This window comes from Balaenoptera ricei, chromosome 4, assembly GCF_028023285.1.
Source record: "Balaenoptera ricei isolate mBalRic1 chromosome 4, mBalRic1.hap2, whole genome shotgun sequence".
In the NCBI taxonomy this organism is placed as follows: domain Eukaryota; kingdom Metazoa; phylum Chordata; class Mammalia; order Artiodactyla; family Balaenopteridae; genus Balaenoptera; species Balaenoptera ricei.
The window spans coordinates 11,468,955-11,541,043 of record NC_082642.1 but is presented as its reverse complement, the minus strand read 5'-3'; the positions used below and the strand labels follow the sequence as shown (position 1 = coordinate 11,541,043).

Sequence of the window (72,089 nt, the reverse complement as noted above, 5' to 3'; positions counted from 1 at the left end):
CTCTGTATGACAGAATCGAGGTCCATCCACCTCACTACAAATAACTCAATTTCGTTTCTTTTTATGTCTGAGTAATGTTCCATTGTATATATGTGCCACATCTTCTTTATCCATTCATCTGTCGATGGACACTTAGGTTGCTTCCATGTCCTGGCTATTGTAAATAGTGCTGCAATGAACATTGTGGTACATGACTCTTTTTGAATTATGGTTTTCTCAGAGTATATGCCCAGTAGTGGGATTGCTGGGTCGTATGGTACTTCTATTTTTAGTTTTTTAAGGAACCTCCATACTGTTCTCCATAGAGGCTGTATCAATTTACATTCCCACCAACAGCGCAAGAGGGTTCCCTCTTCTCCACACCCTCTCCAGCATTTATTGTTTGTAGAATTTTTGATGATGGCCATATTGACCGGTGTGAGATGATATCGCATTGTAGTTTTGATTTGCATTTCTCTAATGATTAATGATGTTGAGCATTCTTTCATGTGTTTATTGGCAATCTGTATATCTTCTTTGGAGAAGTGTCTGTTTAGGTCTTCTGCCCATTTTTGGATTGGGTTGTTTGTTTTTCTGATATTGAGCTGCATGAGCTGCTTGTAAATTTGGAGATTAATTCTTTGCCAGTTGCTTCATTTGCAAATATTTTCTCCCATTCTAAGGGCTGTCTTTTGGTCTTGTTTATGGTTTCCTTTGCTGTGCAAAAGCTTTTAAGTTTCATTAGGTTCCATTTGTTTATTTTTGTTTTTATTTCCGTTTCTCTAGTAGCTGGGTCAAAAAGGATCTTGCTGTGATTTATGTCATAGAGTGTTCTGCCTATGTTTTCCTCTAAGAGTTTGATGGTGTCTGGCCTTACATTTAGGTCTCGAATCCATTTTGAGTTTATTTTTGTGTATGTTGTTAGGGAGTGTTCTACTTTCATTCTTTTACATGTAGCTGTCCAGTTTTCCCAGCACCACTTATTGAAGAGGCTATCTTTTCTCCACTGTATATTCTTGCCTCCTTTATCAAAGATAAGGTGACCATATGTGCGTGGGTTTATCTTTGGGCTTTCTATCCTGTTCCATTGATCTATATTTCTGTTTCTGTGCCAGTACCATAGTGTCTTGATTACTGTATCTTTGTAGTACAGTCTGAAGTCCGGGAGCCTGATTTCTCCAGCTCCGTTTTTCGTTCTCAAGATTGCTTTGGCTATGCGGGGTCTTTTGTGGTTCCATACAAATTGTGAAATTTTTTGTTCTAGTTCTAGTGAAAAATGACAGTGGTAGTTTGATAGGGATTGCACTGAATCTGTAGATTGCTTTGGGTAGTAGAGTCATTTTCACAATGTTGATTCTTCCAATGCAAGAACATGGTATATCTCTCCATTTGTTTGTATCATTTAATTTCTTTCATCAGTGTCTTATAATTTTCTACATACAGGTCTTTTGTCTCTTTAGGTAGGTTTATTCCTAGATATTTTATTCTTTTTGTTGCAGTGGTAAATGGGACTGATTTCTTAATTTCACTTTCAGATTTTTCATCATTAGTATATAGGAATGCAAGAGATTTCTGTGCATTAGTTTTGTATCCTGCTACTTTACCAAATTCATTGATTAGCTCTAGTAGTTTCTGGTAGCATCTTTAGGATTCTCTATGTATAGTATCATGTCATCTGCAAACAGTGACAGCTTTACTTCTTCTTTTCCAATTTGGATTCCTTTTATTTCTTTTTCTTCTCTGATTGCTGTGGCTAAAACTTCCAAAACTATATTGAATAATAGTGGTGAGAGTGGGCAACCTTTTCTTTTTCCTGATCTTAGTGGAAATGGTTTCAGTTTTTCACCATTGAGGACGATGTTGGCTGTGGGTTTGTTATATATGGCCTTTATTATGTTGAGGTAAGTTCCCTCTATGCCTACTTTCTGGAGGGTTTTTATCATAAATGGGTGTTGAATTTTGTCGAAAGCTTTCTCTGCATCTAATGAGATGATCATATGGTTTTTATCCTTCAATTTGTTAATATGGTGTATCACGTTGATTGATTTGCATATATTGAAGAATCCTTGCATTCCTGGAATAAACCCCAGTTGATCATGGTGTATGATCCTTTTAATGTGCTGTTGGATTCTGTTTGCTAGTATTTTGTTGAGGATTTTTGCATCTATGTTCATTAGTGATATTGGCCTGTAGTTTTCTTTCTTTGTGACATCTTTGTCTGGTTTTGGTATCAGGGTGATGGTGGCCTCGTAGAATGAGTTTGGGAGTGTTCCTCCCTCTGGTATATTTTGGAAGAGTTTGAGAAGGATAGGTGTTAGCTCTTCTCTAAATGTTTGAGAGAATTCGCCTGTGAAGGCATCTGGTCCTGGGCTTTTGTTTGTTGGAAGATTTTTAATCACAGTTTCAATTTCAGTGCTTGTGATTGGTCTGTTCATATTTTCTATTTCTTCCTGGTTTAGTCTTGGAAGGTTGTGCTTTTCTAAGAATTTGTCCATTTGTTCCACATTGTGCATTTTATTGGCATAGAGTTGCTTGTAGTAATCTCTCATGGTCCTTTGTATTTCTGCAGTGTCAGTGGTTACTTCTCCTTTTTCATTTCTAATTCTATTGATTTGAGTCTACTCCCTTTTTTTCTTGATGGGTCTGGTTAATGGTTTATCAATTTTGTTTATCTTCTCAAAGAACCAGCTTTTTGTTTCATTGATCTTTGCTATCATTTCCTTCATTTCTTTTTCATTTATTTCTGGTCTGATCTTTATGATTTCTTTCCTTCTGCTAACTTTGGGGTTTTTTTGTTTTTCTTTCTCTAATTGCTTTAGGTGTAAGGTTAGGTTGTTTATTTGAGATGTTTCTTGTTTCTTAAGGTAGGATTGTATTGCTATAAACTTCCCTCTTAGGACTGCTTTTGCTGCATCCCATAGGTTTTGGGTCGTCATGTTTTCATTGTCATTTGTTTTTAGGTATTTTTTGATTTCCTCTTGGATTTCTTCAGTGATCTCTTGGTTATTAAGTAGTGTATTGTTTAGCCTCCATGTGTTTGTATTTTTTACAGATTTTTTCCTGTAATTGATATCTAGTCTCATAGTGTTGTGGTCAGAAAAGATAGTTGATATGATTTTGATTTCCTTACATTTACCAAGGCTTGATTTGTGACCCAAGATATGATCTATCCTGGAGAATGTTCCATGAGCACTTGAGAAGAAAGTGTATTCTGTTGTTTTTGGATGGAATGTCCTATAAATATCAATTAAGTCCATGTTGTTTAATGTATCATTTAAAGCCTGTGTTTCCTTATTTATTTTCATTTTGGATGATCTGTCCATTGGTGAAAGTGGGGTGTTAAAGTCCCCTACTATGTTTGTGTTACAGTCAGTTTCCCCTTTTATGGCTGTTAGAATTTGCCTTATGTATTGAGGTGCTCCTATGTTGGGTGCATAAATATTTACAATTGTTATATCTTCTTCTTGGATTGATCCCTTGATCATTATGTAGTGTCCTTCCTTGTCTGTTGTAATAGTCTTTGTTTTAAAGTCTATTTTATCTGATATGAGAATTGCTCCTCCAGCTTTCTTTTGATTTCCATTTGCATGGAATATCTGTTTCCATCCCCTCACTTTCAGTCTGTATGTGTCCCTAGGTCTGAAGTTGGTCTCTTGTAGACAGCATATATACAGGTCTTGTTTTTGTATCCATTCAGCCAGTCTATGTCTTTTGGTTGGAGCATTTAATCCATTTACGTTTAAGGTAATTATCGATATGTATATTCCTATTATCATTTTCTTAATTGTTTTCGGTTTGTTATCGTAGGTCTTTTCCTTCTCTTGTGTTTCTTGCCTAGAGAAGTTCCTTTAGCATTTGTTGTAAAGTTGGTTTGGTGGTGCTCAAAAAAAAGGAAAGAAAGAAAGAAGAGAACAACCAAAACAAAAAACAAATCCACCAATGATAACAAGCACTGAAAACTCTGCTAAAAAAAGAAAAAAAGAAAAAAAAAACCGGACAGACAGAACTCTAGGAGAAATGGTAAAAGCAAAGCTATACAGATAAAATCACACACAGAAGCATAAGCATACACACTCACAAAAAGAGAAAAAGGGAAAAAATACATATATATATCGTTGCTCCCAAAGTCCACCTCCTCAATTTTGGATAATTCGTTGTCTATTCAGGTGTTCCACAGATGCAGGGTACATCTAGTTGACTGTGGAGATTTAATCCGCTGCTCCTGAGGCTGCTGGGAGAAATTTTCCTTTCTTTTCTTTGTTTGCACAGCTCCTCGGATTCAGCTTTGAATTTGGCGACACCTCTGCGTGTAGGTCACCTGAGGCGTCTGTTCTTCGCTCAGACAGGACGGGGTTAAAGGAGCAGCTGCTTCGGGGGCTCTGGCTCACTCAGGCCAGGGGGCGGGAGGGGTACGGAGGAGGCGGGGCGAGCCTGCGGCGGCAGAGGCCAGCGTGACGTTGCAGCAGCCTGAGGTGCGCCATGCGTTCTCCCAGGGAAGTTGTCCCCGGATCATGGGAGCCTGGCAGTGGCGGGCTGCACCGGCTCCCGGGAGGGGTGGTGTGGAGAGTGACCTGTGCTCGCACACAGGCTTCTTGGTGGCGGCAGCAGCAGCCTTAGTGTCTCATGCCCGTCTCTGGAGTCCGCACTGATAGCCGCGGCTCGCGCCTGTCTCTGGAGCTCCTTTAAGTGGCGCTCTGAATCCCCTCTCCTCGCGCACCAGGAAACAAAGAGGCAAGAAAAAGTCTCTTGCCTCTTCGGCAGTTTCACACATTTTCCCGGACTCCCTCCCAGCTAACTGTGGGGCAATAGCCCCTTCAGGCTGTGTTCATGCAGCCAACCCCAGTCCTCTCCCTGCGATCCGACCGAAGCCCGAGCCTCAGCTCCCAGCCCCCGCCTGCCCTGGCGGGTGAGCAGACAAGCCTCTCGGGCTGGTGAGTGCTGCTCGGTGCCGAGCCTCTGTGCGGGAATCTCTCCGCTTTGCCCTCCGCACCCCTGTGGCTGCGTTCTCCTCCGGGGCTCCGAAGCTTCCCCCCTCGCCACCCGCAGTCTCTGCCCACGAAGGGGCTTCCTAGTGTGTGGAAACCTTTCCTCCTTCACAGCTCCCTCCCACTGGTGCAGGTCCCATCCCTATTCTTTTGTCTCTGTTTTTTCTTTTGCCCTACCCAGGTACGTGGGGAGTTTCTTGCCTTTTGGGAGGTCTGAGGTCTTCTGCCAGCGTTCAGTAGGTGTTCTGTAGGAGTTGTTCCACATGTAGATGTATTTCTGATGTATCTGTGGGGAGTAAGGTGATCTCCACGTCTTACTCTTCTGCCATCTTGAAGCTCCTCCTGGGTTTTTTTTTTTAATTCTCCTATTGTTTTTCGATTATACTGAATATTGTGGATATATGTTCATATTTGTATGAATATATGTGCATCATGTGATGTATGTAATCAGGATTAATTACAATTACAGATATGTTAAATATTTGAAATTTGTAGGCAGTTGTACTTTGATAATCATTTTTTGGTATGCAGACTACATACAAAGACAGAATAGATACAGGGAAACTAGTGGACTTTTGAAAAAGTATTTAAAATTGGTTTCCCAATAAACTTCATATTTCATTGGCAGTATTTCTAAAGAGTTCCTTGATGTAAATGTTAATTTAAATCCATATATGAAAGATGTCATCTGTGAGCTCCAAAGTGAAAAAAATGCAATGCAATTATATTATTTTATTAAAAAAGTGAGTTGTAAATATATGATATTGAATCTTAGGTATCAACTAGATATCAAAGTAAATGAATTCACAGATTCTCTTTCAGGGTTTAGACTTTAATTATTTCAGGATAACTGTGGAATGCTAATAGCAGACACAAATAGAAATAATATGAACTTCATAGTTTTTTACCTATGTCTTACTCTTATAAGTCCCCAGACGTAGTCGGTTAGTGAATAGTCAGAGCCCTTACAAAGGTTAAGAGATTAGAAATGCTGTAAAGGAAAGAGTTTGCATATTTTTATAAATAAAATAGCAGTTCAGCACTTACTGCAAATCAAATCACTTGATTTGAGTGCTATATTGATTATAAAAATTTAATTCTCTGTGTTTTAGTTAAATGTTTTTTTAATTTTTTTTAAATTTAATTTTATTTAGTTTTGGCTGTGTTGGGTCTTCATTGCTGCACGCGGGCTTTCTCTAGTTGCAGTGTACGGTGGCTACTCTTCATTGCGGTGTGCAGGCTTCTCATTGCGGTGGCTTCTCTTGTTGCGGAGCACGGGCTCTAGGCGCGTGGGCTTCAGTAGTTGTGGCTCGCGGGCTCTAGAGCGCAGGCTCAGTAGTTGTGGCGCACGGGCTTAGTTGCTCCACAGCATGTGGGATCTTCCCGGACCAGGGATCGAACCCGTGTCCCCTGCATTGGCAGGCAGATTCTTAACCACTGCACCACCAGGGAAGCCCTGTTTTAGTTGAATTTTATCATGATTTGACAGGTAATGGATGTTTATAGAGAGTTAAGGAATGTGACCACAGCTGATAGAATTGAAGCCAGGCAGTACACCTTCCAGGGCCAACATTCTTAAACATTGTATGTTCCTTCTTGGCTCAAATGACATCAAATATATCCATTTATGAGACTTACCAGTTCAACTTTTCCCTTGTTTTACTGAGGAAAGTAGCCATGATTCCAACATATAAAATTCTTGATTTAATTGGGTTTTAGGATGTGTTTATTTGATAAGCTCATGTGCAACAAAATATAAAAGAAACCCCCTTTCATAAAATCAGTCAGGGAAAGTAATTTCAATATGAGATAAATGTCCACCATCTCAGCACAGCTGCTTTGCCTTTTCTTTAGTCACATGGGGCACGTCACACAAGAAAGGAGAAGAAAGGATAAGAGCAGATCATTCAGTGGATGCCTTAATCTCTGTAATTGCCCCAGCAACTAGATGGCATCATCAGTGCTTCTCCACCCTCATTCTCAAAAAAAAGAAAAACTTTCTAAGTTGAAGATCCCATACATACATGAGTACACACTCATGCACATATATGTATAGATGTATGTATTGCAAGCTACATTTACTGAACCACTTGGTCAGTGGGCCATGACAACATTTCAAACTTCTTAACATTCACTGGTTGTTCATGTACAAGTAGTATGAGGTGTGAGCTTAACTGACTCAGTGCTGTCTCAATTGTAAAGTCTACAAAGATGCTGTGTGCTAGCTCTACCACTCTGCACACTTTCCTCATCTGTCTCATCTCTAAAGTGGAGATAATATTATAAAAATATTAGAGTCAAATAAGTTAATACATAGTCTTAGTACATGTCTAATACATACTAAATGCTCAGTATCTGTTAAGTATTATCATCATTATTATCTACCAGGGGTAGAAAATGTGCTTGGATTTATTGCTGAGAGGTTCTTTCTTTCTCACCCTTTTTCATTTCTCAGTGCCATGTTTGTAGAATAAGGTTTGCCAAATTAAACGAACAGTTTATATTAGTGAGAAGAAGTACAGCTGACTAGACAAAGTAGGAGGTGAATTTATCACCTTGGAAAGATGAACACAATGCACTAAGCAGCCACATTCCTTATCTATAATTTGAATTATACTATCTGCAATCTTTGTTTATGGTTGAAAATATCATATTTACAATTGGGAGATGCTTTTCATTTCCACCAGTTAGAAACCTAAAAGATTTGGGAAATTTATATGTGAAATCAGCTTGCTTTTTAATTGTAATCTGTTTCTGTTTAGTTACTGCCTGTACCCTCTGGGTTTTCTTAATTTGTTTATTGAGTTCATTAAAACTGGCCATTGTAGAAAACAAACATGAACACATTTCTTACATTTATTTACTTATTAATTTATATTTTGTTGTTATTGTGCTTTAGAAATCAGTTGATAGCAAACATACTAACTGTAGTTAAGCTGGGATAACAGCCTAGAAATTTTCCAGATTGCCTTTCTGTATTAAATTGAATTCTGAAGACAACTTGAGATAATACATATGTAACTACTAATAGGTGTAGCTCTATCATAATACCAGAATTTATTCATAGGTATTCACAATCAGATGAGGATTACAAAATACATATATCCACTATTACATAATCCAAATAAATCTATCTGTGCTATTTATTCCATTTATATTTATAGGGAGTAAGTATAATGGAAATTTGGCACATATATTCTGAGTCAGAGGCTTTCATTCTGAGTCAGATTGACTTTCATTTGGCAAATATTGGTATTTATCAGGCTTCTTCTAACATATCAGGTACCGTGCTTTGCACTAGGGAATAAAAATTGAAAGGGACTCTGTTCTTGACTGAAAGTAGTGCAGTCTAGTGGCAGGGACGCATAAGTTGTATGTCTATAATGACTACATGTAACGTATATTACCATTTTAAACTCGGTAATTTAAAAAATGTGTGCAAGGTAGTATTTTTGTTTCTTGTTTGTTTTTCAATATGAGAAGTTTAGCCTTCTAAAATAGCTACATCTTTAGAGGTTTGAAATTGTAAATGTATTGTAAGTTAATAAGGCTTTTAATGTTGTTTGAAAATTTCAAGTTTTCAGAAGTCATTATAATTTTGGAAAAGCAGACAGTTAAGATACTTTAAAAGTATATAAAACAACCATTGCTGACACATGTAAAAGAAGACAACTTCTTTTACATCTTCTGCTTGAAATAATATGTACAGGATTTTCTTTCAAGAACCAAAATTCACAGTCTTTATGATTCTGATTGCTAGTGAGATTGAATGTTTATTTGTAAATACACTGGATACTTAATGATTGTTATCATATATTTCCTGTTTATTTATTTTGACTTGTATTTAACTTTTATATATTTCTGGGAAATTTAAATAGCTCATTGATACCAATATTTTCTTTAAACTTTTTGCTTTTAATTTAGGGCATTTCGTGTCAACAATATAAGATTCTAAATATAAAATTAAAAATTTTCAGTATTTTCGTGAGTTTTTTGTTGGGACACCTTCATCAAAAGAGTGATTACAAAAAAGTAATCTCTTTTGGTTTTTCTACTCTCTTTATAAAGTTTTATTTTTTGCATTTTGTTTTTCATTTGATATTTACTTTTCTATGTGACACATACAAGGATTTTAACTTTTTCTTTCTTTTTTCAAATATTTTCTGATTATCCTAATGTCATCTTAAAAGTAGTTGACTTCTCACCACTGCTTTAAGATGGCATTTTTATCATATGTGTAATGCCCGTATTAAATATTACTTGATTATTATTTTCATTATGGTGTTTGCCAAGTGTAGGATGGGAGAGAACTTATTTGACATCTTTCCATGTGCAAATAACTGAATGGTTTGAGACAGTAGACTTTAGGGTAACGTAAGTGGAATTAATTAATGACTTCAGTGTAATTACTGAGCTTTTGACATGAACTATTTCCTTTATGAAGAATTAGGGCTCACTTTTTTAGTGCTGAATTGAATCCTGGTGTCTCTCATGTCATCCTTTTTAACTACAGAATAAGTAATATGGAAAAAGAACATATTCTGTTCATAGTTCTTCTTAGTAACCCCAATACACACACGCACACACACACACACACACACACAAATGATGTACAACAGCACATAGCGTGTCCTCTACATGACTGTGGATTTTCTAGGTAGAAATAAAACACTGTTAGGTACTCTAGTTGGCTATCTCCTGGATGATCAGACACTCCAGGAAGATTAGGGACATTATGCTTTCAATGGCATATTCTCCAACTAATGCCTTTGCTTAGCCTCTATAAAAAAGGTGTACTTTAGAGTGTATTTTAGAGTCATGAAGTAGACACCTTGTCAATGCCTGACTTTTTCCTTCTGGCTTTCTCTTAAACCCATACTCTCATTGTTCATTATGTCTAAAGAATCCTAATTTTAGTGTTCTGTTCATATGGTCATAAATCTCACCATGAAAACATACTTAGCAATATGAAGACATCGCTGACTGAAAGCATAAGTAATTGCAGCTCAGCGCCGGGAGGGGAACATGGAACGCTCCAGACCATCTTGCAAACACATGCAGAGTGCTCACTAGTGACTTTCCAAGGCACTTGTCACTTGTGGTTACAGCTGCATTCAGCTCACTGTAGTCCCTACATAGAGTCTGGGAGGCTGTGCAGTCTGACTTCTTCCCAAGACTAAAATACTCTAAGTTTCTGACCTAGAAGCATTTAAGTTGAAAGTTGAACTGTTTCACTATTTTGAGAGGTTGGAAAATTCTAATTATGATGAAGCACTTTCTCATACAAAGAAAAATCTGTCTATGTATATCATTGGTCCTTGTTCAACACTTTGGAGGAATAATAATGGTTAATAGTAGCTAACATTTTTATAGTGTTTACAATGTGCCAGGAACTATTTTAAGAGCTTAACATGTAGTGACTTAACTCTCACAACAACTCTATGAGGATTATACAATTATTGTATCAGTTTTATAGCTGAGAAATCTGGGGCATTACAGAGCAGTTAAGAATAAACTTATCCTAGAGGGGTGGGATTGGGAGGGTGGGAGGGAGACGGAAAAGGGAGGAGATATGGGGATATATATCTATGTATAGCTGATTCACTTTGTTATACAGCTGAAACTAACACACCATTGTAAAGCAATTATACTCCAATAAAGATGTCAAAAAAAAAAAAAAAAAAGAATAAACTTATCCCACTTCCATAGTTCAGTACCCACATTTTCCCTCCTTGAGGCTGTATACCATTAGTCATTCTTCAAAGAACATGGTTTCCACACTCTTCATCCTTTTAATCGTATTTTCTCAGGTGCCAGTGTTCTAAGAGCTTGGATACTCTTATTATAGTATTATTATAGTATTTATAACACCCAGGATGAGGATTATAGACACATCCAGTGCCATAGCTACTAATCTTGTTGTGCCCATTATATTTATGTCAGTTCATCTTTAAAAACTGTAGTTTTTTTTTGGAGGTTTCTTGGGTTTGTCATTAAATAAACTCCTGTTCTCCTTTTACATGAAATGTTGGTATCTCTCAATTTCAAAATTTTGATGATTTTCAGTCAAGTCTGAGATGTTACACGTATCTGTTTAAAATTTTCATTTGTTCCACCACAAGAAGAGAAATATTTATTGAAATTAACTATATGCCAGTCACAGTGTTTTGGCATCATTGGGGATAGGTACAAAAATGATTTTGAGGCAGAGTCTGCCCAGAAGGAGTACACACTGTAGTAAAGAAAATAAATCATAAACAGAAGACACACAGCTACAGTATAGGGTAAAATGTGCTCATATTCATAATAAAATTACCATTTTATTTATGGCATGAAAAGAAGAAATACAGACTGAAAGAAAATTAGAGAAGAATTTTGATGTAGCAATAATTTTGACATTAAAAATGAAGAGAACTGCTGACTCTAGTTCCACAGGTAAGGAGCTTGGAAGTCGCCTCTCCATCCTAACAAGTAAAAAGCTGAACTGACTGAAAAGTTAACAGCTCTTCTAGGATCTGTAACAGAAGTGAGGACACGAGGCCAACTGCTGCCCCCAAGATTGGAGAGACAGGTGAACACAGGGAGTCACGGCTTACTGGAGCTAAGGCTCAGGAGTGGAAACCACCACAGGAACCAGTGCCAGAAAAGGAAAATGTACTGACGTACTGACACTCAGTGTGCACAAGTCAGTGAGTCAGAAACTCTACAAGGACCCTGTCATTGGTGGGTGTGGGGAGATGGGGGACACAGTTTTGTGAGATTCTCCCTCAGGAGCCCAATCAGGTTCTCACAGTAAATTAAAAAGATAAAATCCCCTGGTGCTTCCTGCAGGGGGAGGAGAAAAGGTATCATTCTGAAACACACCAGAGCACTCTGTTCTTAACAAGGTCTGCCCTCAGGAAAAAGTACTTAACCACAGCCTAAATGACCTGGTGGAAAGGAGATACCCAGCTCCAGTCAGCTCTAGCCTTACATGTGATAGAAGGGAAATACCCAGCTCCAGCCCACTCTAGCCATCCTGTTCCATCAAAGAGGGGAGAAAAAAATACTGAAAAAACACTTGTTTGGTTCCCAGTCCAGAGGGGAAAGCTCAGTAAAAGACTGAGATGTAATCATTACATCAGAGAATAGAACACTTCCCACTCCCCTACATCTCACGGCTACATTTTGAAAAGCCCTATTTACAGCATTCCTTTTAATCCCATGTATTATGCCCAGCTATCAGGAAAAAATTACAAGGAATACCAAAAGTCAAAAAACCCAATTTGAAGAGACAGGCATCAGAAATAGACATGGAAGGGGTGTTGGAATTACCAGACTGGGAATTTGAAACAACCGTGATTAATATGCTAAGGTCTCTAAGGGATGAAATTGACAGCATGCAAAAATAGATGGGTAATGTAACAAAGTGATGGAAATCCTAAGAAAGAACCAAAAGGAAATGCTATAGATAAAAAACATTGTGACAGAAATGGAGAATGCCTTTGATGAGCTGATTAGTAGGCTAGACACAACTAACAGAAAGAATCTCTGAGGAGGATGTCTCAATAGAAACCTCCAAAACTGAAAAGCAAATAGAACAAAAACTGAAAGAAAACAGAACAGAATACTCAGGGACTATGGGGCAAATTCAAACGTGTAACATAAATGTAATGTGAATACCAGAAGGAAGAGAAAGAGAGGAACAAACAGAAGAAATGTTTGAAACAATAATGACGGAGAATTTCCTCATACTGTCAGGCACCTACCCACAGGTTCAGAAAGCTTAGCAAACATGAGGCAGGAAAAAAATGAAAAACAAACCCTACACTAGCATATTATTTTCAAGCTACATAAAATCAAAGATAAAAAAAAAAAATTGTGAAAGGAGACAGAGGAAAAAGCACCATACCTATAGAATAACAAAGATAATACCTGACTTCTGTTTGGAAACCATGCAAGCAAGAGGAGAGTGAAGTGAAATATTTAGAGTGAGAGAAAAAAACCACCCACCCAGAATTCTGTATATGGTGAAATTATTCTTCAAAAGTAACAAAGAAATGGGTCATTTTCATTAATTTTGTCCGGTATGTGATAAATCCATTCACCTAGTGATGGCAGCCTGTTTGGAAATAAAGTATTCTCTTGACCCCATCTAATTTCTGCTTGTGGAATTTCTGTTGTGCATAACATGAAGTGAATGTATCTGTTCCTCAGGAATCACCTTTTCCTCTCTATACTTTGTGTTTATCTGACTTCTGGGAGAATTTTTAAAAATCTCTTTTATTGTGTTATCTTTCTACCTAAATAAATCTACTATACCAGTGCCACCATCACACTTTAAAGTGTGGTTATCATACTTTTCGACTTTATTAAAATTTTGCCTCATCAGAATGTGCCTTTTTCTCTACTGCCTGTTCCAGAAATAAATATGCAACATTTCCTCAAATCTCATTGAGATTACAAATGAAGACATCTGTTGCAAGTCCTGGTATTTTTCTCACTTAAATTTCTAATTTTCCATGTATGATGAGTCTTTTCTTTGTAAATATTTAATGAGAGCACATTTTTCTAGTATTTGAACTTAAATGGATTCTGCTGATAGTGTGTGGGTTTCTGCTCAAATCTTCTTTGCATAGTTGAAGAAGGAAGGAGCTGTTCAGATAAGTTGCAGTTTTGCTTTGCTTAACCAGAGATCTTGAGTCCTATGCGAAGAAGGAGTAGGAGTAGGGGAGATTGGGAGGAGGAGGGGGAAAGTGAAAGCAAGATGTAGCTGTCACAGGGATAATGTCAGTCTCTTAGCCTCATTTTGGGTTGGTTGTGGTACCTGACAGCGGGCTTGGAAAACCCTCCCTTCTCTAACTGGCATAACTAATGCCACTAGGGTCCAGCTGTGCAGGTACCTCGCTTTACCTGGCATGCTGTCTGTACCAACTATAAATGGAATGTGAGTGCCTCGGTTACACCTCATCATAGGAATCTGGCATCTGGTGAATTATTTAGGCTAATGAAAGGTGGTCTGGACATCACCTTTTCTGCAGCTTCCTGCCCTCCCAGTGTTCTCAGCATTAGGAGCTGGTGGTCTTGGAGTTCTGCTGAGGATGAAAGGGAATCTCTCCCCTAAGTTCTTATTTCCTAAACACGCTTTTCCTTTCCATGAGGTAAATTGTGGGTTGGACATCTCCTCTCACTTGATTCAGTTTTCCCTACAAAACAGGGTATAAAAATTCCTTTAACTTTCTGACAGGAAGAAAACTTAGTTTCCAGCACAGGTATATATTTTGCTAAGGATTATCATATGCTTTTGCTCTTTTAAAGGAGATTCGAAAGGGAAGGGGAGGTAAATGTGTAAAGTTCAGAACCATCATGTGAGTTGACTGTTCACAGTTTGTTTAAAAACAAAAATCAAATATGCAAAGAAATGTATCAGCAATTTTTTATTTTAGTTATTTGATTGTTGGTAAAAATAATCTAATAGACCATTGTAGACATTTATACTCAGAATATATATGTTCTATTTAATTAACACCTGAGTGATCTGAAAACTATTATGTTCCAGGAATGATAGAATACAGAACAGGAGCTAACCATTCCATATATAAATAATTACTTCAAAAATTATAGCAATATCCCAGTTTTAGAGTGAGTGAGTCTTTAAATGTATCTTTCTTGGGGACAGAATCATTCTTTTTTCACGAAAAATCATTATCAAAAATTGGTAATTTATAGTCTTGTCAAAATGAAAATGATATTTATAGTTGCAGATTAGATTATAGGAGAAGTTAAATGTAGTGTGATTTTCTGATCAAAAAAATACATTTTACTTTCCCTTGACATATGAATATTGAGTATTATTTGAATGTAATTGTAAAAAAACACTGAAATTATGTTCATTTTGAATTCTTTTGAATATACGGTATTTGCAAAATAACATTAGTTGTTACATATGAAATAAATTGTAACTAGATTTAATAAAATAATGTATAAGTTTATATTAAAATTACTTTTAAAAGTCATTAATTAATTTTGCTATACAAATTGAAAATAAAGCAGAGACTGTAGTTCAAAGTAATTCATCATAGGAAGTTATGTTTAAATGTAAAAATTTCTATATCCTTTCTCCAAAATACACAATGAAAAAGAAAATGTATAAAAACATTTATAAGTAAGTGATATTAAAAATAAACTCTTTAATTTGAAAAGTAAAATCATATATCTGGAGCTTCAGGCATCACAGTGTAATTCACATATGCTATAATAAGTCATTTACATAAAGAGAAAAATCCACCCAGTTTTCTTTTACATAGTCCCAATCAATACAGGGACTTCAGATTTTCTGAGGAGATGTCAACGAATGCATTACCACACTCCTGCTCTCTGTTCACTTCTAGTCATCTCAAAAAACATGAAGTCCTAGATAAAAACAAAATACGGAAATGGGTTTTCAGCAACAAAACAGAGATCAGCTCTCAGATGCATAAATGCTAAGGGATCTGATGAAACACAATAACGTATCTGCTAAACAAGAAAAATCAACTAATAGGTAGATCTGGGAAATGGTTGATAGCTTCAGCTTTCCATTTTAATGGCAATTAAATCCTGTAATTCTATTCACATATTGATACCTGCATGAACTTAATTAATCCTCTGGTAATTTCTCTAAATTTCACTTTTTTCATGCCTCTTAGAATGTTCCTCTTTCAATCTTTCTTCCTCAACTTTTTGTACTCCTTCTCTAGTAATATAACTTGTGTTGTGACTGGAGTTCCATGTACAATTTTTAGATTGTTTCTGGAGAATGACAGCCATCTTAGAGTTAGAATAACACCTTAGAATTTTTTGGCCCAGTTTTATGATTTCTCTTCCAATCTTGTTGTCCACTGTGTTCCTCAGCTTGTCTTACTCCATCAGTTTCTAACCAGACCCTCTCCCTTATAACTTCCGTCAGATCCTGTGGATTGTACCCCTCTCACATCTATCATTTTCCTTTTTCTCTTTACAAAGAAATAATTGAATCTTTATCACCATTCACTTGCAATTGCACTATTACAATTTTACCTCTCTTCAATCCATTTTGTACACAGTCACCAGGATTTATCTTTCTAAAATTTGGGTTTATAACTATTTTATTTATACCTAGCTTAAAATTAACCAGTTAACTAAACAATTTTCAGTATCTTCCCAAGGTCTATAAGATTGGGAAGATTGACCAATCTACCCCATATTCACTTCCTAATAACTGCACCACCACCACCCCAATCCCATTTCTCACCTATCCAAACACCCCAGACTACTCTCTCCACCCTGTACACACCGTATCTTTGGTTATGGTGTGTAAACCTTTGGTTAAACAGTTCCCCAAGTTAAGGTTAAAATTTTCTTCTCATGTGAAATAAACATTTATTGAAAACACAGTTTTTAAACAGAACTGTGGTTATATTTAAAACTTTATATAGAAAATACTGAGCCTGTCCCAGAGTAGATAGAATAGTATAATAAAGTCCCAATGACCACTCACCCAGCTTGGTTCACCAATTACTCCATCTGCTGTGTCCCTCTTCCCTCACCCCCATTATTTAAAAGCAAATCTATGATACCATATCATTTTATACTGAAATACTTCAGTATGTGCCCTTAAAGAAAATGGACTGTTCTGTTTTTGTATAACCACAATAACATCATATTTTTTTAAAAATCCTTAATAATTCATTAATATCATCAAATTGCCAATGTTCACATTTCCCTGAGTGTCTTGTAAATGTCTTTTTCTATTGGTTTGTTTAAATCAGTATCCAAACATGGTCTACAAACTACATTAAGCTGATGTTTCTCTTTTTTTTTTTTTTTAATTAATTAATTTTTTTAAAAATATTTTTTATTTTTTGGCTGTGTTGGGTCTTCGTTTCTGTGCGAGGGCTTTCTCTAGTTGTGGCAAGTGGGGGCCACTCTTCATCGCGGTACGCGGGCCTCTCACTGTCGCGGCCTCTCTTGTTGCGGAGCACAGGCTCCAGACGCGCAGGCTCAGTAGTTGTGGCTCACGGGCCCAGTTGCTCCGTGGCATGTGGGATCTTCCCAGACCAGGGCCCGAACCCGTGTCCACTGCACTGGCAGGCAGATTCTCAACCACTGCGCCACCAGGGAAGCCCTCTCTCTTTTCATTTTATTTTTATCTTTTATTTTCCTGATATTTATTTGTTGAAGTAACTGGATCCTTTTTCTGTATGTTCTTTTACTTTTTATTTTTTTTCTGATTGCATCCATATGCCAATATTTAAGGTATTGATCTAGTAACTCCAAACCTTGCTTGCTTTGGAATCATATGATAGCTCGAACAGCTTAAAGGCTTGGATCCACCTCAGGATTTGGTTTACTAGATCTGGGTACATAGTCTTGACATAGGGAGTGTGAAAGCTACCCAGGTGTTTCTACTGTGCAGCTAAGGTTGAAAACCACTGCTCTGTCCCAGGAGTCCTTGACATCGGCTGTATATGGAATCATCTGAGGAGCTACACAAACTTTTAATTCTGAGCTTCTGATTTAGTTAAACTGGAACATGGCCTACTACTAAAAGCTCCCTAGGTAATTTAATGTGAAGACAAGTTCAAGATCATTGCTATATCTCATATATTTCCTCTTAATTGGTAGTTCTGTCTAAGGCTTGATTGAATGTAGATTCTTATTACAGTTTGTATTTCTGTATTAGATGATTTAATTTAATAATGAATCAGGCAGAAATCTCTTTGTTTCACTGAGACTTATTCCATTTAAACACACTGGAAGATTCAGACTCTTTTCCAAAGCACCAATTTTTTTTTTTTTACTAAAACCAGAGCCTCTCCTTAATATATAAGATCCTCTTGTTACAATGTGAAACTGCATAGACCCTCCAGGGAGAAGCTAGTCATCTGTGAACCCAGAGTAGCAGAAGAAAATGGAATTTCAGAGCTAAAATTAAATAGGACCACTTTCAATAAAACCTACAAATTTAAGATCATTTAAAAATGTAAAATTTACCAAATTATTTCAGAATGATCCTAGAGAAACCAACTATACCCCAGATTAGCAAGAATAAACTTACAATGAGGAAACATGCGCCGAGCATCACAGCTTTCATTTTCACATCAAGGTCTAACGGGAACTGGATGCCAAAGTTATCGACATCTGTAAATAACTCTCTCACAAAGCCAGTCCACTGCTTGGAAATCTTGCCAACCACATATTTATCATCAAGAGATTTAATCTAATTTAAAAAAAAGACAAAGAATTCTAGAAAACTAATAATAAAGCTGCTTTCCAAGTAGGAGTAAAATAAAACAAATATTATATTAAAATTATATGCCATTCATATCTATGAACATTATATCACTCATTACATGCATGTAGATTCCTATATCCATTTATAGATTCATTTTAAAAAAACTGTTTCTTTGGTACAGAGAACTAATATGAAAGTAGTTTAGCTGAAATATTTAACATTTTCTATTCTCCATTAAGACATACAGTAATAAGTTAGTTGAATCGAGCCAAAATAAAATTTAAGCAGGAAATATTTCTGTGATGAAATTTCTAGAAGCCATCAGGAAGGTAGTAAGTGAAACTCCTATCTGACTTCTGCTTTAACACAAGCACAGAGAGTTGATATAGGCAGAGTTTTAAAGGTGATGGGAGGCCCCATTATCACCCAATGTCAGTAGGAAAACATGAAATGCCAAGAGCCTGGAAAAGAGGACTGGCAGTTTTTTTTTTGTTTTTTTTTTTTAAATTTATTTATTTATTTATTTATGGCTGTGTTGGGTCTTCGTTTCGTGCGAGGGCTTTCTCCAGTTGCGGCAAGCGGGGGCCACTCTTCATCGCGATGCGCGGGCCTCTCACTATCGCGGCCTCTCTTGTTGCGGAGCACAGGCTCCAGACGCGCAGGCTCAGTAATTGTGGCTCACGGGCCTAGTTGCTCCGCGGCACGTGGGATCTTTCCAGACCAGGGCTCGAACCCGTGTCCCCTGCATTGGCAGGCAGACTCTCAACCACTGCGCCACCAGGGAAGCCCCAGACTGGCAGTTTTGAGTGAAGGTAAGTAACCAATAGTAACTTGATGAGATGCCTCAGGTCAAAGGTTGCGGTACGACTCAACAACAGGAGGAGGATGAACAATGAAAGAGGAAATGCATATGAAAAAAAAGGCTCCAAAGTAAAGTTTTTCTAATTTTACCGTTCTGCCTGAGGAAGGCCAAGGGCCATGATAAAGAGTTGAACAGCTTATAGCCAGAGAAATGCAGCTCACCAAGTGGGCATGTGGAGGCTGAACGTAGTCCACACTTGCCAGGGTATGTATAGGCAGAGTTGTGTCAACCACGAAGAGAAGTGTCCTTTTCAGATGTGCGCAAGGTACCACACGTGCTGGCAACAACCTTTGAAGACCTAGCTTAGGTTGGGACCAGCTACATAAATGTGGGCAAACTAGAAACAGTTGACTCATTTTATTTGGATGTGTGTGGTTAAGTTCTTTAAAAACTTGAAATAAACTTCTAATATGAAAAAACTGTGATAGCATGGATTACTGTTCATCAAATAGTCATTTCAGTCCCCTCCCTCTGTAAGCCCAGTATACTTTCCTGCACATTGAAATTAGGCTTGGCCTTGTGCCTTGTTTGACCAGTGGAGTGTTAGTGGATGTGACACCAGCAGAGACCTTAAACATGGCTGAGTGGTTTTGCCTTGGTCTTGCTCTCCAGTGATCAGCCACTAGAAAGCATGATCCAGGGAGCTTCTGTTGCTGAAGCTCCAGGATGAACATACCTGGAGCAGACCTGAGACCAACTGGCAGCCTAAATCAGAGCCATCTGAGCCGAGGTATATCAGTTGACCTTCAGACCCACAAGGATGAGAATAAATTCCTGTTTTCTTAAGCCACTGAGCTTTAGGGATTATTTGTTACGCTCTTGTGGCAAAACAAACTAATACAAATTCCCTATTGCACACCTTCATGTTTTATCTGCTCATAGCTGTCATGTAAGGATTTGAAGCTGGTAATAAAACCTTACATTTTATTTTTTAATTCAATTATTTTTAATTTTTGAAAAAAAATTTTTAACAAAATATACAAAAGATAATCAGCCATCATAATCCTACTACTACACTTACCAGATATTAACCCTTCCCCTTTTTGATTACTATAGCAAGAAATTTTAAAATTCACCAAAACTTTATGTAAGAGGTAGACATATAATTTTTTAAAGGAAAGGAACAGAAAAGTGAATAAGGATCTACAACTGAAGTCAACAGGACTAGATAATTTTTAGCTAAATTCTAGAAAATATTTTAAAAACAGAAAATCTACATAATAAAATGCTTTCAACTTCTGGAAGCAATAAACTGGTATTATATTACTATTAAATTTATAAACCTATAAATTTAATACAAATAATTGATAAAGGTGTTCTAAAAAGAAATCTATAGGTTCATCTCACAACATAAATATAAATACAAAAATCCAAATAGTACATTAGCACATAGAGCCCAGTATAAAAAATACTATAATAAAGTATAAAATACTAAAAAAAAATCATATAATTCAAAAACATGAGTGTATCCATAGGTCCTGAAAAGGTATTTTATTTACTTACTAATTAAGCATTTATATAACATTTAGTATATGCTAGGCATATAAATGCTTTACAAGTCTTATGTAATTTTTTCCTCATAATTTCTCTATAGGATATATAGTATTATTACACACAATTTTCATATGAAAAAATCAAAGCAAAGAGAGTCACTTGTCCAAGTTCACACAGATAAGAAGTCATGGAAATGGATTTCAAACCCAGGTGTTCTTCTCCAGAGTCTGTATTCATGACTGTTATGATGCTCTGCTGTTTAGAAAGTTAAGTATCAATTCGTAATAAAAATCTAGGTCAGGGTCAGCAAGCAAGGGTCAATGAGTCTGCAGCAAATTTAGTCTGCACCCTGTTTTTGTAAGTTTTATTTGGACACAGTTACACCCAATATTTGTGTATTGTGTATGACTACTTTCATGCTAAAATGGCAGACTTGAGTAGTTGTAACAATGACCATATGGCCCAAAACTCTAAAATGTTTTCTATCTCTTCCTTTACCAAAAAAAAAAGAAAAAAAAAAAAAAGTATGCTGATTCTTGCTCTAGATAAAACAGGAATAGAAAAATACTATGAAAAATAGCCAGTATCTTTCTAAATTATGAAACATTTGCTGCTATTTCAATTGAAATCATCAACTTAGTAGGTGTACACAAAATTGGCAAATATTATTCAGTTTTGCTGTAAGAAGTAGGCTGGAAAAGAAAATAAGCTAATTGGCAAATTAGAAGAGTTTCCATGATTTCATTTGCTATGTGATTTTATACCTAGATAAACCAAGTAAATATAGCAAAAGTGCCTTCCAAATTAAATACTAGAATATAGTCACAAGGCTGAATAAGAGGTAAACAAAAATAAATAGCTTTTCTCAATATTAACAATAACTACCTACAAATAGAAATATTCCTGATTAGTAGTGATAATGCCTGTAAATTACTTAGGACAAATTCAACAAAAGAGATAGAAGTTCTATATGGTCTTATGAAGAATACAAAATTAGATATAAATGAATTAAAATACATTACACTTTTGGGATGAGACAGGTTTAGCATCATAAATATATTAATTTAAAAAAAATCATAAACAGACAATACAATACTAATTGGATTCTAACTTCTGAAAAATTTAATGAAATGATCTTAAGGTTCACATGAAAGGAAACATCTGACAATAGCAAGAAAATATGATAAAATAGAATGATCAGTGACTGTGTGGCTATGACTAAATATAGGATACATCATTGTTACCATAACTGAATTATAAGGCACTACTGTAAGAAAAGTGGTAGCAATGCAATAGAAGAATGAATCTAGAAATTGCTTGTGGAAATTTAATGTATGTCATTTCAACTTAGCAAGAAATGAATAGTTTACTTAATAAATTATGATGACACAGTTGTCCAGCCAACTGAGATATATATTTATAAAACAATGTACAAAAGGGGTAGATTTGTGGAAAATATTTGCAGATCAGAGGACAGAAATACAGATGCAGGGTCAATGTCTTCAACACACAAACTACATTTATGAATTGACAAGAAAAAAATAAACAACCCAATAGAAAATACAGGCAATGGATATTAAAAGATAATTCAAAGAGCAAATACAAGTAGCTAGTAAACTTAGAGAAATGTTCATAATCCCTAATGGTCAGAGAATTACGTATTAGAAATAATCTTCCCCACTCCCACTTGATGATTATAGATTTCCTATTTTAGTTTGCAGTTTGCAATTTATCTAAGCTGTATCTGGGTGTCATTTCTTTTTCTTACCAGAATGGCATCAAGTCTGCAAGATTCTTAGCTATGTATCTCTTTGAATATTATATCAAAACATTCTGTCTCCTCTTTTTTTGTAACTCCTCTTTGGCATATGCAATAGTTTATTCTAGCTTCCATGTCCCTTCAAATTTATATCTTTTCCCCACCTCCTCTTTATAGTCCTAATATGGGTGATCAAGTTCACTAACTCTCTCTTCACCTGTGTCTAATCTATAGCTCATCCTTTCAAATGAGGTTTTATCAATGACTGTTCCTCATTTCTGGAGGTTCTATTTGGCTTGCTTTTATATCCTCCTGGCCTTTATTAATTGTTTCATCCTCCCCTTATGACCCTTTTTGTTTCTTTCTTAGGCTCCTTAATGTCTATTTAGGTATTTCTTGTATGATTGATTACACACTGTTCTATTATATGCAGTTTGGTTTTGGTAGATTAGTTCCTAGAACAGTATACTAATTTTTTAATCTGCTTATGTGGAGATAGGTTTGTTCTGTAGTGATAGAGGGTGACCTTGGTGATCAGTCTCCATCTAGTATGTTTTTGCATTCAATTCTCCCATCTGTATCACCACTCAAGATCAGTTTCTATGTCTTAAGATTCATGAATCATACTGGTGTTATGAATTCAGACCTCAAAATCATAGAGGGGGCTAGATTGGGATATCAGTTTCATGTAGGCATATTTTTTCCTACTCCTAATAGTCCTGGAATAAGACAGATTCCCTCATTATCTCTAAGGGATACAAAGTCTACTTGTCCTTCTTCTACTCACCTGTGGGATAATCTCATGGCTTCACCTACCATCCGTATGCCAAAAACTCTAACATTTTCCCTTACACACCTAAAAACCAACATGACTCAAAAACAAATCATTAGCTTCCCACAAATCAACTGTTTCTCCTTCAAGATTCTTACCCTGGTCAATGGCATCATCATTCAGCTTATTAAACATCAGACATCAGACCAATAAGACTTTAGAATCATGTCTCAATTTTCTTTCTTCCTCCACTGACATCAAATCTATGAATCAGTACCACTGGGTACACTTATAAATGTCTCTGAATTATTTTTCCCTTTAGAATGACCCTTCTCCATGTTCCATAGTGGTCCCTCATACTGATAATTCCTGCTTTCAAAATTTCTATTATCTAGTATATAGAAAATGATTCAAGGTACTATTTTCTCAATTCCCTCAAAGATGTTATCTAGTTAGCACCATTCTAGATGCACAGGAGAGAAGTTAATTCATTGCCTATAATAGATGCTTTAAGGTATCCACTGAGGAGGGTTGCTGAATGATTTCCAACTTTCTTATCATTAAATATAAGAGTTTCACACTCCAGTATGACTTACTTCACCAGTATTTTTACTTATTTTACATAGATAAAATATATGTCAGCAAAACTTCCATTAATATTCCCTGAAACAACAATTACCTTTCAATCCTCTGGATCTTTTATGGGAATGATAACCCATACATAGAGAACTATTATTATACATAAACCTATAAAATCTTTAAACATACATAGTTTATATCCCCCCCACACACTATGCATTCTTTGTAAGAGTCTTTATAAAGTCTCTAATTACATCATATGTACTTTTCTTAGAATTGCCTGTCTGCCTCATTAGACACTGAAGTAAGTGAGGAGTGATCCATCTTTATATATATAAACAGAGGAATTAAAAATCATATGACTAGCAAAGCCAGGCAGATAATATACAAGAATGAAGCTGGATAGTGGAAAACCTTGGCAAGTCAGGGGCAGTGGCAGAGTCCCCACTTATTTATCATAAGGGGGCAGTCCTGCTCAGTATTAGATTTTTGTCCCTTCTGTGGAAATTGTCCAGTTTACCAGATTTTATGCTTATACAAGAGAATCATGGTATCAAGATTAAGTTTTATAATCTCTCGACTTTTAAGCATTTGCAACTAAACAATTTGGGCCATAAGTCTGGGCCCCATTTGTTGAAAAACTGCTGTGATGAAATTCCTCCAGGTAGTAAATACACAGATATATTGTGATTTCTAATAAATGAATTTAATACAAAGATAAAGGAGAGATCACAGAGAAGCATGATTAGGTAGTACGTCATATATTTGTTAAAATTCTCTTTGCATAATTGGGCTTTTTGTAGGAACTCAAAGATGTCAGAGATTTTGAAGAGGGCCTAGAGCACTGGCAGCCTGTGTTTCATGCTAAGGAAGAACCATATGCTTCGGCAATCAGACTTTGATGACAAGGTTAATGTTCCACTTAAAATGGATAACATACGGTACCTCTATACAGAAACCACCAATGTTAGATGCTTTGTTTATATTTATTTGACTACAAATCTCTGCTTCTCTTTTTTTCCATTTAGCACAATCAACACTGATGCTTAATCAGAGCAATAACCATCTCTCTGACCAAAGATAAATATGAGGGACACTGAGTCCCTCTTGAGATATCAGGACATACGTATTCATTTAATACATTTGTAACATCCTCCCAGCTTATGTTATTCTTATACTAGGAAAGCAAAACCCATAAACGTTATCACACCTCTTACCTCAAAATCAACATCTGCACAACAGCTGCAGACAATACATGGACCGGTAATTCTTAGTACATCCTCTCTCCTCTCATTTTGAAGTGTAAACTTTGGCAGGCATGGGTGCCAGGTCTGAGTAACATAACCTACTGGTACACCAGGAGGAGCTTGGATTTCTATCTACAAAAGCAAAAAGAATATATAAATTGTAATCATGACAATGTCTAATAAGAACTCTCATTTACTGAATACTTTCTAAGTGTCAGACACTGTTCTAAGCACCACTTAACTCACTCCACATCCTTACCAAGTTGGTACTATTATCCCTGTTTATACAGGAAGTAACTGAGGAACAGAGAGGTTAATTAACTTGTATCAGATTCCCCAGCTGCAAAGTGGAAGAGATGAGACACAAACTCGGGGAGGCTGCATGCACTGTCTCCATTCTGAAGCACTGCTCTACTGGTCTTGTATATTTTAATATTTCCATACTTACAAAAAATGTCTAAATTATTAATAGCTATTTCCTCAAATTCCTTTAAAAACAGTGGTTTAAGTGTATGGACAGAGCGCTGATCACTGGGGCAGTTTTCAAATATGAGTGGCAATAGTGCTAGCATGGAAAGAAAATGGGACCTGGAATCTTGGCTCTGAACATTAGCTGGGTGACTTTGAGAGCATCTCAACATGTTTATCTGTAACTGAGGACTTCCTAGATCTCTTTATTAAGACCAATTGTATAATGTATGCTAATGTGCTCTATAAATTGTCGAGCATATTCCATCAAACTCTCAGTTTTCCCTCAGCTATTCCGATGAATATTATTACATCTAAACTAATTGACATGGAAAACAAAATAATTCAGTATGAACAACTTCAGTTATCCTTTCAAAATAAGAGCAGTATTAGACATCAAATCTCTACGTGCTTGTATCTCTGTGTGCCCTGCTCTCACAGCTACCCGTATGGATGACTGAGTGACCCAGGCAGCTCTGGTTTCAGGCCAATGGAGATACAGGCAAAGGCCAACTTCCTATAAACACTCTGTGCCCTGGCGTCTCCCCTGAGATCCATGTTCGCTATCAGAGGGCTGTCAAGTACTATGAAAGAGACACCTGGTCTTTATGGAGCTGACGGTGCTCACAATTTGCATACCCCTATTACAGGGACTCAAATATATTACTTTTTTTTTTTCAAATGGAGAACTGAAAAACACAGGAGTTGACATTTCTCAGAGGGGGCCTCTCCTAGGTTTGCTCCTTGTAGGTTGGCTAAAATAATGAGATGAACATATGTGTTCTTTTCCTCACTCTTCTGTCCACTTGCCTCTGGGATGGCATTCGAGGATATTCTCTATGGGGCCCTCCTCTGGCTTTGGCCAGGCCCTCATGGTCATTTCAGGTGAGGGACTTGACCGAGGTGACCTATGTTCTCAGCTCTCTCTGAAGATCAAGAAGTCTGGTCTCTGAGATCTCTGATTTCACCCCCGGGGGGCACACTGCTCAGGGACATGGGGCTAACTGCTCACTCTTTTCCACCTGCCTTCCTTCCTACAATTTACACTCAAGCATAAACCAATAGCTGGTGGACCACTTTTCCTTTAAATCTCATTTGATTATATAAATTCACCAAAAAGGTGAAAATTCTTGCAGAACTACTTTGCAAAGTATTTGTAAAAATTACCCTGGTAATTGCTCACTGACCTCCTGCAGGCAGCAGGGAAAACAACAGCTGCTACACCTTAGTGGTCTCTCCAGAGTTATGACTTCTCGGCCCGTATTATCAAGAATCCTTATTGTAAAAGGCCTAGAAGGCCCACAGCAGTTTCGGGTACAGCAATCAGTATCCTCTGCTGCAAAGTAAATCCTCTGTCCAAGGCTGTTCTTAATTTCATATTTGTTACAAGTTTCAAAACCTGTTAAGACTAAAAACATAAAAGAGAGAATCACTATGACTATTGTGTTAAAAGAATAATCAATCTATCCTAAGACACTACAATATCTAGTTATACCATTTTAAGATGATACTTCATATAACACAGGAGGAAGAAAAGGAAAGATGTTTAGAGATGGTCTAAACAGAGAAAAAAAGGCAAAGGGAATGGAGGAGAGGGTATTAAAGTACAAAGCAATTAGGAATTCCTGTATGAGACATGGAAGAGACAACAACTCGTATCTTCCTAATTCCATGGACCCGTGTCAGAAAGGGAGACTTTGCTGTGAGGGATGGTGCCGTGCTGTCGATGGTCACAGTCGTGCTAAGTGAATGCAGAAAATGTCTACTTGTCATGTATTCAGCTATGGAGGGGAATATAGGATGATTGCTATGTTTATGCACCATATAGTATTATATTAAGTAAATTGGCTTGAGATATAGTTTTATAAACCACAGTCATGGCTTCTCTTTCTGCGCTGTGTGAAGAAGGTGTGAGAGGGCTTTCTCTCAATGCACACATGTGAAGAGGGAGAGAGTGAAAATGGAAGGTGAGGTAGGACGTCACCCTGGGCCCAGGGCACCCTTGTTTAGCTCAGCAGTGGTTGTTCAGAAGTGGGAAATGGGTATTAGACAAGGGGAAAGATGCTTGGCAACCAAGGCTGCAAGTCGGAGGATGCCAGACCACTGGCATCCTAAGTGAACTCTGTACCTTAGCAGGGGCTAATCTCTTCACAGGGGAAACAGAGATGTGCTAAATACTGACACCCACGTGGTATCTTACCAAAGGGCTTCGCACATTGAACCACACTTTGGAAACCTCTCCTTGCTTAAAGCCAGGAGGGAGCAATTCATGGTGTCACTTGTCCACAGCCCTCATTAACATGGGTCATAGGGTATTAGAAGCCACCAACATAATGAGCAATTAAAAGAAACAGAGAGACAAAAATCACTCTAATATTGGTGTGGATGGACTTTTAGTCAGATAGAGATGTTCTTCACATATTTTATCGCCATGACCTCCCTTAAGTATCTTTGCTCTGACTCAGGCCCTGACCCTGCCTTTAAAAGAACCACCCTTTACCTCAATATCAGCCAGTCAAATATTTCATGTGAAAAAATTAAACTGATTCATGAAATGGGATCTATTACCTAACTGTTTCATTAAGTAGCTTAATCTGAAAATTCTTCAGCTTGTTTATCTGTGTAATGAGATCAGTGGGCTTACACAATCTAAGCTTCCTTCTAGTTACTGAAAAAAGGAAAACAAATAAAACAAGAGAATTCTATGGTTATGTCTTTATTGTCTATTAAGTTTTGAATTGGGAAATGTTAAGTGCCTGTCATAGTCTCAGGTGCTAAAAATGAACTGAGTAATCTTTATTTCTTTATACTGCTCGTAATGTTAAAATATAAACCTTCAGTTGGAGACAAAAAGAAAAGAAAATTAGACTTCCTTTAAAAAACTCAAGAATTTATAACTACTAAATTTGAAATTTATATTTCATGATTAATACATATATATTTCCAAATATATACATAAAACTTATAAATCTTAAAACTATAAATGGAGTGCTATATAATGTGTAGTGTCTGGTTTTTTGGTTTTTATAATGTCAAAAATAAATTCCCTAAAATGAATCATTAAAAAAGTTGAGAATATAAATTATCATACTATGAAGAGTTCCTTTCCAGAGAAAATGTAATGTAAACAAACTAATAAAAATGAGAACATCCTAAATATCGAAGTGTACGTTACAAGTAATTTAAGTGTAATAAGCAACAATTATATATTCTAACCAAATACCAACCATATTTCTACAGTAGTACAATTCACATTATAATTTCTATCAGTGGAAAAGAACTTTGCAAAGATGTGAAGAAAGAGTTAATAGATATATTCTAAAATCTATTAGAGTTTTCACTGAACTCTTTATACCTATAAGGAGGATACTGTAGTGCATGAATCTACCCAGATTGCCTTTTCCCTGGCAGCAGTCCTGAAACATCTAGTGGCTTCTTAAGTTTACTTTGCAAGTGACGAGCACTGGACCTAAGGAAACAGCTGTAGGAGTCAGGCCCCATCCATAGGAGCACCAGTGGCGTTCTAGGAAGTCAGGCCTCTCGGCCGGCTGGTCAACACCCTCCAGTGCAGTGTCCGTGTGCCCAAGGTGATAATCCACAGCCCGTGGAACAAAGGGTTTTATAGGGTTCCTCTGAACTCCCAAGAGGAACTGTGGGCAGTAATGTGATTTTCCAAAACATCCCCATCCATCCAAATTCAGAGTTCACTTGCTTTGGAAATGTATTTACTAAGGTAACTGAACTACTGCATGTGGCTCTGTGACAACTGCAAGGACATCACAAACTGGGGAAAAAACAGTTGAAGGGATAGAGGTTAGGCAAAGTGACAGACTCACTGAAATGATTTCTAGAGAGAAGGGGGAACAACAGTAAGTTGTTTTTGTTTTGTTTTTTTTAATAAAGGGTATGTCTGTATTATTTTACATTTTTATTTATTTATTTATTTATTTTTGGCTGTGTTGGGTCTTCGTTTCTGTGCGAGGGCTTTCTCTAGTTGTGGCAAGCGGGGGCCACTCTTCATCACAGTGCGCGGGCCTCTCACTGTCGCGGCCTCTCTCGTTGCGGAGCACAGGCTCCAGACGCTCAGGCTCAGTAGTTGTGGCTCATGGGCCTAGTTGCTCCACGGCATGTGGGATCCTCCCAGACCAGGGCTCAAACCCGTGTGCCCTGCATTGGCAGGCAGATTCTCAACCACTGTGCCACCAGGGAAGCCCAACAGTAAGTTTTGACTGGTTTCCTTCTAAGTCAGGGTCTGTATCAAGAGGAGAGATGTCCAGCATAATAGTATTTTACCGCTTGACTCCTAATTTCAAGAAATGAGCTGCTGATAATCCTTATCAATTCATTATCACAAAGAGAGACATTTGTAAATAACCAGTTTTAATATCCAGCATCACTGAAGGTGTTATATCTGTGGTTGGTGATATGCCTTTATCTGCATAAATGTCCTCTCTTCCTAGAAATATGATAAATACAATGAATACATACCTTCCAGAAGTTCAATTTGCTGATGAATCAATAGTTGATCTATCTATTATAATAAAAAAAAATTAAGCTGTAACTATGTATCATATGTTATTAAGCCAAACAAATTAACATGAGTGTTCTTATATTTTAAAAGAATGTATATAATCAATTATCAACATTTATCAATATTATCGATATTTAATAATTGTTTATATTACTTCTAGATATAAAATTAAAGTTAATATATTTTTAACTGAAAAAAAAAATATTGAACGTGTTCACTATTAATGTGGGCAAATTCAGGTCAAACAAAATGGACTTACACTGGAATCCCTATAAAAATTAGAAAAAAATGTACCTTCCAGAAGGGCCTAAGAAATATTAAGACCTTTTCAGCCATTTAAAGAGCTTTTTTCTACAAATCTAAACATTTTCTTTTTCTTTCTTTTGATATCATTTGTAGTAGGTGATAACTTCCCCAAACATTTTGTAAGGGCCTAATTTAAAAAAAAAAAAATCTGCTTAGGGTATTTCTTAGAGAATTTAGGAACTACCAGAATTCTTTTTTTTCTTAACATCTTTATTGGAGTATAATTGCTTTACAATGTTGTGTTAGTTTCTGCTATATAACAAACTGAAGCAGCCATATGTATACATATATCCCCATATCCCCTCCCTCTTGCGTCTCCCTCTCACCCTCCCTATCCCACCCCTCTAGGTGGTCACAAAGCACCAAGCTGATCTCCCTGTGCTATGCAGCTGCTTCCCACTAGCTAGCTATTTTACATTTGGTAGCATATATATGTCAATGCCATTCTCTCACTTCGTCCCAGCTTACCCTTCCCCCTCCCTGTGTCCTCAAGTCCATTCTCTACATCTGCGTCTTTATCCTGTCCTACCCCTAGGTTCGTCAGAACCATTTTTTTTTTTTTTTTTAGATTCCATATATATGTGTTAGCATACGCTATTTGTTTTTCTCTTTCTGACTTACTTTGTATGACAGACTCTAGGTCCATCCACCTCACTACAAATAACTCAATTTCATTTCTTTTTATGGCTGCGTAATATTCCATTGTATATATGTGCCACATCTTCTTTATCCATTCATCTGTCGATGGACACTTAGGTTGCTTCCATGTCCTGGCTATTGTAAATACAGCTGCAATGAACATTGTGGTACATGACTCTTTTTGAATTCTGGTTTTCTCAGGGTATATGCCCAGTAGTGGGATTGCTGGGTCGTATGGTAGTTCTAATTTTAGTTTTTTAAGGAACCTCCATACTGTTCTCCATAGTGGCTGTATCAATTTACATTCCCACCAACAGTGCAAAATTCTTATAGGCTGCCCAAGTGCATTGTGGTAAATTAAATTAGTGCAGAGAGTGCAAGAGAGACAATTCATTTACTGAAAACTAATCTACCAGATTTCTAATGGCAGACAAATACTAAATCTCACATTGCTGAGATAAGCTATCATGTAGTTCATTAAAATCCAGGAATTTATTTTTTCTTATTGGTAGCATTAATAAAATTGGGTCTTCTAAAGAACAAAAGGAACATAAAAATGTAATTTTCTTAATTATAATGAAAGGTAGGTCATATTATACACAAATCAATAACCCCTTTCTTGGTACCACTTATGGAAAATCAACACTAAATCGAGTTTGATGGTTCTTTCCAACTCCTAGGAAATTATTCAGTATTGGGATTAAAGGGCACAGGATCCAGAACTAAGGTTCCAGAAGTAAAAAGCCATTCCCAGTTCCTCTGCATTTTGATGTTAGGCGAATTATGTAACTTCTCTGGACCTTAGTTTCTTCTTCTGTAAAATGGTGATAATTATAGCACTTGTATATCACAGAATTTTTTAAAAAGAATTATATTAGGAATTATACTTAGGAACAAAGCCTGGAAGCTTAATAAAGGTTTGCTATTAGCTATCATTGCAGATTATATTCAAGATCATAGAAAATACAATTTCCTAAGACATTTTCATTTTGCTTTAAAAGTAAACCTGACCTAGAAGAATTAGAGTAATCTGTAAGCAAAACAGGTTGTTTTACCATTTCAGGCTTTTGTGAATTAGCCAATTGTTAATCTCACTAAGTAAACTGGAAGCACAGTTTTGTTTTTAATGAGTCTTTTATGCATTGAATTACCTGAGTCAAATATTCCAATCCGGGTGGACAGTTTAATGGAGGTGGTGGTGCTGGCATCCATGGTACCCCTGCAGGCACGCCTGGCTGACTAGTCACTGGTTGGTATGGGACAGGAAAGCCGACTGGGCCAGCACCTGAATAGCCAGCTGGCGGGACTGGATAGCCAGCCTGGGTGCCAGGATAGCCGGTATATCCTGGAGGTCCTGAAATATGAACATGTGAAATTATTTGTAACTGCAGAGAAAAATGCAAACTTCAACTCTTTTAGGATCACCCCAGCTATCTACAAACTACAATTTCTACTTAGAAATCCTGTTTCTAAGAAGCTTAAGGTTTGTGTTTTTCTCTCTCAGTGATTTTTCAATGAAATACCTGTGGTTTCAGGTCCACTCCTATTTTGAGGGTTTTAGGCTGTGTTTGGAGTTGCCCCACAGCCTTACCCTTATCATTCAAAACTCAGGTGAAAATATGCTTGAAATCTAATAAAGTGAAAGAAAGTCAACGATGATCTAGAGTCAGGTACAAAAAAAAAAAAATGGCTTCCTGGAAAAGAGGGATGGCATTGAGTAGAAAGCCCAAAATAAAGGCTTTGATTCAGCATTTCTAGGACCAAACCACCCTGTAAAAAATGATAATTCTAGAATTCCAACAAGTGACATTTCTTATCTGTATAGAACTGCTAGTGGTTTTGTCCCCTCATGGCATATTTGGCAAGGTCTGGAGACCCTTCTGGCTGTCATAATTGAAGGGAGGGGGATACTGGCATCTGGTGGGTAGAAGCCAGGGATGCTGCTAAATACCCTACAAGGACCGGGCTTCCCTGGTGGCGCAGTGGTTGAGAATCTGCCTGCCAATGCAGGGGACACGGGTTCGAGCCCTGGTCCGGGAAGATCCCACATGCCGCGGAGCAACTAGGCCCGTGAGCCACAACTACTGAGCCTGCGCGTCTGGAGCCTGTGCTCCGCAACAAGAGAGGCCGCGATAGTGAGAGGCCCGTGCACCGCGATGAAGAGTGGCCCCCACTTGCCACAACTAGAGAAAGCCCTCGCACAGAAACGAAGACCCAACACAGCCATAAATTAATTAATTAATTAATTAATTAAAAAAAAAACAAACTGGTGAATTTAAAAAAAAAAAAAAAAAAATCCTACAAGGACCAGAACAGTGCCCTGAAAAAAAAAAGAATTATCCATCCTGAAATATTGTAGTGCCTTTGTTGAGAAACCCTAGTATAGCGGTAAGCGTATGTCATTCCTTCCAGTACTGCCCAGATACTCCTCTGGGTTAACAATTTACCTGAAGTTTTAACTCATGGTGTATTCCATTCCTAAAACCCTCCACATGAAAAAAAAAAAAAAGTTAAGTTATGATATTAGGTTACAAATGTAAATTTCACGGTTTGGCACCCTAAGCTCTCTGGAAAATACAGTTTGAGAACCAAGGAAGGTAAAACCTTATAGTAGGCAAAATTGTCTCAAGTACTTATTAAGCACAGTAGAGGAAGAAATGAGTATATACTCTATTCCACATGAATTTGTGATTACAAATATGACGCTTCATAACTTTACAACTTAAATGAATAGTCTGCAGAGTAGCTGTTCCATAGGAATGGAGGATGTAGTTGCAAAGAACTGTGTCCCACAACATTTTAACAGTTAAGGCTATGCAAAGTTTAACACTTAGAGCAGGAAAATTGTGAATACTTTTAAGTGGAATACTGACAACAAAATACATACACCAATAAAAAGTAAGACTCGGAAGACAGACTAAACCTCATAGCAGTGTCTTTTAAATATAGTTTTATAATTTATTCCCTCTTAAATGAATAAATATTTACAGACGATCTATAATGTGATTGGGTCTAGAATCAGAGGATAGAATCAGAGGATACAGCTATCAACAAGGCAACCTGCTCTCAGGGAGCTTAGAGGAGACAGAAAATAAATTTTAAAAAAAGATTTCAGATTGACCTGATGGAGAAAATACATGGGGAAGAGGGCAAGTTATCAACCAGTTACTTTAGATAGATAAAATTTACAGTTGACACCTAAAAGTTGAGAAGGGAAAAAGTGTGTGTGAAGATATGGTAAGAAATATTCCAGGAGGCAGGAATACCAAATACAAAATCTCTGACTTTAGGAATAAATCTGACATGTTTGAGAAAGAGAGGGACATTATAAAGGAGAGGAAGAACAGAAACAGCTGTCAGTAAAGAAATAGGATCAATTCATCTTGAGAGCCCCTTAATAAGGAGTTTGGATTTTATTCCAAGTGTGACTGACAGGCTTTAGGGATTTTAAACAGAAGACTGAGTTCCATGATCTGTGTGATATCTTGCAAAGTTTTTAGGAGTACCAAGCACTGGGATTTAAAATGGGAAATGCAAATGCAACCCCTGCCCTCATTGCCTAATGGGAGAGAGAATTTTACACTCACCCTTATTCTAGGGATCTACAACACCAGTGTCAGTAAGTGATTAACTAAAATCAGAGACAAGCGCTTTGAAGGGAGGGACCAGGGTTTTATGTGCCAAAGGAAGGTGTTTAGATGGGGAGAGACAGAGGGAGGGAGTTGGGACAGCCTCCCTGAGGACCACCCTCAGCTGAGATCTGAGGGATACAAAGGAGTTGAGTAGGTGGGTGGCAGGGAATGAATATTTCAGAAAGAAGCCCTGGGATAGTAACAAACACAGGGCATTTAAAAATCTGCAAAAAGGCCAGTCTACCTGAACAGGAGAGACAGTCTTAAGAGACAGACAAGGAGAAGGCAGGGGAGCCCCTTGGGTTTGGTGGACCAAACTAAGCATTTTGGTCTTTATCCTGAAAGCAAAAGGAAGCCAATGATGTACCCATTGGGTACTGTCTGTAATATTAACAGATAACTATTTTTAAACATCACTGACTACAGTGCAAAGATGAAACCATAGGCAAGCCAGTGAGGGGGAGGAGATGTGAATTAATTGTTTACATTATTAGCATTATTAAACCTTCACGAGATTCTTGGAGAGGATAATTATTTCCCAAATCAATGGATTAAGCATATAGAATTACCTGAAATTTAGGTAATATTTCATTTACCTAAAGTCCAATTGATTTAATATATTATTAATATAATAGTCAGCAAATATTTGTCATTTATTAATTGTAAAGCATTGTGCTAGTTGCTTTACACATACTCTCATTTAATCTCCAAAACGCTTGAATTAGAAAATATTATGCCCATTTTATAGATAAGAACTGAGGCTTGGAGGTACAGCAACTTGCTTAAAACCACAACACAACTATTAAGTACAGAAGCCAGAACTTGAAGCCTGATCCAGCCTCTCTATGCCGGTTTTCCCACTTGCATAATGGGGATAATTAATAGTATTTACCCCGTAATATTGTCTGAGAATTAAATGAGTTAATTCACATTAGGCACAATAAACTCTCAGTTTTAATCTATCATTATTGTTAGCATCATTGTCATAAAAAACCTGTGCTATATTGGCCTTCGACTTGAGAAATAAATTTGAGCTATTTTTCTCACAAACTCTCAAGTCCGATTATAACTTAATTATGTATCGCCTACTATTATTTAGCCATGGGTGGATTAAAATATCCTCCAAGTGCCTTGGGTGCATACTATAGACTTGCTAATAATTCTTCAAACACCAACCATTTAAAAATTGAGAGCAGCAGTTCTCAGCCCTGGCTGCACATTAGAATCACTTGCAAAATTAAAAAATTACCAATCCTGGGGTCCCACAACCAGAGCTTCTGTTTCAGTTTTCCTGGGATAGTGCCCTGGTACTAGTGTTTTCAGCAGTTTACAAGTAATACTTAAGTATAGGCCCCTTTGAGAACTATCATCTTAGAGCCTTGGGAGTCTTTCTACCTCGCATTCGTTTAAATGCAAACATCTGGATGAGATCCAGGCTCCACTGAGAGGTTTCTGGCTAGACAACTAAACAAGCCGTTCACCTCCTGAACAGATTTGTTTGCTCAGAGTAGAATAAAAATGCATACACCCTCTGGCCAAACAAGACTCCTTTTGATCCGAAGTCCTCAGGATGGTCTCTCAAGATGTGGGTAGCCTGCCTACTTGCAAATGTAGGTGCACCATGAACTCTGCCATTTGGTAAAGTTCTGGTAACGTTTTTTATTTTATTTTATTTTATTTCTGGCTGCGTTGGGTCTTTGTTGCTGCGCGCGGGCTTTTCTCTAGTTGCGGAGAGCGGGGGCTACTCTCTGTTGCGGTGCGCGGGCTTCTCACTGTGGTGGCTTCTCTTGTTGTGGAGCACGGGCTCTAGGCGTGCGGGCTTCAGTAGTTTTGGCGCACGGGCTCAGTAGTTGTGGCTCACGGGTTCTAGAGCGCAGGCGCAGTAGTTGTGGGGCACGGGCTTAGTTGCTCCGCGGCATGTGGGATCTTCCCGGACCAGGGCTCGAACCCGTGTCCCCTGAATTGGCAGGAGGATTCTTAACCACTGAGCCACCAGGGAAGCCCAAGTGCTGGTAATGTTGATAACTGCATTTGTCTAAATGAAAATCTCTGAAGTCTTCTATGCAGTGGTTCAAAAGAAATAATATATTACTTGGTATGTAGCGATATGACTCAGTTACTTTTCTTAGAAAGGCAAGGCATGACTGAGCATGTATATAAAAGCAAAGCTTTCACATTTTTGTATGTTACAAAATAAAAATGAGAATTATCCCAGGTAGCTATGTTTCTATTGCTTGAAGCTTCCAGGCTTAAGCAGTCATCTCTTTTGCATGACAATCACTGAACATAATTAACCCCAGACAATAAATGACTCAAAAACACCCAGAGATAAATCTCCTAAATGTGACTGCATGACCATAATTTTCAGAATGAATGGAGAATCGATAAAATCTGTTACTTAATATGTGTATTTTGGGGTTTAATTTATGTGCAACCTTATATCTTATTTGCTAAATGTCAATTCATTACTGTTTTTATTAACACAACACTTTTGCTATTCTGTATAAATAAAAAATATTTTAATGATATTTATGATAACATATAGTCAAAGAAAAAAATCCAGAACTAGGCTGCAAATTTCATTATTGAACTTTTAGTAAAAGACACTACTAAAATACACACAGAGACAGACACACACACACACACCCACACACACACACACCCACACACACACCCTTTGGAGAATATCAATAACTGATAAATTTTGGTTTTTTATTCTTTAAGCCAGTGTTTTACCTGGGAAAGCTGCCGGAGGATATTCAGAGGGATACCCACCTGGCAACTGTGTTCCTGGGTGAGGATCATTCATTTGCACATCTGCAATTCAAGGAGAGGTAAACATATATCTTCTTAAAAAAATACATATCAGAAAAAAAATGCATTGTTCTTAGATAATTTCATTTATATGCTCCTGTGTTGTATTGAAACAAAGTGAATTCTTCACTTAACAAAAGCTATGCCTGTTATCAGAGTTAATCTACAGTAGAATCCTGTTTCAAACAAATTCCCTTCTGATAAAATAGGCAGCTAATTACTGGGGCTGAGTTTCTAGTTTTCAAATATGCCTGATGAGTGTTCTCTCCCATACACTGATTTTGTTGTTACTAGGAAAAATAGATTGTTTCAAAACTACATAGACTCTTTTTGAATTATGGTCTTCTCAGGGATAGGGAGGGTGGGAGAGAGGGAGACTCAAGAGGGAAGAGATATGGGGACATATGTATATGTATAACTGATTCAATTTGTTATAAAGCGGAAACTAACACACCATTGTAAAGCAATTATACTCCAATAAAGATGTTAAAAAAACAAAAACAAAAAACTACATAGACTGTGAAGAAGGAGATAAATGAACCTAGTTGGATGTGGGTTTGATAATGGAAGGATAACAGGTGATTTTAAAGATATCTATAATTGTTGCTATAAGAATTATGTTTTAAATATTTAAAATAATACATGCAATTCAGTATTTAAATATCCTTTTTATGCTTATTCTGGAACTACCCCATTAAGTTTGAACTATAGGAAATTCCCAGTATTTGACTGATTTTGAACTATAAAAATCGTAACTGACTTAGTTACAATAAATAAACATATTAACTTTTGTTATCTGCTAATCAATGTAGTTTGAATAATCTTTAATATGTATGTACAAATGGTTCAGTTTCCTAGTTCTTCATATTCGTGTTTCTCTAATCATTCCTTTAGCAACCACCCTGGCCAGAAAATAAATATTTAGTACTAGCATCTCCTGTGTCACCCCTCAGTTAGGCTCTCTGGCTACACTGGCTCTGCCTTCATGGAATTTATGGTCTAGTGGACACTACACTTACACCATATTCTCCTCTCTTCCCTATGGCTTATTAACTGTAAATTCAAAATAGTTTATTTTTGAATAATGGGGACATGGCAACAGTGTAGAAGAAAAAGTTGACCAAACTTTCAATCTGACACATTTCCTGTATGTATCATGGGTCTTGAAAGACAACTCAAGTCATATGATCTCAGCAGGAAGGCTGGGTTGTGCCCACCTCCACCCCCTTTCTTCTCCATTATTGGCTTCATAATAACTTCAGCAGAATGGAGTCCATGGACACTGCAAATTCAGGCAACACAGAACCCTCTACTTGAGTCAGGGCTTTTCCCCGTACAGACACCACAGCATACCCCGAATTGTCACACATCTCTGCAATATCACAAGTCATTCCATCCCAACCATCCCTTCAGGTGAGTGGCCGAGCTCCTAGTTCTCTAGCTCTCGAGGCTCTATATCCACGGCCCCCACTCCCAACCTGAGTTGGAAGCAACAGGATCAGACTCAACAGATCCCAAGGAAACACACTGCAAGTGTGACTTAAAGACCCATTCTTAAATGATATGTCACATTTTGGCACCTCTTAACAGGTACCACTGTTTAAACAATAGTAAATAAATACACACACATATCAAGGAGTTGACAGATTCAAGAAATTAGGAGCTCATAATCCCTGGGGTTTTGGTACCAGAGCAATGATCCTGGTTTCGGGAATTCCAGGGGAATTTATACAAAGAGAAAATAAATGCATGGGCAAGTGCTCATATAGATCAGAGAGCATATGACTTATGGATGGATTTCTGCATTTGTGAAATGCAACTTAGAATAACTTACAAAAATCATAGGACTTTCATATTGTCAACACGTTATTATTTCTCTCTCTATATATATTTATATACATACATACATTCTATTTCTATTTATGCACACATATACATACAAACACATGCATTTGTATATAGGAAGCTGAAGAGTTAAAAGGTAATTGTCACCAGGACCCAATGATTTTTTTTAAGTGCTCTGAAGCATCCTATTTTTGTAGCAAAGAAAATAGCTTAATACTATATAAATTTACGTTTAAAAAGTAAAGTAAGTATTGTTAATAAAATTAAATTAGTATAGCAAGCATTAAGAAAAATCATGAAACTTCGTGAATAAAAGTCAAGGTTTCTGGTCCTAAAGAGTATCTAGTATATGTAACAAGGCTGGCATTGTGGTAGACATAAACATCTCTTTGGCTATCTAAACAAACATAGAGAATAGAGATCCTTCAGAAAACAGGATTTTGTTTTCCCTATTTTTCCCATAGGATTTTTTTTTTTCTCCTCAGAAACTTGGATTTTTTAAAAGACAAAGGCTTTTATTACATGTTTGGTTAATACTCATCTTATTTAGAATTTTCTTGAAAAAAAAAAGCCATAAAATAAAGATTTGTATTTATTTAAACCTATTCACATGTGTATTTTATGAGATATATATTGGGGATGTATCTGAGCATTTTATTACAATGTCCTGGCATATTAAAGTCATTGTTTGTTAAACAATATGATTGGAACAGTCTTTTTGTATATAAAATGCACATAGAAAAGGGAAACTTGATTCAGATGAAATGTAATATAAATTATATAACATATTTCCCAGTAAGCCTAAAATTTCTTAGGTTTATCTAAGGCTCTTTTATTTTTAAAGGAAAAATTAGTGGTCATGGATATTTGTGTACATCTTCTCTATAGCCAAAACACTGGCCCAGACTTAGGATTCTGGAACATAAACAACACAAAGCAAATTATATCCTTTCAGAAACTGAATAGAGAACATTATGACAAATAACACATTAACAAGAGATTTAACATTATAGGTGGAAAGTAAACACTTAAATTACTTACTTTGTTTGTCCATGATTTAAACAGTTCTGAAAAAGAAGACCTGATATAAATATATAATTCAAATATGACAGTTGAAACAAGATACTCTGAAACTATATACACATGAGATATTCCTCTATTCATCTAGTCTTCCAGAATCTGGTCATTTAAACCCTTCAGTCTTGACCGTATTCCCTGCTGCTATGTTTCTGAGTAGGATTTTACAAGTTGTAGGTCAGTCCAGGATGGTGAACAATTTCTAAAAATCTTGGGAAGAGAGGATTCAATGAGGGAGAAAGACAGAAACACTGTGAGCCCAAGGCCCTCCAGTTAAAAACTGGAGCCTTCCAACCTACACAATCTACAGGGAGCATGAAATCCAGCATCCAGCTGCAGGGCTGGGCTGCAGGCATGATCCAGCAGGAGAAGGAGAAAGGTTAGCTATCAGGTCACACTGCTGTAAGTATCTCTGGAAATTCCAGGTCCTGAGGACATGTTCTGCCCAGCTTCAACAACAAATTTGAGAAGGCCTGACCCCCTGTTTGTGTATCAATACATGATTTTAGCCTAAAAACATATACTCAGGGGTTATGGTAGCTGTAACACCACGATAATCCAACTGAAACTTTGTCTTGCTTATTTCTACAGAAAAATAATGATAAGAAACATTATACTCAATACTTCTGCCTTCTACTGCCTTGATCCCATCCTAGTCTTTCCCACAATTATCCAGTCACTACTTTTCCAATCTCTCCACTTTAAATCCCAACCCCTATCTGCCTGTTAACTACAATTAACCCATTAGGCAAAAACTTGCTACTCAGTTGTTTTATCTGGGACCCACACACTAATATGAATTGGCTCTGCCCTTCCCAGGCCCTCTCCAGTTTTTGCTCCCCCTTTACTAGCTCCTTCTACTGTGTTATCCTAAATGGTAAATAAAAGTCAACTGATCCTTCCATATCCTTAACTAAAATCTGGTGTTCCCAAGAAGAAACCATATCCCTCTTCTCCTTCTCTAAGTTATCGATTTATCATTGCCTGTTATAAGCATAAAATTTAATCATATAGTAAAACTTTTAAGACTATTCCAATTACAGTCACCTCTTAATTATATATACTCAAGGAGTTCAGTAATGGGTTTTCTTGGCCCTGGAATAAATTTAAAAATATGTTTTTTGTTACAGATTTGACTTCCTGGATTTTCTTAGTACAATACTACCCCCTGTTAGCATTAACTGGTCAGAAACCAAGTGCTGTGGACCTCCTCAGGACAAAAGTACAAAAAGATTAAAATTTATGTTTTTCTGCAATTATTCAAGAAGGTGAACAATAAGCTAATAAACCCATGTAACAAAAGCATACCAAAAGTTTTCAAAGGCCATTATTGTGTTTTATGTTCTATCATATGAAGGACAACTAAGAAAGGAGACTAAATTCTTATATACAATAGGCCATGATTACTTTTGTCAACACGCAGTTCTGTGATCAGACTGTATATTAAAATTCATACCCATTCTCTTCAGTACCCTAACATACATAAAACATTTAAAAACTACTCCATTTCTGGAGAAGAAATGGGTAGTATCCCTTAGTTAACAAACTGGACTAAACAGCTCAAGTTTTTACTTAACTACTGTTTCTCATGGGATCACTTCATAATATGATTAGTTTTTCTAAAAAATGTTATATGGCCCTTCAACCAACTTAGCAATTTTAAGGGACTACTGTTTCAGTCATTCCTGCCTTGCCTAAAATGTCAGAAGGGCACTCAGTTCAAGGAAAAATCCTAAATAATACCTGGAGGTCTAATTTTTAGAATTAAACAATTTATTTTCATGAACAAATCACTGAATCGGCAAAAAAATTCCATAGTTTCTGGAGGGCAAGTCTATACATCTGAGATGGAAAAAAAATTTAGTTTTAATTTAAAATATATTTCTTCTTAGCATTTAGCTGTTTGAGCCTGGGAAATTCAGTGCCAGTCAGAAATTTAAAATGTGCTATAAAGAGAGGGAATTCATATACCGATACTATGCATCACATTAGGAACAGGGGGAGGTTCTTAAGCATTGGAGCAATAAGTTCCCAAGTCCTTGCAGAATGAGTACCAACTACGAATATAAGAGTATTTACTTTTCATGAAGCCAGAGACAATTCTCTCCTTGCACAGAAATCGAAGGAAAGGAAATGAAACAGACTCAAAACAGAGCTCATTTGTTCATATTTACTCTTTCCTTCCTACTTGGTCACGTTATTTTGAGTCTTAAACTATAGCTTTGTGAGGATGAGTACCTGTTGGCAAAACTACTGTAGAATATAATCTAGGTCCTCATTTTCCTGTAGGTTTTAGAATTTTCACAAGTTCCTAATATCTCAAGCATGAAAAAGGTTACGTCATAAGCTCTGGTGCAAAATGTGAAGTGACAGTTGAACCTGTATGTGTGCCAGGTAGAATAACGCACTTGTGGACTAAAGACATCCCCCGTGTTCATCCCTGTCCTCTCTCCTTTGCTGTTTTAAGGATGTTTTGGTTTTCTCAAACTTAATGGTTCTATTACAAGACATAACATCACTCAGTTTTGGGAATGATCGGGCTGTGTGTCCTGGATGAATTAATTTATTAGTTAATTAATTTAATATGATAACTTTTAAATAATGTCTTCCACTACTCCTAGTAAGAAACAAAGCACAGAAAGACTTGCAAGAAAATCATATTTATCCTGTACTAAAAGAAAAAGATCTCTAATGAAGTCATATTATACACTGTACCACTGGAATCATAATTACTTCAGGACAAATACAGAATTCCAAATTATAATCTGATTACTACACACTTATCCTAACTTGTTAAATGAGAGCTTTTGAGGAAATTAAGGCATCATATACTATATACATGTAAGCATATATCTGTTAAATATATTCTATCAGACACCATTAAGACCTATTCTATTGGTGCTATGGGATACTAGATAATCATAAACCTCTACCACCCGGGAGAAGGAGAAATAGTGCACGTGATATCCAGTTATGGCTCCACAATTCATATTACAGGAAACCCTTTGACCCGTCTCTTGGGGTCCTGAAATTTCTATCTTATTTCGTCAAAAAGATTAAAGTATAACCTGCAACCCAAAGGGGAAACATCCCTAATTCTGAAAGATCCTGAAACTACTAAGCTTATGAACTAGGCATAAACTAGATTTGGATTACTTATCCAATTTTACTTCTTAATTGCCAAAAACCAAGCCAGTTAACATTTTTCTCAGAGTCCCAAGATGGAGATACGTGTCCTTAATTATTTTAACAAAACATTACTGCTCTAAACACAATCCCAGAATTCTATATCCCTAACTTCCTATGAATAAATGAAAATGAGATACTAGACTAGGGGGAGGGGAGGAATTAGACAGAGCTAGCTGAGAACCCAACCCTTGCAGAGGTTAAGTCACAAATCAAGCAATTTCCATGTTGTTCAGCTTACGTTTGTATGTAAATTTTATGCATTTAGAAAGGTTAACACCTAAGGTCAAAAGCACTTCATCTGTTGAACTGTGGTTTTGGTAAAAGACATGCAGAGCAAGAACAGATGGGTTCACACAAATAGGTGGCCAAGATGTTGGTGAGGATTTGAGTATACCAGTACACGTATGTCCAAGACAGGGGACGGAAGTGGGTGGCTGAGGCCATCATCAGTGCAACGAACCTGATAAGAGAGACTCTGCCTATAAAATACCACTTCTGTATTTTAGATTCAAGAAATCAAAACGAATATGCTCAGAACCACATTGGGATAGCATTTCATAGTAAACCTTGAAGAACAATGTAGACATTTCATCAACTGGGACCAACTGAGAGAGAGGTGGTCAAGTGTTGTACAAAACTAGCAACTAAACCAAAGAGACCAAAGACACATAAACTAATCTTTATGTCAGCTATCCTAGTTTGGTTGCTTTATTACTCCTGAAAAGCCTTTCCTGACAACTCAGAGCTCCCTCACAAATTTGTGTTGTTTCCTTTCCTCCTTAAAAATGAGGAAACTATGGCCAGAGAGGTTAATGGTTACTTAATGTTATACAGCTCACTAACTAGCTCATATGAATGATTCACGATTCATTTCCTTTGCAGTCATGTCCTTGATTCACTGGGGAAAAAAAAAAAAAAAAAAAAAAAGACATTATCCCAAATCACCAATTTTCAGTGAAATTTGTTAAGAGACTATCTTTATGGTGTCTTTCTTATGTGAGGCAGAGAGCAGGAATTTCAGATTTACTCCTGGCTATTTGTTTTTTACTAGGCCAGGCAAGAGTTTTTTGTACTAAGTACTTCTTAGTATTTTCAAAATTTGAAAAATGTAAAGCACAATAGTTAGCACTGCTTAACTACAATGCTTTGGTTTTTTAAAATTTAGCACTATTAAAGAAAATGCAATAGAGTATACACACTCATGTATACATATATAAATGCACATATATATATATAAGTATGTCTGTAAATAGTGACTCACTATAAAGTTTGTGCCTCTTTCCAAGGAATATTGCTTGAAGGCATAGAGCATGTAAGGCACTATAACAATCACTAGAACAAAATGGCAGACAATTAACAATATATTATTACAAATACTAGTGCTATGAATAAAAATAATGGTTCTATAAAAAGAGTTATGGAGGCACTAATTGAGATAGTGTAGTGGGGTTGTCAGAAAGTCAGACCTGAGAGCCAAAGGCAGTTTAAAATCAACCAGGCTACAGAGGTGTGTATTTGGACGGGGTGAGGCATTAGAGGCAGGGGGAACTGCATAGGTAGCAGTCCTGAGGCTGGAGGGAGGGAGCGTGGCTCATTCAAGGGAATAAAGATCTGTGGGATACAGAGCACAGAAGGAGAGAGAGATCACTGGACCAGAGGATGGAGAGGTGAACAGGGAACAGTTCTTACAGGTTTCCTGTCTAAGCTCTCAAAGGCCAGAGCATGGCCTGTCAGGACAAGACACTTAATTGGTGCTTGCTGATTCAATAGTTGTGTACAGTATTATTTCACTCCCTTCAGTCAGAAAGGACAGTTACCTTACAGACGTGAAGGCTGGCTAATTTGTGACTCAGCTGCTTCGTGTGACACTTCTATCCAACTGCAGAAACCCACTCATTTCCCTTTTCATTTATTTTTCATTTCCTTGTGTTTGTTCAGTGTTCAAGGGCCTACAATTGTCATACTTGCCCGGGTGGTATTAAGAGAAAGTTCCGTTGTTAAGAAAGCTCCAGGAAGAACAAGGGGACCCTGAATCTCCTGATACTTCACACTAAGCAAGTGACACTTGCACTAACCATGTATCTCAAATTGCTCAACTAGGAGAAACAGTGACTGCCTGTTCCTGGAACTGGGAAGTGGCCATTCCAGGACTTGCTGGAATAGCTGTCTAAATAAAACCACATGGGAACCAGACGGTGAGCTTGGAGGAGCAGGGACTTGCTCAAATATTTAAAGTTATAAATCTAACGTTTACTGAGTACACTCTGCAGTGCCAGACAAAGTTATATGTCACACTCTAACTCTTGTAACTTTTGATCGTTACCCAGTTTCAGAGATGAGCCAAGGAAGGCACATGTAGGAAGAAACTGCCTGGGAGTCCACAGATATTAAGTAGTAGAGGCAGGTTCAAGTCAGGCAGGTGGACTCCTGAGCTAATGGCTTTTAGCCTCTATGTGATAAACCGCCTGTCTTCCCAATTCTTCTGGTGTCCCAGGGTGCCTAGCATAGTTTTGGCTCCAGCCACACTCCTCATTAATACTGACTGTTCAACGACAGCTAGCAGGGTCTATTTATTAATCGTCCCTCTGAATACCCCTAAATGCTCGCAGATACCGCTGAGCCCAGGTTCTGGCCATGATCCAGCGCAGCTCCGCGCTATTAAGAGATGGACTAAGCGCATTCGAACCTACAAGGCGGTTTCAGGCAGAAAACACCTTGGCCTTGGAAAGGTCCTGGGATGGGCCGGGATAGGACTAGGTCAGCCGGGCCCCCTGCTGAGTCCCCGGTCGGCTTCTGCGGTCGCTTCCCGAGGCCGCTGGGGCCCAAGCCCCCCCCCCCCCCGCCCCCTCTGCCCCCAACCTCCAACCTCAGCGCAAACGCAACCCGCCGGCCCTCGCGCCCCTCGCTCCCAAGTAGTCCCCAGTGCCCCCCGCCCGGCCTGGGAAGCCGCGCCAGCCCCGCGCCCGGCGCCCGCGGGAGGAGGCCGAACACGCCGCCCACCCACCTGTGGCCGCCGCAGCTCCGGCGCTGCCTGCGGTGAGACGAGCTCGGGGAACCCGGGCGCGGGGCCGATGCTCGGCTTCCGACCCTTGGCGGTCGAGAGTCCTCCTTACACAACCTTCCCTGAAGGTACCAGGAAAGAGGCCTCCGAGAGACCTCGGTGACGAAACCCGTCGCTTCTTGTTTCGTTTCCTAGATCCTGAGTTACAAAGGGGCTTCCCGCCCTCATTCCCGGGCTGGCGCTTCCGCGTCGCTGCCGGAGGCTTGAGACCTGGAGGCGGGGCCACCGCCCCGCTGCGGCGCGGAGAGACTGTCAGCTCCCTTTCTGACCCCTGGAGAGGCTCCAAAAACGTTGGTTCTGAGGTTCAGGGCCTCGAGGAACTGGGAGATCGAAACCAGCTGGAACTTGGTCATTAGCAGGGGAGTGGCCGCCTCCGGGGTGGACTCTGGCTGCTCCTCTAGCAGGAGAACTTCCTTTACCTGGGCCTTGACCGACTTCGGTCCCTTAGATTCCCGTTGCTTTCAAGCCAGGGAGCAGGGGGCGGTACAGAGTACAAATGAGGGCGAGTCAAACTTGTTTTTCTTTATGGTGTCTTTTCTGTTTCTCTCTCGCTCGCTCTCTGTCTCTCTCTTTCCACTAAACGATGTTAACCCCTTTGAAGAGTGCAATCAACCAGATGTGTTTAGAATGTTTACTGTTTCCAGCGCCCCTACTGGCAAACTGGCGCAGTAAGAAAATATTTGTTGAACTGAAGGATTCATTGTTGTTGTTTTTCTAGTAAAATTTTTATTTACCAAAGTAACACATGATCTTCCAAACAAAGCTGGATATGGAGAAAAGAAGTGATATGTACCTTGCCGTTTAGCTTTCTGACTGCTGATATCTGCTGCAGAAGGAATAGGAAAACTGTAGAGATCCAGTACCTTCCATTTTCAATGTTTTTTTTTCAACCTCTCCTCCTCCATGAATATTGTTTTTGAATCTCTAGACGTTTCTGTTATCTTTTAAACAGAAGAAAGTTCCTACACCTTGCTTAGGGTGGTATATACCATTGCCACAGTCTCTCCATGGCGATAGTGAATGAGGGTTGGTGAATAGACCTGTGAATATAGACTTTCAAGCATTTCTCATTTTGATCTTTAATTTTCAACTTTATTCTCCCTTTTATTTGAAGTCACTAAGTCCTCAGTCTCTCTGGGATTCTGTGGTAGTAAGTTGGATCTCTTTATTCTTACATTCGTCTATACACACGTTATAACTTCCTGTTATAAAATAGTTACCACATCTGCCTCTTTCCATTTTCTCAAACATGTTAAGATTTTATTCCCCTCTGTACATTAACATTTTCTTGTTCTTCTTTTGCTTTTTATATCTTTGGTTTTTTGTTTGTTTTGTTTTAACTGTATTTGCTTTCATTTTATTATGATCTCTAAAGAAAAGTACCTTTAATTAGAAAATATCTTTAATTAGAAAATATCTAGGCATAGCATAAACCATAAGTTGCCTACCCAAAACTCAGTATCTGCTTTTATATGGTAAAGTAGTGGGTCTCAAATTTTAATGTGCATCAGAAGCACCAGAAACTCTTGTTAAAACTCAATTTGTGAAGCCCTATCTTCAATTTTTCTGAATCAGTAGGTTTGGGATGGAGCCTGAGAATGTGCTTTTCTGATAAGTTCACATGTGGTGCTGATAATGTTGGTCCATGGACTTCACTTTGAGAACCACTTGGTAAAGGAATCCTATTTTGGTTACGTATTGGGGAGCAATGTGTTCATGGAACAAGGGTCCTGACCTGAAGTATGAATTTTCATTGGTAGACAATTGTATTGACACCGGCCTGTCTCCTTTGCCTGTGATTGGTGCACACGTGGGCATATTTCTCAGATTTGGCTGAGGAAAAATCTTCTTGAGGACTTCGAGAAAAGCATTCCTGCCTAATTTTATATATGTATGTGTATATATATATATTTCTGTATATACACACATACAAATGTACGTACCTACACACATACATGTATACACACTTACACACACATGCACACACACATACATATAGGAATTGTGGAACGATCTCAAGAACATAATGACCCCTTTGAGCCTCAGCACTGACCCTGACTTACATAGTTCCAGATGACTTGTTATGTGTAAGTTGGCTTGTGGTTATGGACTCACCAAGAGTATTTATTTTTGTCTTTCATCTGATTTCATACTAAAAATAAACAGGATTCTGTATTGCTGTCCTTTTCTGCATGGTGGGGTTTATGTCTTTATAATTTTACACCATGGTTATAGCTCTTTCTGATTCTTTCTTTTTGTTTAAGCTATTTAAAGTTATTTTAAAAATAATCTTAGCATTGTACCGCCGAGACTCTTAATATATTCTTTCCAAAATCCTCTTTTTTGCTCTTTGTTTTCTTGTTTAGGCCAACTGCTGTAGCTGATAGCTCCAAGAGAGTCCCACATCCCCGAGGTGAAATTGGTACAATAGGGTTTCGTGGGAAGCAGCAGGAGAAGGTCCTGACATCTGAGTGCCTCAGGTTCACCATTGGTCAGGCAAATTTATCTATTTTGAAATATTAATGTTAGCAAAGATTTTTAATTTTCCAGGAGATCACCAAACATGAATTCTTTAGTCATCAACACCGGGCTGTATAATTTGGAATAATGCTGGTGGCATTATCAACCTCAAAACTTCAATGACATAACATAATAAAATTTGTTTTTGGTTTTTTTTTTTTCACGACATAACAGCCAAATGGAAGTGTTCCCTTTTGGTAGGCTGGGGGCTCTGCTTTACAGCACCACTCAAGGACCCAGGCTCATGGAAACACTGACATCTTTAACATATGGCTTTCGAGATTTTTCTGGGCTTTGACACTAAGTCTGCAGGGGAAAGAAGTTGGTTGCATATGAGAGGTTTTTATGGGCCAGATCTGAAATTGAGACACATCATTTCTGTCCACATTCCCTTGGTCAGAACTCAATTGTATGGCCACACCTAACTGCAAAGGAAGCTGAGAGATGCTGTCTGGTGTCTCTTCAGAAAAATAAGGAAGTGAGTGTTATTAAGCGAAAGATTTTTATACCATCTTCTACAGGTTTTCACTTAAGATTAAAAACACACAAAAAGCTCCTGTTTAGCAAATTGTATATTACCAGTTGTATGATAACAGCTATGTATAAAATCATAAATCCTTTTACTTTACCAAAAATATTTTCATAAATTTGTAATAAGAATCACTCCAAATGAGTCAGGTTTCATTTTCAACGCTCATATTTTTCAGGTCCCACTGAGAAGAGAGATGGACATTTTTGAACTTATAATGTACATAACTGAGTCTATCAAGATCTTCCAAGCACCTATTGCAACAAAAAAATATAGAACACATAGGGAGGATATTAATCCAGAAATAAGAGTTCTGTAATGGCTTTCTACACAAAAAGATTTCTCAGCTGCATTTTTAAAGATGAGCAGAAAGCAGCAACATATGCCAAGGGATGCCATAGCGTATTTCAGGAGTATGAGGGTTAAGTATGGCTGCCACGCAAGAGGGAGCAAGATAGGGAACAGAAGGAGACTTTTGATGTTAACACAGAGAAAATGAACTGTTTGCCAAAATTTGTGTTCCTTCTTCCTTGGTATAGAACTACTGCTGACAAGTGGCCAGCTACCATTTGGCCATATGACTGAATTTCAGCCAACAGAGTGTGAGAAGAAACAAAGGTATTACTTCCAAGCTAAGAATCTTGAGCACTAAGTGAGCCTTCACCATACTGTTTCCTTCCCATTGGCTTGATGCAGAAGATGCTGAGACCCTAAGGGATGACGGAACTACAAAACAGAGGCTTTTGTGGCCCTGAAACACTGTGTGAACGAAAGCTGCCCAGAGACTAGAAACTCTCACCTTGATAGTTATGGGAAAGAAAAAGAAAGTTGTATTAATAAAAGCCATTAAAATTTGTTATAGGAGCTATCATCATCCAAACTAATCAATTCTGGAAAGGTTGGGCAGGAGCCATAAGTAAAAGGTCATACACTGTGCTGAAGAGATTGGGTTTGATCTTGGGGACTGGATTGAAGTATGATATCATTTTATGTATGAAAAAGACACTATTAGGCTCTTGTTTTAGAAAGACTGAATTGTGACAGGGAGAAGAATGATTTGTAGAGTGGGAGAAGAATGTTTTGTAGAGTAGGAGAAGGAGATCATTTTAGTGACAAAGATACTATCCTGAAAAAAATAGTGAGATGGTGTTTAGTGAAGTTAGAAAGGAGGAGATGAATTCCAAGGATGGGAAAAAAAATAAAAGGACAGGTGCTGCTTGGTGACTACAGATTTTGGGGCGAGAAAGGGAAGGGGATTATTTCCCCTTCCCTTTGAGGGAATGGGGTATGTCTCCATTTTGAACAATTGGATAGATGCTAGTGCATACATATAGACATCACAGAATGAGAATAGGAGTAGAGTTTAGCTAGATTTGTTGAGTGTGAGATGCCTGTGGGACATCAAAGTAGAGACAATGGGTAGGTAGTTAAGGTAGATAGTTAAGATATTCCTACCTACCTGTTGAAAGAACTTGAAATATGCACAGTAATTGATGTTATAGAAACAGACTCACACCATTGAATTTGCAGCATGAAGAATGGGTCAAGCATGGAAATGAGAGACACCTGCGGTATTTAATGAGTGTGGGTACTGTATCCTTCCCTTAAAGAAACTGAAAGGGAGGAAGGACAAAGAGCGCCGTGTAAAGCAGAAGTGTAATGTTCCTGAAACTAAGGAGGAAGAGACTTTTTTTTCTTTTTTAATTAATTAATTAATTTATTTTTGGCTGTGTAGGGTTTTCGTTTCTGTGCGTGGGCCCTCTCTAATTGCGGCGAGCGGGGGCCACTCTTCATCGCGGTGTGCGGGCCTCTCACTATCGCGGCCTCTCTTGTTGCGGAGCACAGGCTCCAGAGGCGCAGGTTCAGTAGTTGTGGCTCACGGGCTTAGTTGCTTCACGGCATGTGGGATCCTCCCAGACCAGGGCTCGAACCCATGTCCCCTGCATTGGCAGGCAGACTCTCAACCACTGCACCACCAGGGAAGCTCCGGAAGAGACTTTTAATGAGGAAAATTTAATGGTGTCATTATTAAATTTTTAAATTTTAAAATTTAAATTTTAATGAGGAAACTTTTAATGGTGTCACAACTGCAAGAAAAAAGAGAAGTTGTTGCGGTGGCTGAGTCTTGCACTTAGGTCATAAGATCATGTCCTATTTTTGCACACGATGACAAGGAACAGAGACCTTCTGGTTAAACGCAATGCCTAACTTATTGTGCCCTCCACTCCCCCAGTTCTAGAAGGGAAGGGAAGTCACTAAACAGAAAATATATCCCACGATCTTATCCACAATCGGAACCCTAGTAAGTAGATATGAGCAGAGTGGAAAGACAGTAGGATTTCGCTCTATAGTTTCAGGTCCCTGTGATGTACTAGTTCCCATTTTCTTTTAGACAGAGACAGAGATAGAGAGCTGTGTTTCAGTGAGCAGGGTGGGAGTGGCCAGGCCGCTGCACCAGGCTGCCCTGTGAGGAGGTGCAGGGCTGAATCTTTTCCTGAGGTTTAAAGTTGTAGCTATAGCTTTATCAGTCACCATCAGATGAGCTTATCTGTTTTGATTCTTCACTTTGCACAAGTCAAACAATTTTCACTTACCCCAAATCCAAACCAGCAAAACAAAATAGTTAAATCTGGGGCCTAAATTTTCTACTTATTTAGCCAATATCAAATAACCATCTAAAGAGATAATTATTAGGTTAAAAAAAAATCCAAGAAATCAGAGCACAAAAGAGATATTTTAATATACATTTGTCCTGGCTGTCAGTTAAAGATTTAACAGTTTCCAGATGGTATAACAAGTAAAAAGGCCATTACCAGTCTTAGCAAGGACAATTTTATTGGAATGGTGGGAATGGAAACCATATTTCAGTGGTTTACAGAATAAAAAGGAAGGCAATGAAATAGAGACGACTTTAGGATTTTTTTTTAAAGTAAGTAAAATGACTGCTAATTAAGCTTACTTAAAAGTAATTATAAGCAATTGTAAGATTACTAACCATGAAGATGTAATGAAAAACCCTAAAGGGGATCAAGTTCATTGGACTAACCCTTTGTTAACTGAAAACATTAACTTTCTTGGATGTATCACAAGCGAAAACAAGAGAAGAGACACTTTAATAAAACTCTAAGAACAATTTGAAACCCTGTTAACTGCGGAACTCATATTCAGATTATAAGGGTTCATGCTTATGAAGTACAAATATCTGGTTACTGAGTCAGAGGGTGAGTTTGAGTGTCATACTCCTTTATGAATGCCAAATTTAAACAAAACAAAGTAACTCATTACAAACAAAACCCCACAGCAGGTCAATAATTCTTTCATCTCCTCAGTAAGTCATCATATTAAGAATGTCATATGTCAATCTGAGCTCAGTATAGATAGTGTATTATATAAGGTCAATAGATAAAAATCTCAGTTACTTAATTACACTTTATCATGTTTGCCCTTTGCTTGCTTTCTCCTCTGATCACGTTTTTGCTTGTTTGTATCACCTACAATCAAGTTACCAGTGGAATCAACATTGAAAACAAACCACAACATACGGCAACAACTAATCATGGTTCTGTTAAATGTTAGCTCTTCTTTCACCAGTTTAGTAATTCAACATTTTATCTACATTTTTTAAAAAAGAAAACTTCAGTCTTGATCTTTCCAAATAATGATGTTGTTATGTTTGTTTTGTTTTATTTTGTTTGTTTTTGTTTGTTTTGTTTTGTGGTACAAGAAAGAAACTGCTTGGTACTGACAGCACATATTTGCAAACTCAGATGGTGAACTGAATTCGTTTGCAAAGTAATATCATTTAAATTCATACCAGAACAGGAATCGCATTTATTTATTTGGTCTTATATTCATCTGTGAAGAGATAATAGTGAAGAAAAAAGTTTCATAACCATTTGTAATAACTTAAATGTAGTGATATTCCAAGGAATGTTATTTGCACTTATTAGTCTGGTAAATAGATTCCAAACCATTCCTTCACTGAGTACCGAATTTCTAATGCATTCTTTAGGCTTAGAGGGTTAATGCAAATTAGTACATTAAGAAATTAGGTTTAATCTGGGTTCTGTAGATGAGAAATTCAAACAATTCAAGATGAATGCTAATAGATTTTTTAAGCTCATAACTGAATGAAAGTTTTTAAAATGGAAGTAAATATCCATCATTGATCTTTTATTTCTTTTGAATCATTTCATAAGGATAAATTTCCAGGTGGATTTTTAGGTCAGATTGCTTAATCATTTTAATTCTCTTTGTGTATCTTGCTAAAATGCTTTCCAAAAGAATTGTACCAAATTTGCTTCCACCTGAAATTTTATTTATACTCCTACATATAGAATGAAATATACGAAAGACAGGATTTTTTTAAAAATGAAAACAGATATGCATAGTGTTTATTAAGTTTTAAACTAGATGGCTAAAATAATTTTAATGATACAAAATAGTTTTGATAATTTTTAAAATAATGAATTCAATTAAAAACTCTTAAAAACAAACATATATGCAAACCTTATTTTGGTATGCATAATGTTAATATAAGGCAATGATAAGAGCATAAATATTTTGAAAAGGAAAATCACAAATAATTCTATGTAGTTGTCATTTATGTAAGAATATTACTTAAAAAAATATAAAGGAAAATTAAGATAGCAATTTCCCAATAGTTTGTGCTCTTGTTTGTACTTTCTTAACTGTCTTCAAAACTCATGTAGTGATAGGATGATAAGAAGATCATTTATTGTGGTTTAAGAGATGATTCATGTTCAGAGTTCAAAAAATGCTCATAAAGGACCTATGCAGCGATGACATGAAGGAGAAAAACAGCAAAGTGCCAAAGACCAAGTGATGATTCCAGGGCTATACATTGTAAACCTAGGGTTTTCGTGACACTTCTATATTTAGATATTCTTAGAATTTTTGTGTTCAAAGAGATGTTAGGTCCTTTGGGTCAATTTATTTTTGAAGATGAGGGAACCAATGTGCTAAAAGGTCAATTTGGCAAAGTAGTATATAGAATTAGTGCCATATGTATAAGTAGCAAACTAATTCTACAGATTAATATTCAGTGTTTTTAAAAAAAATATCAAATTGCAAAGTAATAATATATAAAAATTTGATAAAATATACAAATAAAATATGTAACAATTACTAATCACCTACCACATATTAATGACCACTATAACATAATGTATTTCTTTCCAGTCTTCATTGTGTGTGCAAGTGATGACCACTATAACATAATGTATTTCTTTCCAGTCTTCATTGTGTGTGCAAGTGTATTTGCAATTTTTTTTTTAACATCTTTATTGAAGTATAATTGCCTTACAATGGTGTCTTAGCTTCTGCTTTATAACAAAGTGAATCAGTTATACATATACAATATGTTCCCATTTCTCTTCCCTCTTGCATCTCCCTCCCTCCCACCCTCCCCATCCCACCCCTCTAGGTGGTCACAAAGCACCGAGCTGATCTTCCTGTGCTATGCGGCTGCTTCCCACTAGTTATCTATTTTACATTTGGTAGTGTATCTATGTCCATGACACTCTCTTACCCTGTCACATCTCACCCTACCCCCTCCCCATATCCTCAAGTCCATTCTCTAGTAGGTCTAATTTTATTTATTTATTTTTGGCTGTGTTGGGTCTTCATTTCTGTGCAAGGGCTTTCTCTAGTTGTGGCAAGTGGGGGCCACTCTTCATCGTGGTGCGCGGGCCTCTCACTATCGCGGCCTCTCTTGTTGCGGAGCACAGGCTCCAGACGCGCAGGCTCAGCAGTTGTGGCTCACGGGCCTAGTTGCTCCACAGCATGTGGGATCCTCCCAGACCAGGGCTCGAACCCATGTCCCCTGCATTGGCAGGCAGACTCTCAACCACTGCGCCACCAGGGAAGCCCTGTATTTGTAATTTTAATAAAATTAGACTCAGACAGTTGATACAATTTAGTATCCTGCTTTCATTTAGCATCTGGAGATTATTTCCTTCAAAAATCTATTCAAGGGTTACATAATAGTTCATGTAATAATTGTGCCATGATGTATTTTATTTATTCTTTATTGTTATATAAAATGCTGTGAACAGTCTCCTACATGAAACCTGTGAGCCTCTAGAATGTTTTAAATGGATTAGAATCCTAGGTATGAAATCATTACTATTACAGGTAATCCTAGGTATGAAATCATTACTATTACAGGTATCAGTACTATTGGCCCTTGCCACTAAATACCTGTACAAATGGGACTAGTGTACGTGGATAATGAATATTCATGTATTTAATTTATGCATTATTTGACTGTAAATAGAATGTAGGAGGAAATATGCAGCAACAAACATTTTGTATTTCAGTAGTTAGATAGGCAGCAACACTAGTTTCAGGTAAAACATTACATGGCATAGCCAGGGCTGGTAGTTAGCAGTTACTGTGTGTAGCCTGTGTGCAAGTTCTACTGATAGGTTGGGCATTTATATTAGATTTTTATTGCTGCTGTAACAAATTACCACAAATTTAATAGCTTAAAATAACACAATTTTGTCATTTCACAGTTCTGTAGGTCAGAAGTCTGGGTTGGCTTCACTGGGTTCTCTGATCTGGGTCTCAAAGGCTGAATCAAGGGCTCTTAACTGGAAGCTCTGGAACGAATCCACTTGCAAACTCATTCAGGTTGTTGGCAGAATCCCTTTCATTGTGGTTGTAGAGTGTGGTCCTCATTTCCTTGTTGGCTGTCAGCTTAGGGCCTACCCTTAGCTCCACATGGGTCCCTACATCACAGAACCAGCAATTGTGTGTTGAATCTTCCTCATGCTTGAAATCTGTCCGATCTCCATCTCTGCTGCATCTTTCGTACGGCGTCTTCTATCTTCCTCTTTTGCTTTTTATGCTCGTGTGATTGCATTGGGCCCACCTGGATAACCCAAGAGACTATCCCTATCTTAAGGTCAGCTGATTAGCAACCTTAATAACTTTCACAGCAGTACCTAGATAAGTGTTTGATCAACTAAGCAGGGAATGGAAAACTGGGGGAGAAATCCTTACAATCTATCCCAGCTACTATTCTGATTACGTTGGTCTCATGCCATCCCAGTTACACGTTTGATTGTCATTCCTGAATATAATCTAATGCTGACGGCAGTGAGATGTGTCATATCCTTGGCAGTCAGCCCTATTCCTTTTCTCACTCATCTTGGCTGAGGAAGCACCACTTATTCCTCTGCCGTGGTTGGGTATCATAAGGGAGTCCAAATCAAGTAGCTGCAGCTGATTTATCATGTGGACCAGTCTTGATCCCCACCTCAGCACTCTCTCAGAAGTTCTGCAAGGCTAACTCCCTCACTGAGAGGCCAAATTCTCAGAGATCAATCAAATTAAACTTTATCATCTGTTGTGCCTATAAAAAAATACTTTAAGCTTTGAGATTTGGAAGAAAGGTGCTTGTTTATTTGGTATTATCCTTGGGCTCATAGAAAATTAAAAAATACAGGTCTGCTCTAGCTACAAATGATATGAATAGGTCTCAGTATGGTGTGTTATGAAGAGACCTGTTTTGGATTAGAGTTTGTGAAAATTCAGAATCCATTCTTTAGAGAAGTTTTGAGGCCTGGAATAACCATAGAGTTGGTTCAGTTACTTTGGGATACAGAGAGATCTCTCAAAATAAGAGCGTTATCTCCATTTATAATTAGAGCTGAGCCATAGTTTGCAAATAATACTGACAGGACTATCTCACAAATTGTCTGTAATTCTTCATAGCAGAGATGGACCATTTTTTCTACAGAAGAGTACTCAGGACCTGTGAAACTGAACATAGAGATTCAGTAGACGTGCTTCAATTATCCCCTTCCCTCTATCCTTCCTCCATTCTTGCAAAATAAAAAACGACCTCCTAGGTTAGTTTCCTCTGGACCAGAGAAGCCTGGTGTCTCAGTGAGTCCAACACTGGTTGCACATATAACTTCTCATTTTAATGGTGTTAAAATCAAACACAAATTGACAAGCAGCCTTGAAAATTCCCTGAGCAGACAAAAATCAGTTTAGTCATACAAACAAAGCTTAATTTAGCTTGTTTGTGATATTGACTTGGGTCGTTTCTTGCTTATGCGTCTGGGAATCATAAGCACAACTTAAACTGGTTCCCAAAATGGATATGAGGTAGCCACTAACCAATTCTCTATTATTTAAGAAAATTCTAAGGTTATAACCAATCACTGTGAAGAAAAAATAGTCATTACTTTTAATAATTTACCCAGAGGCTCATTCAATATTTAATTTGAGTGTTCCCAATTCTCAAACTGTCTTTCTGGTGTGTGCACAGAAAACTTTTACTACTTTGGTGATTAATTGGTTTTACTTCTGTTATTTCTGAACTTTTGACAACATCCAAAGTAAACCAGAATTCCCTTCCTAATAGGGTGTTCAAATTCACCTTTCTCTTTCAATTCTCTCCCTTTTCCTTCCCCTCTACCCTCTCATACCTTTTCTTCCCTATTTTCCTTCTTGGTATTTTTTGTTTGTTAAAATTTCTGAGGGATTTTTCTCAATTTATCTTTCATACCCAAACTTAATTTAAAACTTTTGCTATTATGTTTTCAACTCCTGCCCACCACCCCAAATACTCTTTCTTGTAGTTTTGTATTCTTGTTTTATAAATTGATTTTTATGTCTCAGAGGATATTAATTATAGGTTTGGATTTTTTTTCCTATTTTTTTCAGCAATGTGTCTTTTTTTTCCAAGTTTTGCTTTTCTTTTGTTTGTTTTTGTATCTCTTGTCTGATACCTGCCTTAGGTGTCTGGTGATCCTTAGATAGCCTATTTATATATATGCCAGAGGCAGTAAAATAGCAGATTTCAGCAGCAGACCTTGTTGATTGGTGTGCCTCACTGTAGGGTTAATGGGTTGAAACTGAATTTTTTTCTTTCAGGTATCCCAAAAATCTAGAGGTTTTTAAATTTCCTTTGACTATTCAATTTCTCCAGGAAACAATTTTCTGACCCTGACAGCCTCAAGCTAGATTGGTCCCTGTTCAATTTCAAAGTGTTTGCAGCAAGCTAGATTATCTTGGGGGTGTCTGCATTTGGCTTTGTGGAATTGTTAATAACAGATTGGAGAAAAGATGCCAAAAATGACATGACTCACTTTACTGAGGATAACAAAGATAGCGAAGATAAGAAATGTAATTTGTAGTTGGGCTTTAATTCCTTTCTTCCCTCTTTCTACTACTCACCTGTCAGAACAGGACCATGGTCATATTACCAGTTTTGTTTTTTCCTGTCCTCTGAAATTATTATCAGATTAGTGAGTTCATATCATTTAGTCCTCCCATATGACAGTGAACCAATATTATCCGTTCAAGTAGAAACAAAATTGGGCAGTTAAAATATGTTTTTTAAACCACTTTATTGAGGTGTGATTGACATACATAAAGCTGTCCATATTTAATGTATACAACTGGATAAGTTTGGACATGAGTATACATTTGTGAAAAGACCTCCACAATCAGAAATATATCCATTACCTCCAATATCTCACTCTTGCCCTCTTTATTTATCATCGTTATTATTTTTTTGATAAGAACACCTAATATAAGTACTACTCTCAGTGAATTTTTAATATACACTACAGTACTGTTTACTATAAGCACTATATTTTACAGTAGATCTCTAGGGCTGAGTCATCTTTCATAACTGAAACTTGTGCTCCTTGACTAATACCTCCCCATTTCCCCTCTCCCCAGCACCTGGCAACCATCATTCTACTCTGTGCTTTTATCAGTTTGACTATTTAGATTTCTCATATAAGTGGTATCACATAGTATTTATCCACCTGTATCTGACTTATTTCATTTACCATAATGTTCTCTAGGTTCATCCATATTGTTGCAAATGGCAGGAATTCCTTCTTTTTAAAGGTGAATAATATTCCACTGTATGTATATACCACATTTTCTTTATCAGTTTGTTCATCAAGGGACATTTAGGCTGCTTCCATTTCTTGGCTATTGGGAATAGTGCTGCAATGAACATGGGAGATCTACCTTTTTAGATCCTGATTTCATTCCTTTGGGTATATACCCAGAAGTGGAATTGCTGGATCATATTGCACTTCTATTTTTAATTTTCTGAGGAGTTTTCATACTGTTTTCCATAGTGGTTGCATTAGTTTACATTCCAACTGACAGTGTACAAGGGTTCCCTTTTCTTTACAACCTGCCAACCTTGTTCTCTTCTGGTTTTTTCATATTAGCCATTCTAACAGTTGTGAGATGATAGCTCATTGTGGTTTTCATTTGCATTTCCCTGATGATTAGTGATGTTGAGCATCTTTTCATATGCTTGTTGGTTGTATGTTTTCTTTGTAGAAATATTAATTCATTTCCTCTGTCCATTTTTTAAATTGGATTGTTTTTTAACTGAGTTGTATAATTAAAAAATATATTTTGGATATTAACCCTTTCTTTATCCGATGTATGTTTTGCAAATATTTTCTCCCATTCTGTAGGTTGCCATTTCATCTTGTTGTTTCTTTGCTTTGCAAAAGTTTTTCAGTGTGATACAGTCCCACTTTTTAATTTTTCCTGCTGTTTCCTGTGCTTTTGGTGACATATCCAAGAAATTATTGCCAAGACCAACCTCAAGAAGCTTTCCCTTATGTTTTCTTCTAGTAGTTTTATGGTTACAGGTCTTTTGTTCAACTCTTTGATCCATTTTGTATTGATTTTTGTGTACAGTTTAAGGGTCCCATTTCATCCTTTTGCATGTGGGTATCCAGTTTTCCTAGCATCATTTATTGAAGAGACTATCCTTTCCCTTGGTGCCAGAGTCCATGACCAGGTCTAAAATAACCTAAGACCTTTTAAAGTCACAGATTAAACATTTATATTTTAACATTGCTCAAACCCATTTTATGTTCTATTATGTGTGTTACATTTGTTTATATTTCTAAAATTCTAAAACATAATTTATATATATTTTTCTAATGAAATTAAAATTTTTTTGAAAAAATCAAATGTGTTATTTGAGTTCTGAAAATTCTCAGCCCCTGAGATTTTTAAAGCCAAGTAAGGAAAATTATTTTTACTGGAATTTCTTTTAAATATTAGAAATTAATGCTACCTTATAAAATGAAAGGTAATCTACATAATATTTTTTTCCTACAGGTTCAAGAATATTACTCTAGATAGGTCATCTTAAGTCCATAATTTTTAATAGGTATAGTATCTGATAATTTCTTACAGATGTTCGTTAATGAATACTGAACCATTTATCTTTTTCAGAGTAATTCTTGGATAACAAGAAATTTAACAGACAGGTTTCCTCTCTGGAAGTCTGGAAAAGTTTTGACTGTTTACAGATATTTGAATACTGATTCTGGTCATCTCTACTATCCCAGATATGGCCTTGCTAGTATTGAATTTGGTCCCCAAATTAGGAGAGCTTGATATAAAGAGTCTTTATATATAAACATCTAACTTATTCAAGTGAGTTCTTTCTCAATGGCAATGTAATCCCAATTGTAAAAGGGTAGTGGTGGAGCACGAACCTGGTGTCTTTCTTAACTCTACCATGATCCTCTGTGAATGGAGAGCCTTAGAAAGTACTGCTGGGAACCAGAGCTGGGGAAAAGACATCAAATGATATGTGTCTGTATTATTTAGAAATGTCTTTTTTCTAAACATTTTTTTAGCTTTTTGATAGAGTATTCTTTTTAAAAAATTTTTCAGTATGAAATTAGTGTTTAAAATATTTGTGAATCTTTGTTTCACAATTTGGTGAACACTTCATGTATGCATCAAAACAATATTTATTCTTTATTCATTGCACACAAGACAGAGTTCTCAAAGTGTGGTCAAAAGTATTTCCTATATCACTAAGATGTTATTTGTACTTTTCACTCTTTCTCATATGAATGCACAGTGAAAATTTCCAGAGGCTTGTGATATGTGGTGATGACATCACCACGGTGTTAGCTAATGGAGTATGAGCTTGTGTTTTAACAATTTCTTAGTTTAAATTTCTAATATAGTAAGTATCAGTAGATAAAACCCACATAAAGAAAAGCTCTTTGGGGTCTTCACTTAATCTGAATTTTACTATTAAATTTTTGGAGTCCTTAAATAGCAGGTCTATGTGCAATCCAGGTTTATAGCTATGTTAAGTGGGAGAGTCAGGGAGTAGTGTGCTTATTCCATCTTACCCGGATCTAGAATTGTTGGATATTTTTTTAATTCTCCTATTTTTTGTGTGTTATGCTATATATCATGTATATATTTATGTTCATATATGTATGAACATTATGAACTGTACATCATGTGAGGTATTTAATCAGGATTAATTACAATTACAGCTATGTTAAATATTTGACATTTGTAGGCAATTTGATAATCATTTTTGGTATGCAAATTACATATGAAGAGAGAAGGGATACAGGGAACCTATTGGATTAATTTTAAAATATTTCAAATTTGTTTCCCAGTAAACTTCAGGTTTCCTAGGCAGTATTTCTGAGGAGCTCCTTGATGGAAATATTATTTAAAATTCATATATGAAGATGTTCTTTCTATAAGCCCCAAAATGGAAGAAGTACAATGCAATTATATTATTTTAGTAAAAATTAAATTGTAAATTATGATATTCAATCTTAGGTATCAACTAGATATCAAACTATATGAATTCATAGATTCTCTTTTAAGACTAAACTTTAATTACCTCAGGATATACTTGGAATGTTAATAACAGACACAATAGAAATAATATGCCACTTCATATTTTTCTACTAATGCTTTACTCTTATAAGTCTCCAGATATAGTAGGTGATTGGATCCAGAACAGTCAGAGCCCTTACAAGGCTTAAGAGATTAAAAATGCCATAAATGAACAAATCTGCATATTTTTATAAATAAAATAGCAGTTGAGCACTTATTATATACCAGGCCTTGATTTGAACACTATATTGGGAATAAATTTAAAAAAAAAATATATATATATATATATACACACACGCATACATATACACACACTTATTTAATTCTCTGTATTTAAGGTTAAATTTTCCCCAGCTTTACAGATGGTGGATGTTTGTAGAGAGTTAAGGAATGTGACCACAGCTGGTAGAATTGAAGCCAGGCACTCTACCTCCAGGGTCAGTATTCTTAAACATTATATGTTGCTTCTTGGTTCAAATGACATCAAATATATTCATTTATGAGACTTAGCAGTTGAACTTTCCCCTTGTTTTACTAAGGAATGTAGCCATGATTCCAATCTATAAATTTCTTGATTTAAATGAGTTTCAGGATGTGTTCCTTTGAAAGGCTCATTCTGAAACAAAATATAAGAAGTCCTCTTTCACGGTGCCACTCAGGGAAAATAATTTCTACATGAGATAAATGTCCACCATCTCAGCACAGCTGCTTTACCTTTTCCTTAGCCACATGGGGCACGTCACACAGGAAAGGAAAGGAAAGGATGAGGGCAGATCAGTCAGCCTTAATCACTGCTATGGTCCCAGCAACTAGATGGAATCATCAGTGCTTCTCATTCTCAAAAAGAAAAACCTTTCTAAGCTGATCATCTCATGTGTATATGGGTATAGGTACACATACACACAGAGTCAAATATATGTATGGATGTATGTATATTTACAGCTACATTCACTGAGCTAATTGGCCAATGGGCCATGACAAAATTTCAAACTCCTTAACATTCACTACTAGTTGTTCATGTACATCTAAATATGAGACACGAGCATTACAGACTCAGTGTGGACTCAAGTGTAAACTCTTCAAAAAAGATACTGTATACTAGCACACCTCTCTGCCTCAGTTTCCTCTTCTTTTGTCTCTTCTCTTAAGTGGAGATAATAATATTTTAAAGATATTAGAGTCAAATCAGTTAACATATAGTACTTGGTATATTGCCTAATATACAGTAACAACTAGATATCGAACTAACCCAGTACATGTTAGCTAGCATCATCATTATTACCCACTAGTGGTAGGAAATGTACTTTCTTTTATGGCTAACCTATTCTTTGTTTCTAACTCTTTCTCATTTTCTTTTAGCCCTATTTTGGAATAAGGATTTCCACATTAAATGAGCAGTGTGTATTAGTGGGAGAAAGTACAGCTAACTAGACAAACTAGGAGGTGAATTTACTACCTTGGAACAATGAACACAATGCACTAACCAGCCACATTCCTTACATATAACTTGAATTATACTCCCTGCAATCTTTATTTATGGCTGAAAGTTCATATTTATAATTACAAAATGCGTATTCATTTCTAAGGACTAGAAACGTAAAAGATTGAGAAACATGTATGAAGTTGGCTTGCTCTTGGTGGTTATCTGTCTCTGTTTAGTTTCTGCCTATTCCTCTGGGTTTTCTTTGTTGATTTACTGGATGTATTAAATCTGGCCAATGTAGAAGACAAACATGAACACATTCCATTCATTCATGTTGTTACTGTGCTGTAGAAATCAACTGCTAGGAAAGGTACTAACTTTAATGAAGCTAGTCTAACAGCCTAGAATCTTCCAAATTGCCTCTTTCTATTCAATGAAGTCCTGAAGAATTAACTTGAGATAATACATCCACAACGCCTAATAGGTGCAGCTCTGTTAAATCATGATATCATAATTTATTTACAAGTATTCAGAAGCAGATGAAGATTACAGGATATATACATATATATATATTCACTATTAGATAATTCAAGTAAATCTATGTGTGGGACATATTTCATTTATATTCATGGGGGTAAACAAAGAAAAACTTGGCATACATATATTCTGGGACGGAGGATAAAGATTGACTTTCATTCAGAAAATATTTATTAGGCTTCTTCTATGATATAAAGAACTGCACTGTGCACTAGAAAATAAAAATTGAAGAAGACTCTGTTTGCCTGAAAGTATGCAGACTCTAGTGGCAGGGACACACAGGTTGCATAGCTATGCTGACAATATGTGTATTACCATTTTAAACTCTTAGTAACTTTTAAAAACTGTGTATACATTATTCTTTTTGTTTCTTGTGTGTTTTTAAATATGAGAAATTTAGCATTCTAAAATGCCTGTATCTTTAGAGATTTAAAATAGTGTAAATGTATTGTGATTTAATTGAGTTTTTAATGTTGTTTAAAACACAAGTTTTCAAAGATGATTACATTTTTGCAAAAGTAGACAGTTAAGGCACTTGAATAAGTATATAAAACTTTCATTGCTGAAACATCTAAAAGAAACAACCTCTTTTAACACTATTGTTTGAAATAACGAATATGCATGAGTGTTGACTTCAAAGAGACAAAATTCATAATCTTTATGATTTTGATTGCTACTGAGATTGAATGTCTATTTGTAGATACATTGGATACTTGTGAGTATTTATATTGCATTTCCTGTTCATTTACTTTGACTTATTGAATTTACTTTTTATAGATTTATAGAAACTTTAAATTGCTCACTGATGTTAATATTTTTTGAGACTTTTAATTTTTATTTTAAGATTTTTACCCCCAAAATATAAAGATTCTAAATTTTTAAATGGGTGAAGTTTGAAAATATTTTCCTGAGTTTTTCACTGGGACACCTTCCTCAAACAATGATTATGAAAATAATCTCTTATGGTTTTTCTAATCTTTTTATAGTTTTGTTTTTTGCATTTTGTTTTTCATTTCATCTGATAATTACTTTTGTATTTGACATATAAAAGGGTCTTAACTTTTTCTTCCTTTTTCTAAATATTGTCAAATTACCCTAATGCCATTTTAAAAATAGTTAATTCTTCTCCACTGCTTTAAAGGTGCCAGTTTTATCATATGTGTAATTCTATGTGCACATGGCTTCTCTAGTTTAATCCATTGATTTTTATTTACCTTTTTCCTCAAGTACTGTGTGCAGTACTACTCTGATTTAATGATTTAGCTTTATAGTATATTTTGATATCCAGAATAGTTCTCCCTCACTGTTCTTTCTTAATGTTATATATTGAATATTTTTTCTTATACATTCCTACAGATAAGCTTTAGAATCAGCTTATCAAGTAGACAATACACTAAAACATCACTCCAGTTACCCACATCTTCTTTTATGACCCTCAGCAAAGTTTTATAATTGTTTTGAAGTTTAGCTCTTGCACATTTATTTTTGTATATATTCTCAGACATTTTACAGTATTTGTGATTAATTTTAAATGGGACATTTTGCCATTAACCTTTCAAATTTGTTATTGTTGGTTTACAGGAAAATAATTAATACTCTATTAAATGCCTTATTGTTTTTCAGTTGATTATTTAGTATTTTCTAAAAATAAAATAATATACCCTTAAAGTTCTGGCAATTTTTTTCTCTCATATTCGTAAGTTTACTTTTTTCATGCCTTATTCATTGGTTAGAACTTCAAAGACATTGTTGGATAGCATCAGTAATTGAAGGTATATACATATTTTATTCTTAACTTTAAAACGCATGCATGTTTCCGGTGTTTTACAGTCATGTATGATACTTTTCTATAGATTTTTGTAATTTTCTAAAATTTCTTCCTGGGAAACTTTACCAGGTGAGAGGATCTAAGTTATAATTCTCTTAAATGGTAACATGTTACTTGATTATTTATGTTATTAATGGAATATTCAAATTATTTCCAAGTATAGGACTCCTATTTTTTTCTTATGTAATAAAGTTTGGCTTCAGCAGACACTATTGTGTACTAAGGAAACTGGGCGGTGAACAATAGGACTTTCCTTTTTCCCATAGACTTCTTGGCACTTAGCCTATAAGATAAACTGTTTTCCTTTTCTAATAAATACTTTCTCCGTCCATATAACTACTTTTATTAAAAAATACTTTAACAAGAACATACAAAGTCATCAGTTACCACCAATGCTATTTTTTTAAAATAGATATGCAACCAGGATATATTGTACAGCGTAGGGAAATACAGCCACTGTTTTGTAATAATGTTAAATGGAGTATAATCTATAAGAATACTGAATCACTATGTTGTACACCTGAAACTAATATAATATTGAAAATCAACTATACTTCAATAAGAAAAAAAAAGAAAAGAAACTCAGATACTGTGGAGGTCAGTGGCCCATCAACACAGGCTCCGGCCCTCCTGCATAGAACCAGCAAATGTATCTTCTCTCCCCAGCCCAAGCTAGCCATGCGACCAGAATCTAGGAACAGGAAGAAGAGCCTCTGCCCTTCCCCAGTAGCGCTGCCTGCCTAACGCTTCAACTGTTTATTACTGACTCCTGCTGAACTAATGGGGTTTGAGATTTCCATTAATTAAGAATATAAATAAATAAATGGGTAGGAAAGGGGGAGAGGGTGGCCTGCTACCCAGAAGGCTCTGCAGAAAGCAGCCAGTTTATGCTTCATTGGCCTCTTTGCTCCCTCTCCAAACCGCCTAATGCAACCTTTCTTCTGAGATGCCCTCAGGGAACTCCAGTTTGGAGGGGATGGTTTGATTTCAACCTCTGGTGATTCTGAGCCTTACTGATTGGCCTTTCATGACCTTTAAAGGGCCAGCTTGTCCCAAACCCAGGGTACCTCCTCAGCTCACTTACCCTCCTTCCCACAGCGCCTTCAAATATAAAGATGATTTCTGCAGGTCCCCCAATAGGATCCCTCATGCTGTCACAATGCAATGCTGTGTGATGTGACTCAGCTGGTCATTAACATTTTCTTGATCATGTTTTCCCCTCAGGTAGGTCTTTATGTTCCTCAGATCAAAGCTCTCCAACTTGGGTTGAAACAGCCTTGCTAGAAGTGAGCATTTTGCCAGCAGGCTGCTGTTGTAGGCCAGAAGCAAGTGGTGGAAGGTGGAAATGGAGGAGATGGGCGCTGGTAGGAAGTCCATTCCACCAGCAAGCATGGTGGCTTACCTACTGCACTGGGATCTGGGTCAGATACAAAGGTGTTGAGAGCAAGTCCTCTGCCCTCCACGTGCAGCCATTTAGGGGAGAAGACATCAAACAACAGCAGGCAGCATTTAATAAGGACAAAACCGCATGCTGTAGACTTTGTACGGCAGAGTTCACGGGCGAGAAGATGGGGTGGGAGTGGTAGGTAGAAGTTGCAGAATGTCTCCACGGTAGGAGCGTGGAGGGAGGAACTAGGCTGTGACTTGTTTCAAAGCTGCATTGCCAGACACACACACTGCTTTCCTTCGCTGCAGTTTAGACAGAGTTAATGGAGATGAGGGTGCTGTCTACACCTCCCAACAAGCTGTCCTTCGGTGCTGCTACTCTCTTTGAGGGATATACAGTCCTGGAAGTTGAGGCTTGTGCTTGGCCAAGAAAGGGTGATAGACATGCCTTTCGGCTTCCTCATGAAGAAATACGCTCGGCAGCTAAAAACGGATGAGTGGAGCTGTGCCTTTGTTTTCCTGCAGGACAATAGCAGTAGCTTCGGATCCCATTCCTCATCAACAAAAATTCTCTCAGGGCTTCTATTTCGATGGAGACGTTGTGGCTCCACAGAGCTTGGGCCACTCACCTCTTCCTCGAGTTGGCCAAGGAGAAGCTTGAGGGCGCCCAGCATCTCTTGAAGATGCAAAACCAGCGTGGAGGCCACACTCACTTCTGGGACATGCAGAAGCCGTTCACAGTAAGTGAGGTAAAGCCCTGGACACCATGGGAGCCACAGTGGCCTTGGAAAAGAACCTGAACCAGGCTGTTAGGATTCTGCATGCCCTGCATTCTGCCTGCATAGACCCCTATATCTCTGTGACTTCCTGCAGAACCACTTTCTGGATGAGCAGGTGAAACTCATCAAGAAGATGGCAATCACTTGACCGCCCTCCGCAGGCTGGCGGCCCCAGGCAGGGGTGGGCGAGTATCTCTTCTTCCAAAGGCTCACCCTCAAGCACGACTAGAGCCTCCAGAGCCCAGAGGCCTTCGAGGGGCTCCTCTGCAGCCCCTTTGTGTCAGGGCTTCTGCCTGAGCCTCTCACTGCAGGCACTAGACAGCTTTTCTAACACCCAGGAGCCCTCGCCCAAGCTGTGGACCAAATGGAAACAGTAAAGCTTTTTGCAGAAAAAAAAGGTAAGAATACGATTCTCTGCAGTCTGCCTGCTTCAAAAGAGATCCAGAGTGTGGTGGTTATAAATGTTGTCCTATTTTGGATCTTTTGAGGTTAGGGTTAAACTTCAGAGTCATTAATTTGGTAGTTTGGAGGGTGCTAGATAGGAAGAAGGACAGGGACATTAGAAAGAGCTTTTCGGCATTTCCAGCTTTCTTCCAAATTAAAGTGCAAATCATGTTCTGTTTCATTCCTCCTCCCTCTCAGTCTCTGCCTAATCTCCTCAAAGTTGAGAGCCAATGCTATTTTTTGAAAGAATGTTGTTTTCTCTATATAAAAATGAATTTATCCCTATTTTCAGCAAATATCACATGGCAAATAAGACTCACGGTTTCTGGTGGAACAAAACAGAAACCTAGTATTTTAATTTTATCCTAAAATTGATTTATCTTTTGTGTTAAATAGCTTCTGTAGAAAACTGGGAAACTAATAATGGAAGGTAATCATGACAAGACTTCCCTCATCTTTGTTGTTATATGACAACATCCATATTACTTATCATCCGTATTACTAGGGCATTTACTCAGCCTGGTCCTAAACATCTCAAGCCCCACGCTCTGAGTACTTGTTCACAGTAGGCTTTGCCAGTTTCTCAGTCGTATGACAGCAATTCTCCAGTCTCTATATAGCTGGGATCATTTGAACTCCAGTAAAAACCATAATTTGTTTTATGGACCCTGTGTTCACAGCCATTTCTAATTAACTTGATTGAATTAAAACTTGAAGTCTTCAGATACTCTCATAGTGTAGCTGTATCTGCATTCTTGGAGCTGTGGCTTCTCTTTACATCTTGCTTTCACTGTTGTGTGTCCACATTTTTTCCCCAACTTAATTATTCCCAAAGGCACCAGTCGTATCAGTTGAGTTTATGAATGAAAAATGTGAAAGAAGAATATATTGTAAGAGCTTGCATTTTCCACATGTTGATACTTCAGTGTCCTCTCTAACAAATCTGCTACACCTTTTCCTCTTTTTCATGAATTCCTAATTTCTTCATTCCTACTTTTCTCCTTCTGCAATTCCACACAAGTCCTGCGTTCTGGAGAATTCTTCGAAGGGTTTGGGCATTGATTCTTACTGCATGCCAGACTCTCTGGCCCTCCCCCAAGAACCTGCAAACTAATATCCTTTAATACATTTATTTTATGTTTCAACTATCCAGAGTAGGTTTTGTTTTTCTGAAATCAAGAATTCTGCCCCATCATTCAACATATAGTAGATGTTTAATTAGGTGAAAATTTACAGGTGTTACATGTTGAGACCAACAATTGGGTTAAGAAGTTGTGGTGTTTGCCAAATGTAGGATGAGAGAGAACTTGTTTGACATCTTTCCATGTGCAAGTGATTTATTAGTTTGAGACAGTAGAATTTATGAAAACTTAAGTTCAAATTAATAGCTTTAGTGTAACTGCTGAGCCTATGACATGGACTTTTCCTTTATGAAGAATTATTTGGGTTCACTTTCTTACTGCTGTGTAGAATCCTGGTGTCTCTGATGTCATTTCTTTTTAATATAAGATAATTATTTTTATATGAAAATTGACATATTCTCTGCATAGTTCTCCATACTTTCCCAAATATATACACACACAAAATGAAGTACAGCAGCACATAGCCAGTCCTATAGAAGCCTGTATGGATTTTCTAGGTGGAAATAAAACATCATTGTTTACTCTTGGCTTTCTCCTATAGATGATAAAACTATAGTCAGGTTAGGGACATTAGGCTTTCAACGACATATTCACCAACTAGCATCCTTGCTTAGCCTCTATGAAAAAGAAGTGTATTTTGGACACAGTTGTGAAGTGGGCACTTTGTCAATGCCTGACTTCTTTCCTGTGGCTTTCTCCTAAACCCATACCCTCATTGTTCTTTATGTCTAAAGAATCCTAATTTTAGAGTTCTGTATGTATGGTCATAAATCTCACCATGCACATATACTGGCTGATGTGAGACTTTACTGACTGTGAATGCATAAATAATTCCATCCAAATGCCATGGGAAGAGAATGCAGAATGTTCCTTAACGTCTTGCAAACATGTGCAGAGTGCCTTTCCAAAACACTTGTCATTTATGGCTAAAGCCTTGTTCAGCTCATCAACAGTCCCTACATAGAGTCTTGGAGGTTATGCAGTCTGACTTCTTCCCAAGACTGAAATACTCTAAGTTTCTGGCTTAAAGGCATTTAAGTTGAATGTTGAGCTATTTTACTATTTTGAGAGGTTGGAAAATTCTAATGATCGTGACGCTCTTTCTTATGCAGAGAAAAATTTGTCTATTTGTATCATTGGTCCTTGTTCAACTCTTGGGGTAATAATAACAATAGTAGTAACTAACATTTTTATAGTGCTTACTATTTTCCAGGAACTATTCTAAGTGTTTAACATGCAATGACTTACTTAATCTTCACAACAACCCTATGAGAAATATACAATTGTTATATAAGTTTTGCAGGTGAGAAATCCAGGGTATTACAGAGCAATTCAGAGTAAGCTTATTCCCACTTCCGTAGTTCAGCACCCACATTTTCCCTTCCTGAGGCTATATACCACTAATCATTCTTCACAGAACATGGTCTCCACAATCTTCATCTTTTTTTTATTGGGGTATAACTGACATATAACATTGTATTAGTTTAGGTGTACAACATGTTTATTTGATATATGTATATAGTGCAAAATGGTTACCACAGTAAGTTTAGTAACATCCATCACTACACATAGTTACAAACTTTTTTTCTTGTGATGAGAACTTTGAACATTTACTCTCTTGGTAACTTTCAAATATACAATACAGTATTGTTAGCTATAGTCACCATGCTGTACATTACATCCCAAGGGCTTATTTATCTTATAACTGGAAGTTTGTACCTTTTCACCACTTTGACCTATTTTGACCCCTTCATCCCCTACTGGCAACCACCAATCTTTTCTCTGTATCTATGAGTTTAGAGGTTTTGTTTTTGTTTTAGATTCCACATATAAGTGAGATCATAGTGTTTGTCTTTCTAGTCTGACTTATTTCACTTAGTATAATGCCCTCAAGGTCCATCCATGTTGTTGCAAATGACAGGAATTCCTTCCTTTTTATGGCTGAATAATATTCCATTGCATATAAATACCACATTTTCTGTATCCATCCATCTATGGACACTTAGGTTGCTTCCATGTCTTGGCTGTTGTAAATAATACTGCAGTGAACATGGGAGAGCAGTTATCTTTTTGAGACAGTAATTTTCTTTAGGATAAATGCACAGAAGTGGAATTGCTGGATCATATGGTAGTTATATTTTTCATTTTCTGAAAATCTCCATACTCTTTTCTGTAGTAGCTGCACCATTTTACACTTTCACCAACAGTGCACAAGGGTTTCCTTTCCTCCATATCCTTGCCAACATTTGTTATATCTTCTCTGTTTGATAATAACCATTCTAACAGATGTTAAGGGATAGCTCATTTTAGTTTTGATTTACATTTCCTGATGATT

The 72,089-nt window shown here is 37.1% G+C and overlaps 1 protein-coding gene across 2 annotated transcripts; it reads right to left on the bottom strand.

Annotated features, from left to right (window-relative positions):
* Positions 1-14,367: 14,367 nt before the first annotated feature.
* LOC132364510 (phospholipid scramblase 2) lies at positions 14,368-47,073 on the bottom strand. Of its 2 annotated transcripts, none has more exons than XM_059920138.1 (9): positions 46,417-47,073; positions 40,188-40,213; positions 37,224-37,304; positions 32,007-32,209; positions 29,868-29,910; positions 26,567-26,787; positions 24,882-25,043; positions 18,022-18,183; positions 14,368-15,356 (listed from the first exon to the last, which is right to left on the bottom strand). In XM_059920138.1, exons 2-9 carry the CDS (start codon positions 40,198-40,200, stop codon positions 15,303-15,305), a joined length of 939 nt encoding a protein of 312 aa, XP_059776121.1. In that variant the 5' UTR covers positions 40,201-40,213; positions 46,417-47,073; the 3' UTR covers positions 14,368-15,302. The 2 variants fall into 2 exon arrangements, with proteins under 2 accessions (XP_059776121.1, XP_059776122.1); XM_059920139.1 differs by having other exon boundaries at positions 37,263-37,304.
* Positions 47,074-72,089: the final 25,016 nt, after the last annotated feature.

Bases quoted from the DNA above. Each gene is read 5' to 3' on its own strand.
- LOC132364510 (XM_059920138.1), bottom strand. The intron at 26,788-29,867 runs GTATGTATTCAT...TTATGTTTTTAG, and splicing joins GCAAATTGAACTTCTGGAAG to TCTTAACAGGTTTTGAAACT. The intron at 25,044-26,566 runs GTCAGTGAGCAA...TTGCTTTTGTAG, and splicing joins TTCCCTGCTGCCTGCAGGAG to ATAGAAATCCAAGCTCCTCC.